Here is a 72,089-nt window from a genome sequence, read left to right on the forward strand (position 1 = left end):
AACATATGTAGCAAGCTATATGCTAATGGTAATGAGTTTTCTTCTATAGTTTCAGAATACCAGAGTTCTATAAATGAAGAATTGTGTGTTTTGGATATTATGATATCTGAAGTTATTTTTACCTAATATCATGAAATGTTCAGCATTGAACCCTTTTTTAAATGAACATGTTTTATTCAGTTGGTGCCTTTCAGTGAAAGGTTATGCTGTTTATTCTACGCTTTTTATTCTTTCATGCCATGTTGAATGATTCATACAACTTTCAAAATGCAATAAAAAAGCCTGCAAGTGGGTTCAGTTTAGGGAGCTACCATTTGATTTTTATGGGGGGGGCTAGGATGAAATTTGAAAAAAATAGGCAGGACAGGAGTTTTGAGTAAAAAAAAAAGGCAGGATGAGACACTTGCAAAAAAAAAGTCAGGACGACAATTTAGGTAAAAAAAAGTCAGGATAAACTAAAAAAAAAAAAAGGCAGGACCGAACAGAGTGAAAAATAAAAAGGCAGGACAGAGATTACAGCTAGAAAAAAATGCTGGACAAATTTTTCATCCTAGCCCCCCCATAAAAATCAAATGGTAGCTCCCTTAGTTAGGTTGCTATGAATGCAAACGAACAAAATGCTAAAATACCATGTGCTAAAATAACATGTATTAGTATGTCAGAATAATATATATTTTCTCATCTTTTTTGGTTTGTAATTTCAGTGAAACTGATTTTGTTATGCTTTTTCTTTGGGTTTTTGACAAATCTGATTGTAAAATGACATATAAAGAAAAGAAGTCTCAGTTTTGAAATATTATAATAACAACAATACTGAACTTCTGTATATAAATCTGATTAAAACCAGTTCCTGACATTGTATCATCATTTTGATTGTTGTTCAAGGAGAAATCTTGTTAAAATAAAAAGATTATCAGTCACACAATTTTCCTTACAATGCAGTTTATTTTTTAAAATAAAATATATGTGGTACTTTGATAAATTTTATTGTGGGTTTTCACATACTAGCTTTATATGAAACAGATTGTTTGTCTGAAAATACAATTGAAGTTTTACTAAACATTCAAAACTACATAAGATGTAATTTGTTAATAGATTGTTTCTATGTTCACATGGATTTTATATTGAAGCATATACATGTACATGTACCAGTATATATGAATTAAAAATATTGAGCTTACAATGAGAGTTTATTCATAAATCTAAGTTTTATACTTTATAACATGTATTAGTTAATTGCATGATTTTTATCATTAATTAAATTGTCCATTTGTCATCCTGTATCCATTCACTTTCAACATTATACACTTCTATGAGATTACAAATGTGAAATATTTGTTGAAAGAATTCGATGATACAGCAATAACTCCATTGACAGGCAATTACATGTATAATTTCTGATGAGTCAGTTTCCAAATTTCTTTGGCAAGAACTTTTGAATTGTTAGAGGTATTATGATTAGTAGACCCTTTAATCTCAACAGGGTTTTGTTCAGTGATGCTATATATATATTGTTTGAATTTGATGCTGTCTGAAATAATTTTCTTATACATTGTGTAAGTAATGTGATGCTATGATTTCATGAAACAAGATTGTATTTCAATTTCCGTTTGCCTGGATGCTAAAAGAAATTTGTGGAGAGAACACTGATTGAAGGTTCCTTATTTTGTGACTAATGGAGGATAAGGGATTGATACCATATGTATTCATATTGAATGCATCACACTGTCAAAAAACAATATTCATGGAAAGCAGTCATCAATATTTCCCTTCAAGAAGGAAAAATTACAGCCAGCGGCCATTGATGACTTTAATTGGCCTAATTTTATATTTCTTGTCCCCTGTAGAACAAACAAAAAGCTATTTTAGTTTTAGCTCGATTGGTTTCTGTTGACTGTTGTCTAGGCTAATGTTACCAAACTTGACCTGAATGCTACTTAGATTATATTGTATATATGGGGCAGTGATCCATCATCCGACATAAAACATGGCTGCTGTTTGTTAAAATAGAATATTTAAAATGCAGTTTTGGCTTTAAACTAAAAGTAAAGCAGTTACTGCAGATCTGATTGGTTAAAAAAATAATCCACAAGAGATCGTTATCACCTACAGAGTTTTCAGAAAAAAAATCAGACATCAAGTACAGAGAACTTTGATACAGTAAATGGGACCAGAACTATAAGATCAATAATTGTCAAATGAACCCTTATAGGAGTAGTGCTTTTAAATAATGATTTGTACCCTTTTTAGCTCACCTGGCCTGAAGGGCCAAGTGAGCTTTTCCCATCACTTTGCGTCCGTTGTCGTTAACTTTTACAAAAATCTTCTCCTCTGAAACTACAGTTTTGGCTTTAAACTAAAAGTAAAGCAGTTACTGCAGATCTGATTGATTAAAAAAATAATCCACAAGAGATCGTTATCACCTACAGAGTTTTCAGAAAAAAAATCAGACATCAAGTACAGAGAACTTTGATACAGTAAATGGGACCAGAACTATAAGATCAATAATTGTCAAATGAACCCTTATAGGAGTAGTGCTTTTAAATAATGATTTGTACCCTTTTTAGCTCACCTGGCCTGAAGGGCCAAGTGAGCTTTTCCCATCACTTTGCGTCCGTTGTCGTTAACTTTTACAAAAATCTTCTCCTCTGAAACTACAGGGCCAAATTAAACCAAACTTGGCCACAATCATCATTGGGATATCTAGTTTAAAAAATGTGTCTGGTGACCAGGCCAACCAACCAAGACGGCTGCCATGGCTAAAAATAGAACATAGGGGTAAAATGCAATTTTTGGCTTATAACTCAAAAACCAAAGCATTTAGAGCAAATCTGACATTGGGGGTAAAATTGTTTATCAGGTCAAGATCTATCTGCCCTGAAATTTTGAGATGAATCAGACAACCTGTTGTTGGGTTGCTGCCCCTGAATTGGTAATTTTAAGGAAATTTTGCTGTTTTTGGTTAATATCTTGAATATTATTATAGATAGAGATAAACTGTAAACAGCAATAATGTTCAGCAAAGTAAGATCTACAAATAAGTCAACATGACCGAAATGGTCAGTTGACCCCTTTAGGAGTTATTGCCCTTTATAGTCAATTTTTAACCATTTTTCGTAAATCTTGGTAATCTTTTACAAAAAATATTCTCCTCTGAAACTACTGGGCCAAATTAATCCAAACTTGGCCACAATCATCTTTGGGGTATCTAGTTTAAAAAATGTGTCCGGTGACCTAGCCATCGAACCAAGATGGCCACCATGGCTAAAAATAGAACATAGGGGTAAAATGCAGTTTTTGGCTTATAACTCAAAAACCATAGCATTTAGAGCAAATCTGACACGGAGTAAAATTGTTTATCAGGTCAAGATCTATCTGCCCTGCAATTTTGAGATGAATCGGAAAACCCGTTGTTGGGTTGCTGTCCCTGAATTGATAATTTTAAGGAAATTTTGCTGTTTTTGGTTATTATCTTGAATATTATTATAGATAAAGATAAACTGTAAACAGCAATAATGTTCAGCAATGTAAGATCTACAAGTAAGTCAACATGACCAAAATTGTCAGTTGACCCCTTAAGGAGTTATTGCCCTTTATAGTAAAGTTTTAACCATTTTCAAAAATTATAGTATTGTTTTAAAAAAATCTTCTCCTCTGAAACTGCTCAGCCAAATTTAACCCAATTTGGCTACAATCATCATTGGGGTATCTGGTTTAAAAAAATGTGTGGTGTGACCCTGCGAACCAACCAAGATGGCCACCATGGCTAAAATAGTACATAGGGGTGAAATGTAGATTTTGGCTTATATCTCTGAAACAAAAGCATTTAGAGCAAATCTGACATTGGGTTAAATTGTCTATTAGGTCAAGATCTATCTGTCCTGAAATTTTCAGACAAATCGGACAACCAGTTGTTGGGTTGTTGCCCCCGAATTAGTAATTTTAAGGAAATTTTGCAGATTTTGGTTATTATCTTGAATGTTATTGTAGATAGAGATAAAGTGTAAACAGAAATAATGTTCAGCAAAATAAGATCTACAAATAAGTCTCATGACCGAAACTGTCAATTGACCCCTTAAGGAGTTATTGCCCTTTATAGTCAATTTTTAACAATTTTCATAAATTTTTGTAAATTTTAAGAAAATATTTTCAACTGTAATTACTGGGTCAAGTTCATTATAGATAGAGATAATTGTAGCAACAAGAATGTCCAGTAAAGAAAGATCTACAAACACATCACCATCACCAAAACACAATTTTGTCATGAATTTATCTGTATCTATTGTTTAGTATGCACATAGACCAAGGTGAGCGACACAGGCTCTTGAGAGCCTCTAGTTGCATTTTGTAAGGAAACCATTTGATAGAATTTTTAAATAGTAAAATTTTAAATATGAAATTCTGAATAGAGTTTCTGCCTTGAAAGATAGTTTTATCCGTGCTTCTCTATGCAGAAATCATTAAAAATTGAGAGACATTGTAAATAGAAACGATTTTAAGCAACCATGGAGTTTATGTCCCTGAATGACCCTTTTACAAACTTTGTGATATGTTTTCCTTTTCAAAGCTAGAGAGCACTAAACTAAACTTCAGCATAATAGGAACATTTGTTATACTCATCAACATATAAGATAAGTTTCTAATATCAGTGGAACAAATATAGACCATGACATAATTTCCGCAGAACAAATATTATTATAATATTGTTTCCTTCAGGAAGAAATATTATTAGGAACAAATATACGTTGACAATTTGACCACTGAGCGGAGTTTCATATTGAACTTGACAGATAGTATTTTTTTAAGTACCAGTCATCATGGTCGAAATTATCAACCTACTCCTATAGTTGGAAAAAATCCTTTGTTTGAAGTTTTCTACTATCTAAATTCTGATCCTTTACAACATTTCCAATGACTGCTAAACAAAAAACATTTCAATCATCTATATCTGTTAATTAAAATCGTTGTTATCTACACGTCTGCCATGCATTGTTCAACGTAAAGACTTACTTCACATCATTCAGGTATTTAATGTAATGTCTGTATTTCTCAGATAAAATAAACAATAGGCCAACCATAATTGGTGTATAAAATTATTGTGATGTGTATTTGTCCATCTGAAATACCAGTTTAAGACAGAAAAAATAATAATAACATGAATAAAGAGTTGTATATCAAATTGATCAACTATTATTTATCATAAAGACCAAATAACAAACTTGGTAAAAATTTATCTACAGTGTTTCCTCTCTTTTTTTCAAAACAAAAAAAAAAAAAAAACAAAAAACCCCAAAAAAAAATCCAACACGATGAATGTGTTTAACGTGTATCTTTTCCCTATATTTACTCATTAAGCAGGAATAAACACACTGTACACTACACTTGTTTTATATTGGTACTTTACATTTGAATTTATCGTCTAAAAGAAATGAATTATGAAATAACTGCATGTATTCTCAGGTCTGAATGATGTGATTGTTAACAAATATGCACAATGAGGAATCATTAACTGATTGTTTTCATTTTAGCGCATGACAAAGTTAAATTATTCCTTTTATAACCGTTTTTTTATTTATTTTTTAATTTTTTTTTACAGTTTATTGCCTGACGCCAAGTGGCAAATATAACATCTATAAATGAAACATCTATATGCATAATTTTTTTGGTCTTAAAATTTTCAATTTATCGACAGCTTCAGACAGACGCTTACCGTCCACGGCTGAGTAACATCTTAAAAATAATCGGTACGCTTCTTTAAAAAGCTAGTATTATATTGTCAACTAGCTGACTTTATCAACGAAGACCACCGCACATATCGTCCTGTCCTTGAAAATATATACATCTTTTACTTGGTAAGTTTTGTTTTCAAGGTGCTTATTTACTTATCAATATTTTGGACCACATTAATGCTGAGATTACTTTACACGTTATTAAAATTTCTCAGACTAATCCTGACTTACATTGAAGACGAAAACAAATCTCAATGAATACCGGTTGATATATAGGTCATTTAGTATTTACCATTGGACATGATTTGTTTACATAATTTTGATTATACATAGCATTATGTCACTACATTAAAGTACTACACACCACGCACATCAAATATGTGTCAATAAATATTTCGTAACATTTTCATAGGAGACATAATATATATTGTAGCAATTAAGGACCCTGATCTCACAAGTGTTATTTGATCTTAATAGTTCTCTGACGTAATATAAACACAACAGAAAACAAATCTTCACGATTCTATATATCTGGGCTTCTCGGTCATGAAACATTTCTTAGTACAAATGTTGTGCTCAAAACACCAAATCCAGCATATTCATTGGGTAAAATTCTGATTCTGGGTACGATAATCGTTCTCAAAATGTCAGGTCCCTCATTATTATTTTGACGTTTCGGGGTAAAACTTAAGCTAAGGATGTATTTTAATACCTGGAAAGGTGATGAGCTATATTAAAGTCTGAAGTGTTTTACATTTGTTGTATCGGGCCTCTTAAACTTTACTATGCGACATGGGTTTTACTCAATATTGTTGACGGCCATACGGTAATCTATAGTTATTTTGTCTCAGGTAGAGAGTTTGACTGTTCCACTGGCATCTTTCGCCCCTCTTTTGTCTCAATGGCAATCATACCACATCTTCATATTGTTATAAATAATCTTATTGATCTAAGTTCTAATTCGTGGGAGCTGGAACCTAATTTATTTTTGGATAAATTTATTAATTTACCAATGGAGAATGTTTTAAAAAAGCATGGGCTAAATCATGTAAGTACCGAAACACTAACATCTGGTTAAAAGGTGAAATAAACTCATCATAGATACCAGGACTAAATTTAGTATATACGCAAGACGCGCGTTTCGTCTACAAAAGACTCATTAGTGACGCTCGAATAAAAAAGTTAAAAAGGCCAAATAAAGTTCGAAGTTGAAGAGCATTGAGGACCAAAATTCCTAAAAGTTTTGCCAAATACAGCTAAGGTAATCTATGAGGTAAAAAAGCCTTAGTTTTTCAAAAAATTCAAAAATTTTTAAACAGTAAAATAAATATAACCATATCAATTACAATTCATGTCAGACGCGCGTTTCGTCTACAAATGACTCATTAGTAATAATCGCTTTTACTTATAATGTGTAAGTGCTGTAAGGGAACCGTTACCTTTAAATTCTGTATAATTTTCTTCCTAGATATATAATCATATCTGTGATATCACTGTAATTGCTATCAATCTTGAAGTGGACTATCAAAGAGACATTAAATGTCGAAATCATGCAGTAGGTGCAGTGAAAAATATTTTATTTATTTATATATTATTCCACCATTTTCTACATTTGAAAATGCCTGTACCAAGCCAGGAATATGACAGTTCTTGTCCATTCGTATTTGATGTGTTTTGTCATTTGATTTTGCCATGTGATTATGGACTTTCCGATTGGATTTTCCTCTGAGTTCAGTTTTTTTGTGATTTTACTTTTTTTGTATACCAATAATCGTATTGTATGAGAAAATACTGCTTCCAATTGCAAATCTTCTAAATAAAATTTTCAATGGCTACGGTTTTTTGTTTTAGATTTTCCATTTCTCATCAACGCCAGTTTTCTTGTTAATATATAGTTTCAGGGTTCATAAGATGGCTTTGTATAATACAATCCTGATGGCAGTGTCTGGTATTCTTATAGGAATTTATTTTCTGCCATCTGAAAAAGATGTAGTTCTCGATGTAAAGCTAAATACAACATACGACTATATTGTTGGTAAGTATATATTTTAACTACTTATGCAGGAACAGGTAGGACACAATGTATATATGAAATTATCCAGCTGTTGTTTTAAATGAATTAATACAGTAAAATCACAAAAATAATGAACTCCAATAAAATTGTAAGCGGAAAGTCCCTAATCAAATGGCAAACTCAAAAGCTCAAATTCATAAAAAATGAATAATATATAACTGTCATATTCCTGACTTGGTTCAGACATCTTCTTATGATAACAGGTACACAGAGACCGGTTACACAGAGGCAGTTGTTCTTTTTAAGATAGTTTACAAGTGTGGACACAGATAAGTGTGCATATTATGTTTGGATGTTTGACAGAGTTTTTTTTTGGCAAAAAGAGTTCTCTGGTTTTCCCCTAAAGGGTTCTATGCTGAACCTGTATCAAATACTGAAAATAGCAGTGTCTTTTATTTAATATTAACTTTTAATGTTGAAGACTGACATAGAAGAGAATTTCTTTAAATCAGTGCTGATAGCTCATAGATTTCATTCAGCTAGTCATTGCTTTTAAGAGCCAGTCTGCCATAAAACAATGCAAAATCTCATATTTCGTCCAAATTTGTAGTTACAACTTGGCAACATTATATATATTTCCAAAATCTTTGGATATTTAGGAGTTAAGATATAAAAAAATTTGTTAATTCACTCTATTTTCCATTTAACAGCCTTATTTGCATATTTGTGAATTATTGAAAAAAAATGCAAAAATAATCACCATATTTAGGTACTTTTTAAAAGTTTCAAAAAAAAAACCAAAAAACAATTGAACAGTATTGCTCAATAGCACAGTATTGAACAATGAGTTTTAAGATCTTTGACCAAATTTAGGTTGAGTCAGAAATCCATATTAGGCCCAATAAAATAGTATGTGTGTTTCTTATTACATTTTTGAAAAATAGGATAGGAAGGTAGGGATTTTTTCTTTTATTTTATCGTTTCTTTTATCGTTTGTCGTCGTCATCGTCCGTTGTCGTCGTCCAAAGACTTTTGGTTTTCGCACTATAACTTTAGTATAAGTGAATAGAAATCTATGAAATTAAAACACAAGGTTTATAAAAGAAAGGTTGGGATTGATTTTGGAAGTTTTGGTCCCAACAGTTTAGGAATTAGGGGCCAAAAAGGGCTCAAATAAGCATTTTCTTGGTTTTCGCACTATAACTTTAGTTTAAGTAAATAGAAATCTATGAAATTTTGACACAAGGTTTATGACCACAAAAGGAAGGTTGGGATTGATTTTGGGAGTTTTGGTCCCAACAGTTTAGGAAATAGGGGCAAAAAGGGGCCCAAATAAGCATTTTTTTGTTTTCGCACCATAACTTTAGTATAAGTAAATAGAAATCTATGAAATTTAAACACAAGGTTTATGACCATAAAAGGAAGGTTGGGATTGATTTTGGGAGTTTTGGTCTCAACAGTTTAGGAAATAGGGGCAAAAAGGGGCCCAAATAAGCATTTTTTTTTGTTTTCGCACCATAACTTTAGTATAAGTAAATAGAAATCTATGAAATTTAAACACAAGGTTTATGACCATAAAAGGAAGGTTGGGATTGATTTTGGGAGTTTTGGTTCCAACAGTTTAGGAATAAGCAGCCCAAAATTAAACTTTATTTTATTTCATCAAAAATAGAATAATTGGGGTTCTTTGATATGCTGAATCTAACTATGTATGTAGATTCTTAATTTTTGGTCCCGTTTTCAAATTGGTCTACATTAAGGTCCAACGGGTCCAAAATTAAACTAAGTTTGATTTAAACAAAAATTGAATTCTTGTGGTTCTTTGATATGCTGAATCTAAATATGTACTTAGATTTTTTTATTATGGGTCCAGTTTTCAAGTTTGTCCAAAATTAAAGTTTGTTTGATTTCAACAAAAAAAAAATGAATCCTTGGGGTTGTTTGATATGCTGAATCTAAACATGTATTTAGATTTTTTATTATAGGCCCCGTTTTTAAGTTGGTCCAAATTGGGGTCCAAAATTAAACTTCGTTTGATTTCAACAAAAATTGTATATATGGGGTCCCTTGATACATGCTTAATCTAACCATGTATGTTTGGGCCCGGTTATCAAATTGGTCCAAATTGAGGTCTAAAGGGTCCAAAATTGAACTTTATTTGATTTCATCAAAAATTGAATTCTTGGGGTTCTTTGATATGCTGAATCTAACCATGTATTTAGATTTTGGATATTGGACCATAATAGGTAATGTCCAATTAAAAATTTAAAGTTTTTAAGTTTAAGTTCTTAGACCACATTCATTATGTGTCAGAAACCTGTGTTGTGTCAACTATTTAATCACAATCCAAATTCAGAGCTGTATCAAGCTTGAATGTTGTGTCCATACTTGCCCCAATGTTCAGGGTTCGAACTCTGCGGTCGTATAAAGCTGTGCCCTGCGGAGCATCTGGTTATAGTTTGTTCTTATGCTGTACTGTTACACCACTGCCCCAGGTTATGGGGAGGGTTTGGATCCCGCAAACATGTTTAACTCTGCAACATTCTGTATTGTAAACGTGTGTGTAAGTGTATGGATATTTCTGAAATTGTACCACAAGGTTCCATACAAAAAAATCAAGGTTGGGATTGATTTTGGGGGTTATGGCCTTAACTGTTTAGAAATTACGGGCCAAAAACAATACTTTTCTAATACTTTGTATAAATTGCATATTTTTTGCTCAATTTCAATTGGGTTTTATTCTTGAATTATTGGGGTTCTTTGATATGCTGAATCTAACCATGTATTTAGATTTTGGTTATTCGAATATAATAGGTAAATGTCAAATTTAAAAAAAATGAAGTTCTTAGACCACATTCATTCTGTGTCAGAAACCTATATTGTGTCAAATATTTAATCATAATATAAATTCCGAGCTGTATCAAGCTTGAATGTTGTATCCATATTTTCCCCCACTGTTCAGGGTCCACATCAGCAGTCGTATTAAGATTCGCTCAGTGAAACATTTTTTTTTCAAGTGTAATTAAGACAATAAATTGGGTTACCATGACCTAGATTTTATACTGGAATGTCTGATTCAGTGTTTTGTTTCTGTTCATTCCTGCTGTAGAGAGTGGATAAGCTGTCGTGTCCGAATGCTATTTCTTTATTAGTTTGGTATAAGATTCTAGCTGTGTCATCTTCTTATATTCTCATACTTGTATCAAGTTCTGACTTTTCACTTCATTTGGAAAATTGAAATAAAGTTAGAAAATTTATAAAAATCATATTCATATATACTCGGCATATGCAACCCATTACCACTTCGCCATCAGACCACAGAACATGAGTACTTGACTCGTGGCTTAACCTACTATCCACACTAACAATTTGAACCAAAAGGGTTCTCATTTTGTAGTGAGGTGAGGTGTGAGTTTTGATCATTCTTTAGAGCTTCATAACAAGTGTAGAATGAAGAACAGCAGTGTTGTTATAGTTTTATATATAGATATGTATCAGGTTTTTTACTTATTACCATTATTTTTTTTTATATTTACCTTCTCATGTTCATAAGGCAAAGTACACATGCGCTAACACTGAGTAGATACTACCATATAGGACTCATAATAGCTGCCTAAAATAAGTTTTTTTTCCACACCACAAACAATTCTACTAATTTTCATTGATAGTTTTGTATTTTAATGTCTTTAACCTATTTGGTATTCAAACAAAGTGCACCATGAAAAGAAATCCTCGCTCAAAACTCCGTTGGACCTCGGTCTACCGCACCCATTTAGATAAATATCTAATTTCATTCAACAAGTAATTAATTTCCTGCGAATAGGTGTCGCGGTAGACCACGGCAATGTACCAAATGGTCAATATTTTTCATCCGTGTAATGTGCTCCATGGGATATTTGAAAGGAGGCAATCTCATGGCATAGGAGAAAGAAAAAAGACTACATGTATACACAATTTGTCTAACTTTTTTTTTTTATTAAATAAAAAAAATAAACCTTTTAAATATAAGAGAGTTCATAAGATTGAAATATTCCACGTGGAACCCCTCCTTTTGCTCCATACATTTCTCCCCTTGAACAAGGCTTTCCAATTTAATATTGCTTTCTAATCGATCAGTTCATTGACAGGACGGGCAACTTTTTTTATTTAAAAATAAAATCTACAATGCTATTTTACACATTCTGTTGTCTGCATGGAGTACCCACCTTTACAGAAAGAAATATCTCATTTCTAAGATAATATATTCCTCCATTACGTGATTTTTACCACCTTGGACCAACATTCATAGAATAAATACCAAATATGGAAAGTGGAATTACAATTCAAAACATAAGGTCCGAAGTCACATAGAAGAAAAAGAAGATGTTTTTGTCTAAGGGTGCCAGTTGTACCTCTCTGCGTTTAAATTAAAAATGAAATATTTGCCACTCTACATTGTCTGCTTTTTGAATTTTAAACCTGAGTTTTCTATCTATTACATGCTAAGTAATCCTCGCTCAAAACTCCGGTGAACCTCCTATAGGACCAATTAAAAGATACAGATTTGATTTTAATCAACAAATTATGACCTACATGTACGTAACGCTTAAAACACTGCAATGTACCAAATGGTCAATATTGATTCAACAAAGGCAGTTTCTTTGCATGTATAAATAAATGACAAGTATTTGCTCTTTTTAACTAGAATGAAGGGTTTGCCACTTTTTCTCCTAATTTTTGGAAAATGACGCAGTCATTGTTCCATTACTGGCGACCTGAACTTCATTACATTTCTCTGCCTACCGCGCTTGGTTTCGTATTTACTATTTTCTATACAAACTGGAATCTGCTTGTGTTATCATTAATTATGCATGAGAGGTCATTGTGTAGTAATCAGCCAGGAACCAGTTTACAAACTAACTGGTTTCTGCTTGTATTCCACTACACTCGGACAAAGTGTTGTAGTTTGACGGGAACCAGTTTAGAATTTGTAAACTACAAAACGTAATCGGTTATTGTTCATTCCGTTTTGGTGTTTCATACCGACTTTTATGGTTTGAATAAGCTTAAGACCCTTCAAACATTAATGTGATAGGTATATTAAAGACTGTTTTACAAAAGGATGGAACTGTTTTGCTTTCAAAGTCGTACTATAGTGATATCTGTTATGTACGGATTTCCACTCTCACCGGTTAATTTCTTTTTTTACACGTGCTTTTGAAACTTCCTGTTTAAACATCGCAAGTTTTAAAATTGTTTTTTGAGTGAATTTAACTTATTTTAACAATCATGAAGCGTTCCCGAATCATTTTTCAATCAGTTTCTTCTTCTCTTTGATGATGGAAAATAGGTTTTTCTCAAGAAAATACCGCAAACGATCGCAGAGGAATTGAAACGTACAAGTCAAGTCGGCACCTGGTTAAATTGGCATCTAGACAAATCGGCACCTATTTGACGTCAATTCGGCATCCAATAATATTTGTTATAATATTTTCTATTCAATTAATTAATAACTGTTACCAAGTACATAGTGAATATGTTGTTGTGTATTTAGGTAAAGAACGAAACCAAAGTGAAATTATGTTGTTGTGTATAAAGGTAAACAACGAAGCCCTTACCCAAGCTGTTGTTTTAACAATTAGACAATTATTAAAAAAAAATGGAAAACTATGAGTCCCTTTCAATAAATCAAACTTTCATGCCAAATAATAAGCAAATTTAAGGGTTTTTTTCAGTAAAGTTTAAAAAGCATTAAACAAACAATCCTGTAAAATGCTCAACTGGTTTAAATAATGCATAAAAATATCCAATATCTCATGTATTAGTCCAAATAATTATGACGTCTGGCAAGGCTATTTTATTTTTTTTCTGTGACGTCTTCCTACGAAGTTCGTAGGAAGGCTTTCTTAGGAAGGCGTCCCAGAAAAAAATTAACATAGCCTTGCGGTCATAGAAAGGTGTCCCAGAATAAAATTAAAAAAGCCTTGCCAGACGTAATAATTATTTTGACTACTCATATATATATCATTAAAAATACACCAAAAATGTCATTTAGTTGAGAAAAATAAATATATACAAAATGTACAATGAACACCCAAAAATGTGAAAGTTAGTATTTAACTCTTTTTGCTTAAATACTGAAAAAAATTCTGGCAACCCCTTACTTATTTTTACTCTTTTTGCGTAAAATACTGTTAAAATATATATTTAACATGGGTGACGAATTGACTAGATCAGGTGTCGATTTAACCAGGTGCTGATTTGTCAAGGTGCCAATTTAACCAGGTGCCGGTTTGACTAGAATTCTTTGACAAATGTTTGAAATTACCTGAGTTTCATTAGACCTTTGATAACAGTAACAAAAAGATTATTTACTTAATATTTTGTGGTATCAGGTCTGTTCGTGCCCAATACACTTTCGCACCTTGCAGGTTCGCACCTCGCACGTTCGCACCCAAGGTCCGTTCGCACTCTACTCATTCGCGCTCAATTTTAATTCAAATTCAAGTTGAATAATTGGAAAATCATGATTGTTGTTTTAAATTGCTTTGGTGTAAATACTGAATGTTTTTATAGCTTGGTATGAGTAAAACATTGAAGATTTTAAAGGAAAAACACAAAAGATAATTGTTTTTAACAGCTTGGTCCCTTTGATCTGAAACAACGAAACAATAAAATATAGGAACCAAAATATAGCAATCCACTATTATAACCAAAACATAATAAAATCTATTCAACACCCAGAAAAAAACATAGTCAGAATCTCACTTCATTTTGAAAGAAGTCAATGAAACAAAGTTATAGCAATACACTAACCAAAACATGATTAAGAGTTATTCAACACAAAATAAAACGTTGACAAAATACCACTTTAATTAGAAAGGATTATTATTATTTTTAACAATACGCTATCCAAAACATGATTAAGATTTATTCAACACAAATAAAAATGCTGTCTCACTTTATTTTGAGACAATGACAACAATTATACTTATAAGAAAACACTTGCTTACAGAGTTATTAAACACAAAACCAATTAAGATTGGGTGCGAACATTTAGGGTGTGAAAGTGAAAGGGGGCGAACATGAGTGGGCGCGAACGGACCCGGATTCAGACTATGTACCAGTGAGAAATATACAAGCCTTTCTACGGTATTTATTTGTACAATTCAGGTAGTCTTGACCTATTCATTTGTCTTACAAAAACAGCCAGTTGTCACCTTCACTTCACACACACACATATATACGAATATCAATTATATGCTTACGATACATGTTGCATTGTTAAACTAATTACGGTATGTGAAAATCAAGACTTGCATAAAAACTATCCTAATATTAGAGACAGTGGCGTCATTTTTCTTCAGAGCTTTCAGCTCTTTGATTCCATACTGTTACAAGGGCAATGAAAAAAAAACAGTTTTGTAACTTTCAGCAGCCTGTGCCAAACAGGTACTTGTTCAAGTTTGTCTTTTTTTAAAATAGTAAGAATAGCCCGAACTGTCCCTATATCACAGAAATGTTGGATGGTATTGTGCCAGAGAGTACAATAAGCTCCCTCTCTGACCAGTTTGACTTTCTTTTTGTTATTTCCATGGACAAGTTTGATAAGGGAGATCTACGTGGAAAGTATTCCGTCCCGTTTTGTTTACAGGGAGTTAACGCTGCGCATGCTTCGATGAAGTGAAAGTAACGTTGCTAAGGTACTTATTTCTTAAGAGTGGTCGTAAGATAAGACGTAAGATTTAAACGTAAGAGCGATCCTAAGTTTAGGAATAAAACTTACGACATGTTTTCTGAAATTGTCTTTGGAGTGCACTTAGGAAAGTCTTAAGTATAACACTTAAGACTTAAACTTACGATGTTTTGTGAAATTGATTCCTGGATAATTGATATATCTCTTAAATATAACATTATCTTGTTATATTTTGCAAAGAACATCATTAAAAAATAAAAAAAAAAATACATTTTGAGATTTTTTTACCTTAAGGTGACTTCCGATACTAAGGGAGATAACAACATTTTACTGATGTAAAACTGGTTCCCGTTTAAAAATTTAGGATATATCGCCTGTATATCTAGGTCACGGTAACAGTTCCGATGTCGTCTGTTGTCAACGTGTGTAAACAACTTCCAAGTTACTGCTCATCGCTCAGAAGAAAGGAAGGTTTATCATAAAGGATAAATGCATGCGTTCTTTAAAAATAAAGAATATGAATAGCTTCAGCCTGAAAGTTCACACAGTCTAAAATGATTCTCAACTTATAATATCATATGATATAAGTTTTTGAGAGTTGGAGAAATTCGGCGTCCGATCACAGACAGTGATGTTTCGTTTGACGGAACCTGGAAAGAAGGTCGACGGCTAGCTCTGATGATCACCTAGCGCAGAATATGTTTGTTAAGATGCAAAACTGTCCCCTGCGGATACTGTCTGTGAACGGAAATACGACCTTCAAGGCTTGGACCAGGATGTGGAGGCCGTGGAGCATTTTGTCCATACCATATCGTTGTAGCTGCAGTGCATGTAACCTGCATATCATGTGTAACAGTGTAGAAACGAGGGGGTAAATGGGACTGGTGGATTTGTTATCAATTCAAAAGCTGCACATGGTAAGAGAGTTCAATTTTCACTTTATTATATATTCTCTTTTATAGACTTTACACATTTTACTGGTTGGAGAAGGTGTATGGTTTCATGTCTTGAATAAATGAACCTGCCCCACACCTCTCTTTTTCTTTCTTTAATTCCCCTCTATTATGGTCTGGGGTTTATGTGGTTTGAGGGTAAAAAGCTTTATTTTGAGGGGAAGTGCTGCCCAAATTTTTTATGAAGCTGGACTTAGTAATTTTTCTGGAATTTTGCCCCTGGAAGTTATTTATCATTTTTGCAATGTACACAAAGACATCTATACATAAGGGGCTTTTTAGTTTTGCATCCAAAAGGAGAGGATTATTTTGTAAATACTTATTTGGTAGCAATTATATAACCATAAATAAAATTAGATTTGAAAAAGTAAACAATTGCAGTCACAATGATTCATTCACAAAAATAATGTTTTACAAACTCAAAATATTAGTTTCCTTTATTTTATAATCAGAATTTTCATATTAAGTCATCTTTTGCATGTGATCAGAGACCAAGTGGTCGGAAACCTTACATATTTAGTCATTTAGAATGATGTGTAGAATGCAGGATAATGCATGAAGGCAAAAAAGAAAATTAAGAAGGGGTGCACCCACCCTCATTCCACATTATTAGAAATAAATGTGAGTCTGTGATCTATAAGAATAAAGGAAAACATGAATTCACCATCATATTATATAAATATAAATTGAAAAAATCAATTGTATATTCCAAATAAAATTATGAACTCAAGTCTAAATAGTTTATAGTTTATCTAATTAACCAATACATGTGCAGACTGACATTTCATATCATATTTTTCAGGAATGATACATGCAGGAATTTGTGCCACACATTTCAACAATTTCCTTAATGGATTGAATGTACTGTCTGTGAATTCATCAGCCATACTTAAAGAAAAAGGAGAATTAAACTGGAAAGAAAATATTTGCAGTTGCAAAAGAATCCTGTAAATAAATTCAAAAGAAGAAACAGTTTTAAACATGGTTAATTTAATGAATAATTGGAAGGTAATTAAACCTTTAGTCATATAATTCATAAATTTTCCTAAGTAGATATAAAGTAAAATGAGGACCATAATTATATTCATATTTGCACTTAAATGTAAGCAGTCATAAAAATGAATTAACAGATCTTGGTAATAATTTCAAGTTTAGGGTCAATATTTCAAATCAATTTTGTGGTAAAGCATTGTTATATATACTTGAAGACTTTCATGTATAGAACATGACAGAATTTGTTTCAACAAAAATATTGAACTAGAATTAGTTACATATGTATAATTTATTAAATGAAATCTATATTAATGTATAATTTCAACAAATTTAATGAAACCTATTTGGTTTTGAAAGCCTTTATACATATTATTATTACAAATTTCATTGTTAACAGCCTGAGTTTCCAGTTAATTTTAAATGTAATATGTTTTAGCTATAGTATTTGAACACTGCATGCACTTTCATTTATATATATTTGTTATCACTTTTTTTCATTAGGTTGAAGCTAGTTATGTTGCAGAATTGCAAATGTTTGGTACTGGTTGAAACTATGAAAGTAATACAGGTAAATTTAAAGAATTTAGACTTTAACTTTATTAATAGAAAAGATATTCCCAAATGTCAAGGTGAAAGTGGACATTGTAGATTCTGAACACCCATGTGAAAGCAACAGTCTTCTATGGTGAGAGGATGCCATACTTAGCAATGCTCTTGTTATTATATGGAATATGGCTTTTTTTATCATTATTTTCACTATTTTGATATTGAACAACCAACATTGATAAAAAGTAATATAAAACTCTCACTTTTTATGAATCCTATATTATCTGATTATATTAATTTACTTATTTAATTTTTGTTATATTTGTTATCAATTGTAGGTCTCATGGTCATCATTTAACAGCAGGTTATTAGCAGCAGTTTTGTAGAAAAATGAAGGATGACTGTCAATGGTAAATACATACATTTTAGGATAATTACATGTAGTTACCTTTGAAAAAAAACTTAGGTTCCATTTGAGACTTTTTAATCTGATAATGGTGTTTTGCAGGCATTTATAACATTTCTTTTTGGACAATATATTTAGTAGACTCAACTATAAAATGTAGGATCATGTAAACTTGTACACAGATGTCACTGACCTACATTTTCCACTTCACTGACTTTGGTTACATTAAACATCCAATTTCATATACAACAAATGTATATCTCAGCAACTAAAAGGTGTCAGATCATGCAAACTTATATATACACTCTCAGAGTATCAGTAAGTAACTCAGCTTCCAGGCAAAAGAAGGTCACAGTGATCCACATTTTACACTATTGATTTGTACTTTATTTTATAATTTAAATACAAAGTATATTATCAAGACTGCCACTGGTTCTTATGTGCCACAATTCTGACAATGAAGATAACTATGTGATGTAGATAACTTATGTTTATTTCAAACTTGGTCACATGCTGTATATATGTAAATTTTTACCAAAAAGAACAGTTCAACTGTTTTGATTTAAGGTACACATATATGGTAAAGGTCACACCTATTAAATATACATGTATACCTTGAATTTATTTGCATTGGACCCTATAATGCTCCCTATATCATTTATATTGTCAATTATTGCATTCCAAATTGCCATTGTTCACAAAACAAAAACCACTAAAAAGAATGGCCATCATATGCAAAAGCAATATAAAATGCATACCCATCAGCTGACCTAATTATTGCAATCACTTCAAAAACCTGGCCATATATCATATTATAAAAATCTTAATGAGTACCTTTGTTAGTCAGGTATAATATAATCTTTTTAAATTGATGTTGTAATGCATGATTGGATTAATTTTGCACTCACTGAAATATTATATAGATTTAGTAGTTTATTAGTATATATTACACCTTTTCATTACAAATAAATAAATTAAACTTTCAGGTAAATGCAGCAACAGAATGTTCCCCTGGAAAATTTACGTAGAAAATTTGGGAAAGTATGAATAAGAAATTAGAGAGGCAAACAGATAACCAGAAAACAAAGATTTTGAAAGAAAAGAATTGCCACTAATAGTAATATGCTATATCTGACTGGGAGCAACATGTACCTATTCAATATGGAAGGATTGATAATTTTGACTGAGAACACAGTGAACTCTAATAATGCTATGACTATCAATAAGTACTTGACTGAATCAGAGGAGTAAACTATTTACACATTTGTAAATATAACAGTTATATGTTTGCTTGATTATTGAGGCATTCAAAATAAAGAAAGTTGAAAAACCTTTGAAAAAGTTATAATTTCATCATTTTTTGGTTATGTTACTATGACAACTGAAATATATAATGTATTATCATTATGCTTCATCAAACTTAAATCAATAATTGTGGAAAAGGTGACAAAGTCTTTTTTAATCCATTTACTTGCATGACTGTTACCTATGAATCAATAATTTAAAAAAAAATATATTTGGTGATTTTCGCTAACTTCTGAGTAATTTATTTTGCTCATTTAAGACCACAGTAATGCTAATATAAGCTGCATTACAATGTATCATAATATTTGTTTACATTTACATAGAAGCCATGTGTTGTTGGTCTGAAATCATGGTATTTGATCTGCCATTGTCTGTTAGGTTGTTAATCTTGCACATCAGAACAATGCAAAAACTTGAATTTTCCAACTTCATGTCCTGTTGTCATGGTAACCGTTGTTCATAGAAACCAAAAAATTGTTCTCATTTGATTGCCTTGTGAAACTGTATTATTCTGTGTTAGTTTAACAAAGGATATGACAACATATATCACACTTTGATCACCGATGATGAAAGATATACAAAAAACTGCTGTTGATCACTGTTTCGTTAGGGGTCACAAAAACATTTTTCGTGCAAAAAATAGTCTGGTGACCCATATTTTTTTTAATTTCTTTTTAAAGCTCATTGTTATGACCATCTTATGTCAAATTTAAAAAAATATTCATTGGACCATTTTTTGGGAAATTTAAGAAAAATAGAAATTTTTAACAAAATCAGTGTTTTTTTTGGTGGAGCAGTGTTGATGAAATTAGAGACGAAATCAATGAAAATGAATAAAACTGCCATTATTTGTGTTTTATTTACATTTTAAATAATAATTTTGTAATAAATGAAGAACAAACCCTTCAAAATACTTTCAAAGGCTTGAAAAAAATCCAGAGTTTCTACATCAGGTATGTATTTATGCATACACGTGATGTACCAACTTTGGTGACCGTTACCATGGAAACGAGTCTGGTGACATACTATTTTTAACTCAAATTTTCATAGAGGCCATTGCATAGTATATGTATGCAAATTTTAAGAAAAATTCAATGGTGAAAAAAAATTTGCTATATCTGTAGGGATCCACCTTAAGGATAATAACTTGTGTATAAGTATTTCAATTGCTCTGATATTGTACCACAATGTTTAAAACCACAAGTAGAAGGTTTGGATTTATTTTAAATAATGGGTTATGGGTTCAAAGTTAGGAATTAAGGGCCAAAAAGAGGCCAAAAACAAGCATTTTGCTAGTTTCAAGGCAATAACTTGTGTGTAATTGTATGGATCTCTCTATAATTGTACCACAATGTTTCATATAACTAAGTGGAGTCTGGGATTAAGTTTTGGATTAATTGCCCAAAATATGTAGGAATTTGGAGCCAAAAAAGGGCCAAAAAGAAGCATGTTTCTAGTTTCCAAACCATAACTTGGGTTTAAGTGTATGGATCTCTCTGTAATTGTACTACAAGGTTCCATACTACAAAGGAAAGGATGGGATTGAGTTTAAGGGTTATTGCTTAAAGGGGGGTTTCAATAAGTTGGGGGTGGGGGTTTACCTTTTTTAAGGAATTTCTGTTTTTTCAAAATTTTTCAAATTTCAAATTTTGAAAAGTTTTAAGAAAAAATCTTCAATTGCACAGTATTGGTCAATATATTTGTTATATCTTTGACCACATTCACTTTGTAACAAAAACCTTTATTTTGTGAAAAAATCAATCACAATCCAAATTCAGACAGCATCATGCTTGAACATTGTGACCAAATTCAATTTGCCCAAACCGTTCAGGGTCCAACCACTGCGGTTGTATAAAGCTGCGCCCTGCGGATCACCTGGTTTTCACATACTTTCAATTAATGACAGTCTTTTGAAAAGCATGTTATATGAAACAGAGATGTGAACATACTTGTACTTCAAAATATCTTTCTCTTTGAAACTTTTGATTGGAATGAAACCAATTATAGGGGCAATCACTCATTGAGTGTCTAGATTAGAAAGTTGTGTCGATTAGAGCGTATGTAAAAAAATGTGGCCATTTTTTTTTATCTACAAAAAAAGTTTGACCCTCCTTTAGATTTTATCATTTGCAATCTTTCTCAATGATAATTTGCGGGCGGGAATTTGAAGGCCGCCGAATAATTATTTTTAATGCATTTCTAATGGGAAAAATAAAAATAATCGGGGGGTTCACTGTGGCTTTCCATAAAAATCATATCCATTTTAATGACAATGTTTGATCAACAGTTTAAACATTTATCTGTGTATACTTCTTTTTATTACATGTGGTTATATTATTGAAATATTTGTGTTTATCTCAGCTGGTAGTAATAGGCCAACTGTATCTTACATGTCTTATTCCCAAGCCTCAAATTGCAAGAGTTTACATTCTAGGAGGAAACTTAACATTACTGTTATGTCCACTATTCTCCCAGAATTGACATAGGGATTGCTAACTGGTTCATTTCAGCGTCACACAATTTTAGTTGCAGTTTTATCAGGAACTATTCGGAGTCGTCTCTTTATATTTGGCATAAAGCTTTATCACAATATACAAAATATAGCACTTTTCTAGGTAAGACACACAATTATATGATATTCACAAAACTATCAAATCTTCCTCTTTTCTGGAGATAGATAACATGAATGTACAAGGCTGCGCAGTTTGTACAATTTTGTCACATTTTCATACTATTTTAGAAAAGAAAACACCCCGATTTCATCTGAAAGAGACGTGCTTAGAATTTTTAGTACTTTTACAATAGCTTTTTGTGTAAATTGCAAGGGACTGCATTCATGTTGAGTCTCTTTCTTTTATATGTTAAATAGTTTAATGAATCATTATCAAAAACAACATGTTTTAAAAATTTAAGACTGAATTCAATTGTGGCCATTTTGAATTTAGACAACAAGGGTCTAAAACTCATGATGATATTACCTGATCAGTGTGCATAGTATTGTAAATAAAACAGCCCATCTTTAAGTTTCTAATGTAGTTTTCTTTTGAATAAATTTATATTTTAAACATATTGTAAAAATGCTCAGTTTAGGGGCAAAAAAGGGGTCTTACCGGGTTTACTCCTTTCGTATATTTTCTAATTTAAACTTGGTTTATTCAATTAATATAACTAGTAAAGAGCAGCCATTCAACAAACGCATGAATGGTCATCGAAGTGACTACACTTTCAAGCCCGACCTACCCGCAAGTCATCATTTGAGATCACCTTGGCACACACAAGCTGATCTCAAAGACCTTACCATCACAATCATAGACCACAACGAGGGTTGGTCGAAGGTCGACATAGTCGCTCGGGAAAGATTTTGGATAAGAAAGTTACGGACAGTTTCCCCAGAGGGCATAAATGAAAAAAACATAGAATGAGTCCCTCATTTTCCTGTCATCACTTGTTTCCAGTAACTCCGGCTTTAGTACTGGCTTTACAGTTCGAAATTCTTTTTTGAAAATACCAGTTTAAATTACAGGGCTTCATTCATTCGGGATGGATGTATAAGTACGTAGCCACGTTCAATTATTTTACCTCATTAGATCTAACTTATTTTTCTAATCATTATTAGACTGCTATTCGTTTGGGAGGCTTAAATATGTAGTTTCTGTTGCATTTGCTCCACCGTTGTCAAATTTGAAATATTATACAAACTTGGATCGGTTAGAACATTTTTGATTTTTTTGTTTGGGGACTGCCCTCAATGCAGTTATAACATCGATACTATCACAACCTTTGGAAATTTAGAGTTGTGCCAGTTCACATCGAAAATAACTATTTTCATTTGGCATATCTTTGTAATCTTTGCGCCGTGTTTGAAAATTTTAAAATTGTATCAGCGTCTGTGGTGTTCGCTTGAATTGTATAAATTTCGAGATTTAGAAAAAGTTTCTCAGTTTGAATATTTTGACATGATTCATTTGACATCGTGCTATTATTGAAGAAGGATATCTGTTATCCGAAATATCTAATATTTGTTCACTTTATAGTTATTTAATGGTGAAGTTGTACCCTTTTTGACTTGTTATATATTATATAAAAAAGATGTGGTATGATTGCCAATGAGACAACTATCCACAAAAGACCAAAATGACACAGACATTAATAACTATAGGTCACCGTACGGCATTCAACAATGAGCAAAGCCCATACCGCATAGTCAGCTATAAAAGGCCCCGATAAGACAATGTAAAACAATTCAAACGAGAAAACTAACGGCCTTATTTTTGTAAAAAAATGAACGAAAAACAAATATGTAACATATAAACAAATGACAACCACAGGCTCCTGACTTGGGACAGGCACATACATTAATAATGTGGCGGGGTTAAACATGTTAGCGGGACCCCCCCCCTAACCTGGGACAGTGGTATAACAGTACAACATAAGAACGAACTATAAAAATCAGTTGAAAAAGGCTCAACTCATCAGATGGACAAAAATACAAGTGGACGTGGCCCGGTGCTTATACATCCCGACACAAAAAGACACAATGAACAGATCTGAGAGTACTCTCAGTTATCTGACAGCTAGTTCAAAGCCACTAACAACTAATAAAAAAAATCATGCAACTAAGACTAAACTACCAATCCGTACACATCCAACATCCAATGGATTTAGTGTAAAGACGTCATAAACAGCCAGAGAAAAACATGACCTTGTGCAATGCCAAGTTACAGGTATCGACAGATTGTAGCTCCATGAATATGTATATATACATATAACATACTAGGAATATTTAGTTAGCTTTTAATTTACTGATAACAAAATCAATATTTATACCAATAAAAACAATATTCAATGATCTTATTACAGTGTTGAATAGGTAACCTTTTAGAATAAGTTTATTTAAAGGAGCGACAAGTTTACATGGATCATTTCTAAATTTCCGTTTATATTTTGTAGTGTACAGAATCGTATAACATGATACATCGCTCTGTAAGATTGATCGTTGACTATTTATTCAGTCATTTTATATATATATATATATTTATTTATATACATCAGTGAACGCCATGCATAGTAAAGAGTACCCCCCCCCCCCCTAGATAACCATTGGAATTTATAGTAAATTATAAACAGATACAGTTATTCATAGTAAATGTATGTAAGTATACAGAAATATATTCGCAGTGACCGCCGTTGATAGTAAACCATAGGCAGATCCCGGTGGGGGGGGGGGGGGGGGGGGGGGGAAGTGTAATCTGACTTAAAGTTTTGTCCAATGACGGGAAAATATCCGGACGCATTCTTTTTCGTTTTTATCCCAAAATAACCCAAACTGAATGATCATAAGAACGGATGACAAATGCGACTATACATGTTACCTATAGGACACAGAGGCATGATGGTTAATTTATTGTGGAAGGAGGAGAAGCGACACACCAAATGAGGTCTTCTCGTTTAATAGTATAGATTATGGTTTAGTTTACAAATGAAGTAAAAAGTCAATAGTACAATATAAACTGAATTAGCCAGGAGATTAAACACAGATCGGATAGCCCCTTTATGCTTTGAAAAGGCTTCCTATTGACCCTATTCGATCTGCAGAGTGGTTTAAATATAGTAGATTGTGCTTTATATGATTATATTTAACCCAAAAAATACGTTCAAATTTCAAACATTTTCAAAATTTTATCCTTTCATTTTATTGCTGACAATTTACTCATTGCTTAGTTAGTGTATAAAAGTCGAAACCTGCTTGCTGAAAGTTTAGCAAAACTGATTTGATATAGTTGAGATATATGTCGAAACATCGCCTGCCTTATCTTAAAACATTTAATAAAAAGTTATTGTATTTCCTGAAAGTTGGTGCTGGTTCGTCTGGAGCAGTAATAGCAAACAGACTTTCCGAAGATCCGGGAATATCGGTGTTGTTGGTAGAAGCAGGAGGTTCCGAATATGGCAACGAAGATATCAGTACACCTATTAAAGCTGCCGCCGTAGAGAACACGAAGGATGATTGGGCTTTTTATACTGTTTCACAGAAATACTCACATCAAATGAAACAAGACCAGGTATTCACATATATCGTTTAATTGCAAATACGAAGACAAATTACCAGTAAAGTTCGATCACTGTGAAATAAACATGTTATCCCATTTATTTCATTGGATATTTTTTATTTCAACTTTCCACGAAACAACAAAAAACGTTATCGCACAAAATATTATATATCTGAACTGCTACTGCAAAGACAAAAAATAAGAAATATGGATGGCCAACCGTTTTGCATTTTCTCCTCGTATTTCTCCGAACACCATTTAATAAGGTGTTTTTGCGTTATCATATTACGGGATTTAATGGTTAACACATAACACATGTTCATATTCTTTAAAATATGAAAATGCAACTCCAATTACAATAAAAAGGATAAATATGTGTGTACTTTTAAGAATTGAAATAGATTTTTGCTGACTTTTTTGGGCATGACTTGCTCGCTGCTTTGATTATGCAGTATTGTTTGAATTTGAAGTTTGAATGGGTCAATGTTTTTTGTATAATTTTCAAGAGTAATAATTTTAACTATAGAAAAGTTTCTGGCCCAGAGGTAAAGTTCTTGGAGGCTCTAGCAGTATAAACTATCTCGCTTACGTCAGAGGAAGTAGATATGACTATGACAACTGGGAAAAAGAGGGATGTACAGGATGGAGCTATAAAGATATCTTACCATACTACTTAAAGATAGAAGATATTCAGGCTCCTCGATTATATGATTCAGGTTCGTACTTGATTAATATTCCATTGATAGTTACTCTATATATTTTCGTTTTTCAACATTAATAATCGTACAAACGTCGCATTTTTAACCTTCTAGGACTTATGATTCTCTGTTGATAGTCTGTGTAAAAAAATGCATCAAAACTATTGTTATATTTCTAAACGTCATACGAAATAAAACTTTAAAATGAACAGAAATAATGATATAGCAAACACATCAAATCATTCAACAGAGATGCATTTCGATGTCAGTTTCTGATGAGTAATAAACAAATCATAAAAAATAAGAAAATAGCAAGGGCTTTGCATTATTTGTTCCGCCGTTCTATATCTTTTTTTCATTATTATTCAATCTATTCCTAAATGTTTATTATTATATTCCACAGACAACCAATATTCATTGTTCTTTCTACATACTATTCCTTTTGAAGATTTTATTTTATTCAACAGACTATCCTTCCTGAATAATTCCTAAATTGTAGTTATTTTCACAGATTATCATTCAAGAGGAGGATACTTAGGATTAAGTGAAGTAAGAAATACGCCACTTCCAGAAATCTATAAGCAAGCTGCACATGAAATCGGTATAGAACATGTTGACCTGAATGGAGAAAACCAAATAGGTAGAATTTTATTATTATAATTATACTCTTTTGCAACAATGTGTATGAACGTTTTTCTTTTATTTTTAACAAATAATAGGTTGCTTGTAAATGTAAATGTCGAATGCTGCTATTTGTATTAATATTAATAATGCCGAATGATGTTGATCCTGACATGATATGGTTTACTAGTCTTTCCATTGTAATATTTCCAATATGAATAGCGGATTTTCATTTTTACAATCGAATAATAAGATATAGTATGATGTTCAATTGACTATGGCCACAAAAGCTTTTATTTTTGTATTGTAAATCCAATTATTTATAGATATGGAAAATAATAAATTGCATGTTCCGGCATATGACATGATGTTATAAGAGTTTTAAATTGGGATGCTGAAAGGATAAAGAGTTCACCCAAAGTCCTTAAATAAAGTCAGGTATTTAATTTTCAATACTAGTTTGTTAATCAGATATTTTTTTAACATTTTTGCAGGTTTTTCATACATGCAGTCGTCGATGAAGAACGGTGAACGTTCCAATACTGCAAAAGCCTATTTAAGACCTGTCATCAATAGACCAAACTTACACATAAGTATCAATACCTTTGTAACAAAGGTACTTTATTTACACGAAAAAGAATATGCCACGTTCTAGTTTGACACGATTGAATGCCCTCCTTGTTTCATACAAACAGATCCTACACGTCACGAACAGTCATTTTTTCATAAGAAGGTTTGAAATGTTTACCGTAAAATCGTCGCAGTCAAAGACTCAATCAATGCTTGATGGATATTAATTTAAAAAGTAGATTTTAAAACACCAAATATATAAAAGTAATTCTGCATTAGGTAACAACTGCATCAGTTTAAAAAGGATTTCGAAGGACAGCATGTCGAGAAATAAAATCGATTTTTACATAAAAGTTAGATGTATGAATTATTGAACTTTATACAAAGCATAATCAAATCTCAAAAAAAGAAAAGAAAGCAAGCAAGCTTGAAGTTTTAACTGTATTGTGCATCGAAGTCTTTCTTCAACTTTTGAGATATTTCAGAGTGACTTGAATGATTTATACAGCAAAAACGAATATGAATTGAAATATAATGTACTCGTTCAACTTGAAAGATAACACTCGTTACAGGACAGAATACGATTTTTTAAAAAGAAACCCTTTGAAGATTGTCAACCCATCTCAATAAAATATGATCTCTTCCTTTAGTTGCTGTTTAAAGAATTTACAAGTACCTTAAATACCAACTCACATTGGTCATTGCAAATGATATGTGTTAATACAAAAAGACATTTTTTTTCTTTTTAAGAAAAAAACACCACATATATATTTATATATATATATACAACTCGTCTAAACATCAACCCAACAATGTTAGATCTGTAAATTTGCTTTCGCAAATTTTTGGTTCTTCCCTCGCCGGGATTCGAACCCATGCTACTGTGATATCGTGACACCAAATCGCCTGCACTGCAGCCGTCCCGCTAGACCACACGACCACCTGGGCTCTCAAAAATAAGAGCTTTCGCTGGCCGTGTGTTACCTTTCCTCGTCAGTTTTAATCTAGCGGCGTACTACAGTACATGATATATAAGGCATGAAGATGTTATTGTTACAGATCAGCTAAATTATCTATAGTAAAGGATCCTACAAATTAATGTAATATACAGTCACAGAAAATAATTATATTTATAAGTACGTCTGAGTCAGTGACAACTCTACAACAGATGTATCCATCGGATCGCCATCAATGATGGTGATACATGGCTGTGTACATAATGTATATACAACTCGTCTAAACATCAACCCAACAATGTTAGATCTGTAAATTTGCTTTCGCAAATTTTTGGTTCTTCCCTCGCCGGGATTCGAACCCATGCTACTGTGATATCGTGACACCAAATCGCCTGCACTGCAGCCGTCCCGCTAGACCACACGACCACCTGGGCTCTCAAAAATAAGAGCTTTCGCTGGCCGTGTGTTACCTTTTCTCGTCAGTTTTAATCTAGCGGCGTACTACAGTACATGATATATAAGGCATGAAGATGTTATTGTTACAGATCAGCTAAATTATCTATAGTAAAGGATCCTATACATTATGTACACAGCCATGTATCACCATCATTGATGGCGATCCGATGGATACATCTGTTGTAGAGTTGTCACTGACTCAGACGTACTTATATATATATATATATATATATATATATATATATATATATATATATATATATATATATACAACTCGTCTAAACATCAACCCAACAATGTTAGATCTGTAAATTTGCTTTCGCAAATTTTTGGTTCTTCCCTCGACGGGATTCGAACCCATATATATATATATATATATATATATCTGATAGGTACATTCCAATTATCCAATTATCGTTATGTTTGAAATTTAAATACGATGACGTTGCAGAAAGAAAATGAAAGTGCATTCCTAAGTGAAAACTTTGTGGCTATTTTAACAAAACATACTCGTTTGAATGACATGCTAGACTAGACGATCTCAATTTAGTCCTGGTGGTTAAAATTCACTTTACAACAACGCCAATGTGGTATGTGATTTAAGTTCCATGTCAGCTTTGTTGTGTTTTTTGTACGATTATTTGTCTCTTTCCTTTTTTGCCATAGTGCAGCCAGTTTATTTTAGACTTATGAGTTTAAATGTCCCTTTGGTAGCTTTCGTCTCCCTTTTATAAAAGAGTCTGGAAGTCTTTAGATGTTAACGAGACAATAGACAAAACTTATATTTTAACAGGTATTACTTGACGGTAAAAAGGCTATCGGTGTAGAAGTAATTAAAGGCAACAGAAAACTGAATCTTTATGCGAATAAAGAAGTTATCCTATCTGCTGGAGCCATCAACAGTCCTGTTATTTTAATGTTATCTGGAATTGGTCCGAAAACCCATCTCACAAAATTAAAGGTGTGTGTTGGAGAGTTAATGATAGCAATTTTGTACAAATGAATCTTCATTCATTGAAATTGAGTAAATAAAACAGATCTAATTAACTACAGAAACATAAAATGAAATTATAAAATAAAAAGGAAACAACGACATCGACTTAACTTCACATTTTAAACTACCAATTGACGTTATAGAACACTGTATTAATGATATTGCTATGATTGTAATAATAAAATTACATAAGTTTAATAATTTATCATTACGTCTGAATCGTTTTGGCTGGTCACAACATAAACTGTTTTTTTTTTATATTGGCTGAGCGATTAATTCCTGTCTATCAAACATCTACGTTGTGTATAAATATCTGCAAGATATAGAAGTTTTTAAACTATTTTCTAACTATCTTCTACCAGATTCCAATTGTTGTTGATTTACCAGTTGGTGAAAATCTCCAGGATCACTATCAAATTTTCATGAAATTCTTAATAAACAAACCGTACAGTCCAACATCTGATGCAACAGCCTCCTTATGGAATAAACTACAGTATCATATATTAGGAAAAGGTAAATAGCTTCAGTTATTAACATATTTAGATGTTTTTTTTTTAATTTGAATCAAAGACCATTCTTTGAACATACCTTTTGTTACATAGAAATTCTTTATATCATCTTTTGTTTCCCTTTCTAACGCTGTAAATATAGTCAATAGTAGTATAATGCTGTTAAAAACAGTCATAAATCGATTAGACTGAAACAAATCCGGGTAACAAACAAAAACTGAGGGACACATCAACTTTAAGAGGAATTACACATTATGTAGAAAAACCTTATTCGATAACCTTAACTGGCTATCCGAAAACTTTGTTTTAGATACAAAACTATTAATTTGCGGACACTTGGAACTTTCGAACGAACAAAATATTCAAATTTTCAAACATGTTTAAAACTTCATAAAAAGGTCAAACAGATTTCTTATGCCTTGATAGAGCGTTATTATTGCTGGCACGGAATGTCATCGTCGTCATCAATACACAAGTCATCGTCACAGAATTATACGACTTTTCAAACCTTCTTTTTCTCTTTTTACTTTCTCTCCTCTTTTTTTTTTTACCTATGAAAGCTAGTATTATATTCTATAAACTGTTTGCTTTATATGCATGTCCATTATATTATACTATTATTGTAACCCTATATTGTATTATGGAGAAGACTTCATAAGTATAATTTACTTGTGTCTAATCCATTTTGCTTTAATTCAGCAAATAAAATATGTTAAACTAAGAGGAATAAAACGGAACAACAGCAACACTTTAGTGGACATTTTAAGAAAGACGATATGTTGGTTCAGTAAAAAATACGTCCAGACCCAAAATTAAAAACGGGTTGGCCAAATACAGCTAAGATACTAGTAATCTATTCCTGGGGTGAAAATCCTTAGTATTAAAATACATTAAGCATTTATCATCAGATGAATTACGAACTGCTTTTCTTTTGATACTTATTAGGTTAAAGGTGCATTATATTTAGATTTGAAATACACAATGTATCAATAAAATCGGAATTAAAAAAAAACAAATATTTTGTTTTAAGCAGTCTGTTTCACCAGAGTTTGTCACAATAACTGATGTACAATTGACTTGCAAGTCAGTAAATCCTGATGTAAATCTGTTTTTATGTGAGCTTGAAATGAATCCCTTATTGGAGATGGGTTATGCATAAACTAAACGTGAAAATTAATATGTAGAAAATTATTTTCATTTACTATAACAATTATTAAAACAAACAAAATATGTGTAATTAACATTTATTTATTCTAAATACAGGTGTGCTGACATCCAGTGGTTTGGAAGGACATATTTTTGGTAGGATGACTGACCGAAGGAAGACAGAACCACAGTATCCAGATTATCAGCTTGAGTTTTTCAGCAATGCACAAGATGACGGATTTATAGATAATGGTCTACCACTGAATCACAATAAGTCTGTAAGTAATATTTATTTTACTTTAAAAGATATCAATCAAGAATGTTATTATCGCAAGTATAACATGTATCTATTAGACCTGTTAGATAAATGAATACTTTTGACAAACAACAAACGAGAGTCGAGAGACGATAATATAAAAAAAAGAAGATGTGGTATGATTGCCAATGAGACAACTATCCACAAAAGACCAAAATGACACAGACATTAACAACTATAGGTCCCCGTACGGCCTTCGACAATAATCAAAGCCCATACCGCATAGTCAGCTATAAAAGGCCCCGATAAGACAATGTAAAACAATTCAAACGAGAAAACTAACGGCCTTATTTATGTAAAAAAAATGAATGAAAAAAAATATGTAACACATAAACAAACGACAACTACTGAATTACAGGCTCCTGACTTGGGACAGGCACATACACAAATAATGTGGTGGAGTTAAACATGTTAGCGGGATACATTTTAAAGGGGTCGTCTCGAAAGACATTATGTAAAGTCAAATGAAGCATGATAAAGTAAAGATTTCATTATTTTCAGTCATGCAATTAAATTATGCACTCTTTCTACCAAACCAGCGCAAAGTTTAACACATTAATTTTTCAACATTTAAGACTACGACATTAACTCGTATTGGATAATAGTAAACATATATTTATCCAAATTATAAGCCTGGTACCTTTGGTAACTATTATCCGCTAATATAAAAAGGTTCTCTATGCAATCAAGTTGAAGTCCGTGTCCTATTTCTGGCATCGAGTAGAATTGTTGTGCATCATTTTGGTGGCCCAGGAAACCGCAGCATACAAGTCGAATGTGGTTTAAATTTTGTGGTCAATTAAAACCTGTTCGGTATCGATCTGATGCTGATGTGTTGTCAACTTATTTTCATAGTTTGTTCTTATGTTGTGTTGTTACCACTGTCCAATGTTAGGGGAGGGTTGAGCATTCACAAACATGTATAACCCCGCCAAATTCTTTATGTGTCTATCCCAAGTTAGGAGCCTGTAGTTCAGTGGTTGTCGTTGGTTCATGTCTGTCATGTTTGTTTGTCGTTTATTGTTTTGTTATAAATTAGGCCGTTAGTTTTCTCAATTGAATTGTTTCATACTTTTCAGGTCGAGGCCTTTTTAGACGGCTATACGGTATGGGGAAAAAGTAAAATCACAAAAATACTGAACGTAGAGGAAAATCAATTCGGAAAGTCCATAATCACATGGCAAAATCAAATAACCAAAACACATCAAAACGAATGGACAAGAACTGTCATATTCCTGACTTGGTACAAGCATTTTGAAATGTAGAAAATGGGTTGTTGTTTCATTGTTGAAGGCCCTACGGTTGCCTAGAATTGCTTACATTTATTTTATTTGAACTTCGGTGGATAGTTGTCTCATTGACAATCATACGTCATCTCGTTATTTTTCTACTGGGTGTGAATATAGTCCATGTCTGTGTACGGGATAAAACTGTTCATTTGCCTCATTTTGTGGGCGATAAATTACATGAGAAGTACCGTCTACTGCCATCACTGCCTTTGGCAGTCATGTCCATCAGCCTTGCAAGGACAACCACTCGTTATACAACGGTTAATCCAATGGAGAAAATAGCTGCCCCAACAACGGTACTACATGTATACCGTCTATTGTATATGACATAGTGAATGGAGAAATACCAAGCAACATAGACAAAATCGAATAACACGAATACAATTGAGTTCTTAGCCACAAAACTACTACCAAAAGGCGATTTCTTGGAGACCGGTTTCATATGACTGATTCATCAGTAGGAAAGATCCAAAATGTTTAAAGGCTTTTGGTATTGACTCAGAATATGATTCTGATATATATTATTCATATTTGTTAATATATCGCTATTTCTAAAAAAAACCCAAGCTATAAATATAAATACAGACATTCTATATTATGACATGTATTTTGACTCTGTTCTCTGAACTGCAAAACATTATCGTTGAGTGAGGTAGTGTTGGCGGATCCATGGGCGTGTTCCGGGGTTGGAACTCCCTTTTGCCTTCCATTTTTTCAATTATGTGAACGTTTCATTGTGTTCCGGGTGTTGCCTGGAACCCATTTTTAAAATGACTGGATCCGCGCCTGTGTAGCAATGTTAAAACTTATTATTGAACCGAGTAAATAAATAATTAGTTCAGTCTACTCTTTTGAGATGGTCCCTAATTTACATGTCTCAATTATAGACTCTCGACTATCAAGTGTAAACAATAGTTATTTATCTAACATGTCTTATATTCATCTGTTTGAAAGAAATCTCGAGACAATATTCACTAATAAAAGTGAAAATCGAAATGTAGAATTCAAAAATCAACGTCCAACTTGAAAATATAAAATGGATTGGAAGTTTGGACCTCGAATGATTCTTTTGGCTTTCGTATGTATGTTTTTTCAGTTTTGACATTGACATAAAGAGTCAGTATGAAAGTATTGAAGAATACAGATGGTCAAAAGAGCAGCCATCTTTGTAATTTAAAAAACGCGACTCTATCAAATTTTTGGTTGAATATGTACCAATAAACAAAAATGCAGTGGTAATAAGATTATCTTAATAGGGAAACACTAATTGTTTTGACAATAAAAGAAAATTTGAAGAAGATTAAATATGATATAGTTACATCCTTAATTCAAATACAATATAACTACAGTTTGGATTTGTTTTATTAGGTAATAAAACTTTTACAAAAAAGATCCAGTTCTATGGAGTTTACAGTAGTTACCATTCAACAGCATCCGAAATGTACAGGTTATGTACGACTTCAAAGAACTGATCCATTTGATTACCCCGAGATTGACCCAAACTATCTATGTGAATATGATGACGTAAAAAGTCTTCTCTCTGGTCAGTATTTAGTATTTGCTTGTTGTAGCTGAGTGAACTAGTAAAAGCAGCATTGAAACCAATTAAAAATATGAATGAAAACGTTAATGAACCGAAATATGCGTTGAACAAATATATTAGATGTCTCAGACTTGGAAAATCAATTTATTCACTTTACTTGTTGAAAATTTGAACATTTAGCTTTCACTGAATCGAACAAACGAAAGTTTCTTTTTTTGTATAAACTGGACGTCAGTTATTAGCCCTTGTCAGGCAAGAGATATAAACATCATCATACAATTATTATTATAGTGCATGCAAGTTTATAGTGAAAATATGTTATAAATAATAACTCTGCTTTGTACTAGACGTCGACACTGAGTCAGACCTTTAACGTGATAGTTAACATTTAACTGTAAACAGGAAGACACGTTACACTACAGAATTCTGTATTCAGGCTAGAAGCCAGTCTGCCTTCTCCTCAATGTAGATTGAGCATATTTAAGTTTCAGTGATTGGTGATCTAACAACCACGACCTTTTTCAATTTATGTGAGCATGCTTCCTCAAAACCTCAAATAAGTTCTAAAATTTGGCGACATCATTTTTAGCTTTTCTCATCATTTTGCGTCCGTCGTCGTCGTCTGTTAACTTTTACAAAAATCTTCTCATCTGAAACTGCTGGACCAAATTTAACAAATGTTGGCCACAAACATCACGAGGGAATCTAGTTTTAAAGTTTTGTCCGATGACTCCGCCTGTCAACCAAGATGGCTAACATGGCTAAAATAGAACATAGGATAACATGCAGTTTGGCTTATATGGTTAAAACTAAAGCATTTAGAGCAAATCTGACACGTTGTACAAATGTTCATCAGATTAAGATCTATATGCCCACGAATTTTCAGACAAATCCGACAACCCGTTGTTGGGTTGCTGTCCCTGAATTGGTAATTTTACTGACATTTTGCAGTTTTTGGTTATTATATTGAATATTATTATAGATAGAGATAAGCTGTAATCAACAATAATGTTCAGCAAAGTAAGATCTACACATAAGTCAACATGAACAAAATTGTCAGTCGACCCTTCAGGAGTTATTGCACTTTATAGTCAATTTTTAACAATTTTTCGTAAATTTTGTAATCTTTTACAAAAATCGTCTCCCCTGAAACTACTAGACCAAATTTAACCAACCTTGGCCACAATCATCACTAGGGTATCTAGTTTAAAAAATGTGTCTGATGACTCCGCTGGCTTGTCAACCAAGATGGACGACATGGCTAAAAATAGAACATAAGGTAAAATGCAGTTTTGGCTTATATCTCTAAAACTAAAGCATTTAGAGCAAATCTGTCACGCTTTAAAAATGTTGTCAGATAAAGATCTATCTGCCAACAAAATTTAAGTCAAATCCGACAACCTGTTGTTGGGTTGATGTCCCTTAATTGGTAATTTTAAAGAAATTTTGCAGTTTTTGGTTATCATCTTAGATATAATTTTATTATCTGATATTATCTAATATATAATACTATTAATTATGTTTTAACCTGATTTACAAAGCATCAGTAAATACAGGTGAGCGTCACAGGCTCTAGTTTGAAGTTGCTAGACAACTATAATGTAATCAAATGATTGAATAAAAGAAATAGGGTCATGGATGACACCATCAATACTGTTGTTGTGTGTTGCATTATATTTTAACAATTTTATTAAAAGTATTTTGTGAGTTTAACTATTTTCTTGAAATTTGTAGCTATTTTATGTACTAGTATTCAAATGAAGAGTCACTTTTTGCAGATTCCAGAACATGCATGGATAAAACGTTTAAACAAGTTTATTGATTTGAACAGGTATAAGAATAATGCGTAAATTGGAAAAGACCAAAGCTTTTAAAGAAATAGGTGCAACTTATAATAGATTGGATTTCAAGGGTATATGTGACACAGAAGAGTTTGACTCCGACGAGTACTGGGAATGTATTATACGACACTGGGGCATGACAGGTTACCACCCTGCATCAACATGTCGCATGGGGTTGAAGACAGACCCTACGTCCGTTGTGGATCCGCAACTCAGGTGTGTTCATGTTGATGTTTTAATCAGATTATTTCTACAAATCATTTTATTTAAAAAATGTTGTGGTGTATAACACCCATGATAACAAAAAAATAACCAATGAATGTAAATCAGGTTACGGTTGACAAATGTAATAACCGTGTACAAACTTACGTAAGCAAACCATTATATTGCAATGCTCATTTAAGCTTTTAATATCAAGTTTGTGAATCAAACCCTATTAGTGGCAATTAAATACTGATATAGACAATTTCAAAATCCATTGTATTGCAATGGTAATCGAACGGCAGGCATTTCATAATAAAAGTGATGAAGAATCATAGACTACTGCTAGCATTTGTACTTTAAACTCGATCGTGCGTATCAATATATGTAATAAACATTTGATTTAAAAGGCATTATTTCTTAAAAAAAATATCCAATAAAAGGGAAGTAAAATGGCATGTGCAAATATTATTAGAATTTAATGCTAATTGTGTGTACTCAATACGGAAACAAACTATGGAAGAATATCTTTTTCAAACTTAGTATAATTCTGTAACAAAAGAGTCAGCTGGACAGAAAATGTACTTTTTATAACACGGCGATACCAAATGCTCGGGAATAATTTCATCTAGAAAAATGCTGACAAAAAGTTTTCATTAAATGTAAAAATTCAAGTCGGTCGGTCGTCTAAAAATGAAAAAAAAAAATTAAGAGAGGAAGTTAATTCAACTTTCGTTTTTTGTATCCAATAATACATGCTGAAAGAACAAATATATTTAAACATATTGTCATTCAATTTAATGGAGATGTATAAATGGATACTTTGTTTCGAAATTTTTATTTTGGATCATTTTGTTATAAAGAATATCAGTTGCAGTTAAATATTTTCAATCAATTTGGCCTCTTTTAATATTTACAGGGTAAAAGGAATATCAGGATTACGTGTGGCTGATGCTTCTGTGATGAGACATTTAACATCCGGGAATACAAATGCACCATGTATAATGATTGGCGAGAAAGCAGCAGATCTGATTAGAGGCAAAGATACCGTCAAGGCGTTCAGGGATAAGATTAAACATTTGAAATTATAAAGCAGACATTTTTAAAAATAACATTCTGCTGATGTTTTATTTACTGAAATTCATTCGAAGGATGGACATTAGGATGTCAAACAATTCTATAGAATATTCTGACTTAGAGTATGGCAAAAGTAGAGTTCAAGTTTTCTGATGTAGTCGCAGTTGTACAACTTCTGCATGTGATTATATTGCTTTGCTGCATCGTAATGTATACTTTTCATTTTAGCTGCTAAGAAATGTACTGAAATATCAAAAGGTATTGATAATGCATTTTCAAATTTTTAAGGATAAAAAATATTGCTGCTAATGATATATTTTCTCTTCAGTATTTAAGTACAGCTCTTTATAAGAACCAGGCAGTGTGCCATATACATGTGATACATGGGGGGTTTCAGATTTTATCTACATTTGGCCTAGTAGAAGCAATAAGTGAAAAACGCTCAAAAAATAATTTTGAGTGGAAAATATGAGTGGTTGCCATGGTAACGGACACACAATTTTTTGGTTGTTAAGCGTTGAAAAATCTTTCAAAAATCAGCTAAATCACCACATTTCAGAGCCTGATTATGAATACAATCATGCATTTTTCATTAATTTTCATATGTAACATTGATAGAACTTGGTTTAAGCTTCATTTTAGTGAAGATTGCATGTCAACCAAATTTGTAATTTTTTTGTTAAATTTTGTGAAAAAATGCATATTTTCAACTTTTCTGAAATTGGGATTTTTGCTGAATTACCACATTTTCTCTGGTGTTTTCAGAAAAGTGCAAATGTGTACAGAATAGTTAGCACTGTAGTTATGAAGTTTGGATACTACTTTACCAAATATAATAGAAAAATGTGTGGGATTTTTTTTAGTTTTATCACCATAGCAACCGATGTTTTCCTTGGAAACGGAGTTTTCATTTGCAGAATATTGCAGTTTAAGAGCTTAAATGTCCTGAATTTTTCATAACCGATAAGAAAAATACATAAAAGCTAATGAAAACTTTAAATAACAATCGTTAAGTGTTGTTGACTTCAATTGTTACCACGGAAAGACATTATCCATAGCATCATCCACTAAAAAACTGCATAAATAGAAATTTATGTACAAAAAACATATAAATAAAGCGTTCAAATTGGAATATGACTTAAGTCTTTGCTTCACTCACAGTCTTGTCTGGGATTTTTTCTTCAGATTGTTCAATGAATGTAATATGTCATGAAACATTAGGGTTGGGTTGGGGGGGGGGGGGCTTGGAGAAAGTGGGGGGGGGGGGGTATAAGTTGATTTGTATAAATGTTGCATACAAGTAGATACTTGAAAAGATAATTGCGTTTCGTCGTCCGAAGAAACATTGGTTTTCTAACTTTAACTTTAGTTTAAGTTAATAGAAATCTATGAAATTTATACACACGGTTATTTACCACAAAAAGAAGGTTGGGATTGATTTTGAGAGTTTTGGTCCCAATAGTTTAGGAATTAGGGGCCAAAAAAGGGCCCATTTAGACATTTTTCTTGATTTTCACACAATAACTTCAGTATAAGTAAATAGAAATCTATGAAATTTTAACACAAGGTTTATGACCATAAAGGAAGGTTAGGATTGATTTTGGGAGTTTTGGTCCCAACAGTTTAGTAATTAGGGACCAAAAGGGTCAAAATTAAACTTGAATAATTGGGGTTCTTAAATACTAGTATGCCGAATCTGAACTGTGAATGCAGATTCTTAATTTTTGGTCCCGTTTTCAAATTGGTCTACATTAAGGTCCAAAGGGTCCAAAATTAAACTTACTTTGATTTTAACAAAAAATGAATTCTTGGGGTTCTTTGATATGAAGAATCTAACCATGTATTTAGAATTGGGATATTGGACCATAATAGGTAAGTTTAAGTTCTTAGACCACATTCATTCTGTGTCAGAAAACTATGTTGTGTCAACTATTCGCAATTCAAATTCAGAGTTGTATCAAGCTTTAATGTTGTGTCCATACTGTTCAGGATTCGAACTCTGCGGTCGTATAAAGCTGTGCTCTGTGGAGCATCTGGTTTAAGGTTGACAGGTGATGAACTTCATGGGATTGCAAAAGCCTGGCCAACTGGCTTATGGAAAGGCAAGATATATATGGCCCTAACAAACGTAAGAAAATTCTTAATTTCTTATGGCACACATCCGTCTGAGATGTTATTCCACCAGCATGAATCACAAAATTGACCCGTAACATAATATTAACAAACCAATAATAGAATCATTTGGTCAAAGCATTTCTAAACTGAAACTGAAGTGTGATGGCCGGGTGGATAAAGAGGGACAGGCAAATTGAACACATTTTAAGTTGATGGTGATTTAAAAAAAATATAATAGGCAATGGGTGATAGCTAATATCGGAAGTCCAGTATAATGGAATCCTCTTTATATATACATGTAGCTATTAACATATCATTAATAACTGCTTTGTTGTACTACTATCCCGCAAATGAAATTCACGATCTCCGAGATAGACAAATAGAATACATCTGCTAGGTTGGAATTGTGCTAATCCCGGTAAAATAATTATGCTATTACCGGCAAAACTATCAAATCAGAATTATCAAGCAATATAATTTTATCAATAAGGAATCATTCCTTACTATGTGTCGTTCTACATATATCTCACAAGTTCTAGATTCCGATAACTTAATATCTTGTTGTGTGTGTGTGTGTTTGGGAGGGGGATTCAGCTGAAGCACACTTCTTATCCTTCTGAAATCCCCCTCCTCTCCTTTAAGATAGTAAACCGGTAAATAGAAGTATCATTTTTTAGGATTAATCTTCAAAAAAATTGTTTTGCTATTCTCAACGTTTTTTTTTAACCTTTACACGAATTACGCCCTTATTTTCTGTATTTGTCTCTGTAACCTTTACAAAAGACTGCATTAATCCCGAGATTTGGAATGGAACCACTAAGCTGAGAATGTCTGCATAAATACAAGATTAATAACAATAATAATTTGAATACAAATTCCACACATTCAATTAACTGCAACACTAGAAACAGCGCCGTACGTACCATTCTTATTGTTCTTTGTAATTATCAATGTTTTCTAGTCCCAACAAGTTGTAAACATTCATGAATACAAGACTTAAGTGTCCCATGTGAAATAAAAAAAGTAAATTTCCAATGTCCGACTCTTTATGCACACATTTGATCGATTCAAGGTACAAGGGCAAAAACTAAAATAAACACTTTCGTGCCGCAATTTTTTATTTTTTTGGGGCGGGGAGGAGTTGTAGTAGGTTTAACTCATGTTCGTCAGTACATTAATAGTTATCACAAAGTTGGTTTATATTTTATAATTTTTGTTTACCTCAATCAAATCTTATGAAACATGTATACACAGAGATCAAATTTGAATTTTATTGGTGTCACTGTTAACTGTATAATTTGCCTTATATGGCCTGGTTAACTAAAGAAAAATCTACATACACTACTATATTTTTCGACTTTCATGTAGATTTTTTTTTTATCTTTTCGGAATAATGGCATGTAACCGTCTCATTAACAATTATACCACATCTTCTTTTTTAAATTAACAGAAAAGATAAAAAAAAATCTATATGAAAGTCGAACAATATAGTAGTGTATGTATGACGAAAAGAGGGCTCCAGAAAGGTTCTCCTAAGATCAAATGGTAAATTTTAATAAATTTCATTAGTTAACCAGGCCATATAGGTTACATGTCATTATTCCGACAGCCCATTGGTCCGACAGTCCATTAGTCCGACAGCCCATTAGTCGGACAACCCATTAGTCCGAAAACCTATTGGTCCAACAGCACATTAGTCCAACAGCCAATTAGTCTGACAACCCATTAGTACAACAACCCAATAGTCCGACAATCCATTGTTCCGACAGCCCAATACTCCCACAATCCATAAGTCCAATACTTATCAAGTCAAGCATAAGGGTAACAGGATAAAAAAAATGTCTGTGTGTATTATTAGATATAAAAACACGTTTTTAAAGAAATAACTCCGTATATATAACATCAGGCTTAGGTAGTTCGAATACTTTCTATATATTCAATTCGAAATCTGTATATAGAATAAAACAGAACAGAATATTTAATTTTTCCAAATTAAAGGGTCTATAAAGAGCATATAAACAACCAATGATGGTGCAAACTACTGATGATACCTCGCCCAAATATTTCGTTGTTGAGTTTTGAATTTGAAAAAGCATCACACAGTATAGCTGACTAATATAAACCCCGAAACCAATTTTCAGAAATCTTTGTATTAAATTGTAGTTCTTCAGAAAAATATGACGATTTTTTTTTAACTTGGCTGTTATGTGAAAAGTGTTCGGTAAACAGGAAGTGGTTGAGTGATGAATCTGAAAACTTATCACACGATATAGCCGACTTCAATAAACCTTTCAGAAATCCTTGTAATGTAGTTCATGAAAAAATTCAACGAAAATATTCATGGGACGGAGGGATGAACTGGACGGTTGGAAGGACGGACAGACAGACAGAGGAAAAACAGTATACCACACTTTTTTGAAGCGGCGGTATAATGATTGGAACAACATAAAGACTTTACAACAAAAATAATATGATATAATTATCTTTATAGCACCATAAGCCTCAGTCACAATCTGATCCAAAACAAAATAGAAAAAAACCCAACCATATTTTTCAAATAACAGTCAGTATGAAGACATGTACTACATAATTCAAAAGAACTATTTTTTAACAATACAATCGTCAGTATCCCCCATAATAGTCAAGTTTTCTTGTGTTAACATCGAGATGTGCTAGAAATGTGCTGAAAGAGTTCCTCCCTCAAATTATTATGAAGTGAGCATTCGATTGAAAAATGACACTCATCCTCAACTCTATCAGCTGTACATTACGATTTTTCAATTCTTAATGTAATGGGTGAGCACTGATTCTTAACTAACATATGCACTACCTTTCTTAAAATCTACGGAAACGTATTAGCGCCACACATTTTTTTTAATGTTTCTTCAAATTTTTGCGTTACAATGCAAACCTTTGCGAAATAATGCAAACCTTTGCGAAATAATGCAAACCTTTGTTTTATCTTATTTCTTATTTAAGATTCAAATGAAACAGTTGTTATTAATAGAGGAGGCTGTATATATATATTAAAATGTATCACTATTGTAGTCATTGCAAAGTAAAATCATTGAATAATTAGATCATATATCATTGACTTCAAAAATGAGCAGAATAATATAAGAAAATGTGGTATGAATGCCAATAAGAAAACTTTTTATCTAAGTCACTATTCCTAAAAGTAAACCATCATAGGCCAAAGTACGGTTTTCAACACGGAGCATTAGCTTACACTGCATTAACAACAAACTATAAAGGCCCCCCAGAAACGATATCCTTGTTACTACTAGTATATATATATATATATTACAAAGAAAATTGAGTAAATTGCTGTTATACGGAAAACCAAAACATCAACCCTGCTAATATAGCTATAACCCAATATAAATATACTACCAAAGTAAGCTCTCGTTTGTGTAAAGTAGGTTGGCAAGAAATATATATAGAATGGAGATGTTTTATTAATAAAATTATGTTCTCTCTATTTAAATTGCTATCCAAGCATCTTAAAAATACTTCATTATATTGAAATAAAAATTCAATGACTTTCTATCAAAGAATCTGAGATTCCAAAAAAAAAATGTTTCCTTATTAAAAATTCATTTTAAAGCAGAAAGATAAATTTGTCCATTTGACTTGGAGTTTCACAATTGTATGACATTATTTTGGATCTTTCAATTTTAATATAAGTGAATATCGATAGGGGATTAATAAAGGAATCAAAAGAGTCAAAAATATAGAGATCAATGTGCTTGATTTCGAGATATTAGCCATTGAAATATTGGCTGGAAAATATTCTTTATAAGACTTTTACAGATTGCTTAATATCATTATACATGTAAAAGATTTATAAAAAGATAAATGGGGGTCAATGCCATTTTTTTTTTTTGGTATTCAAATGAATAAAACCTGAGGTTTCCGAAAATCTGACAAAAAATCAAAAACCCTGACAAGCGAACTGCAATATACCTTTACAAACCTCTGAAGCTAAACCCAAGTTATAGATAATCGATCTTGTATATATAAAATTTCTGAAAAAAAAATGATTCTATTTATAATCAGGCTCTCCGACCAAATATAATCTTTTCAAGAATCTACATGTATATCTTTAAAAAAATAAACCTACCACCCCCCCCCCCCCCCCACACTTTTCTAACCTTCCAACCATAATATTACATTACATATTACATTTGTTGAACCTTATGAAATAAACAGAATAGACTGTAAGTGAAGCAAAGCAGTCATATTCCAATTTGAAAATAAACACCCTCAATTTATGTATTTTTTTACATAAGTTTCTATTTATGCAATTTCAGAGTGAATGTTGCTATGGATTATATGTGTTTCCGTGGTAACAATTGAAGTCAACAACACTTGACGATTGTAATTTAAAGTTTTCATTAGCTTTTATGTATTTTTCTTATCGGTTATGAAAAATTCAGGACATTTAAGCTCTTAAACTGCAATATTCTGCAAAAGAAAACTCCGTTTCCAAGGAAAAAATCAGTTGCTATGGTGATAAAACTAAAAAAAATCCCACACATTTTTCTATTAAATTTTGTAAAGTAGTATCCAAACTTCATAACTACAGTGCTAACTATTCTGTACACATTTGCACTTTTCTGAAAAACACCAGAGAAAATGTGGTAATTCAGCAAAAATCCCATTTTCAGAAAAGTTGAAAATATGCATTTTTTCACAAAATTTTACAAAAAAGTTACAAATTTGGTTGACATGCAATCTTCACCAAAATGAAGCTTAAACCAAGTTCTATCAATGTTACATATGAAAATTAATGAAAAATGCACGATTTGATTCATAATCAGGCTCTGAATTGTGGTGATTTAGCTGATTTTTGAAAGATTTTACCATGCTTAACAACCAAAAAATTGTGTGTCCGTTACCATGGCAACCACTCATATTTTCCCACTCAAAATTATTTTTTGAGCATTTTTCATCTATTGCTTCTACTGGACCAATTATAGAAAAATCTGAAACCCCCCATGTATCGCACGCTGCCTGGTTCTTACAAAGAGCTGTACTTAATTCGTCAGGTATGTTTTTTTTTGTGTGTCATTTTCTGCTTTCAACTGTCAAAATTTAGTAGCAAGGCTGTCACTCAGTTATTTCTACATACAAATATCAGACTCATAGTTTTATTTTACATGTTGATTTATTTTGTAACACTGATTTAATGTTATGAATAATGAATAATTCGTATCGAAATAAAAGGAATATTATTATGGTATGTGTTGTTGTCATTAAGGCAAAAGCTAAAAAAAAGTGTTTGGATGTCAGATCATCGTTTCTGCATTTCTAAATCTTAATTTTTTAAAATTAATTAACCATTTCACTCTATTCTCTTTTCTTATACAAAGTGGTCTCTATCATATTTGTCATAAACAATCATGAACTAGGTCCCACTGGACATTAAGCATCCAACAATCAATTAAAATATTATTTATATTTCATAATTATTCTCTAATATGTAACCCCAATTCAATCATCATAAGCAGTGACCTTTATATAGATAGCCTCATTGTCATACATGGTAATTGAAACAAGAGAAATATACATGTTTGCAGCTGTCCTAAGTCAGAACCATCTGAACTTTGTAAGTCTTGTATAATATTTTGTTTGAGTTCATTTATATGTTTTAGAGTTTAGTATGACTTCCATTATCTCTGAATAGTACTTATTGTTGTTAAGTGGTCAGCTGAAGCACGCCTGCAGTTACGCGATTTACTCGCTGTATGGAAGGCCCATTGGTGGTTTTATTTTTTTTTGTTCTTTGGTCGGGTTGCTGTCTCTGTAAAAATTCCCAATTTCTATTCTCAATTTTATATATTACACAATGCTTGGACTAATAGATAAATGTATTATTATCGAGATTATATTATAAAGTAGGTAAAAATACAATTGAATTTTATTAATGATTATGCCAATCATTTTTTTTCTGGAAAGGAGGTGGAAGTTTTTTTTAAAAACAAATAGGTGTTATTCTATGAAAATAAGAGGTCAACGAAATAAATGCAAAATTCTGTGGAAAAAAAAAATCTTGTATGCTATTGAAATAAAATAGTTTGATGTTGAATACACTAACAAACAAGACAGTTTCGAGAAAAAAATACATTCAACAAATGGTAATGTTCGTATTTTGTTATGAAGACATATCACATATATTGTTACCACCATTCTTGACACTAAACATCTTTTTCAGCTATTCTTTAAAAACACACATTTTATTTGGTTATTTCTTCCCCATGTTCCCTGATCAGAATATTTTACCTGTTAATCGATCTTAAGCTGTAATATCCTGAATTTAAAATACAATGAACATATTGGTACTATTACAATCATGCAGGTCACATAAATTCTTTTGCAAAGAGAAATTACACACAGGTGTCAATACTTACACACCCACGGAGAAGTTGACATAATCCATGGTTAATCTCCGCTATAGATAAGCAGATTCAGAAGCAGTAGAATTATGTAGGTATTTTTTTGGACCTGGACCAAGGAGGGGGCAGTAAATCCACCTCTGTTTATATTAATCAGGTTGAATACATGATAGAAATGATGGGCATACGTTCAATTAAACCCTCTTGTCCTTAATGGGAATTTCCTAATTAGGATTGGTCCATTTTTTAAATTTTACCCTGAAAAATATTCCAACTCAATTTTTTTCAAAAATATAGATATGATGGTTTGAAGATCTTTTTACAGAATTTTAATTAGCCTGTCATAGACGTTGGTCAATTGTCTCTTATTGAAGCCTCACACTGAAAATAGTTTTTTTTATCTTAATAGAAGGGGGCAAGGGGTTTAACTGTTATGCTGTTATGGGGCAATTTAATTCTGTGTTATCTGTTATTTTGAAAATATATTTGCTGTTAGCTGTTATTGTCTTATTCTTTGTTAGCTGTTATTGGGCTATTAGTTTTTTTGTTATCTGTTATTGTGATAATGTATTTGCAGTTAACTGTTATTGAAAATTGGAATGTTAGCATTTTTTTTTGACAGCCAATATTCGGTAGAAATTGAAGATCATTGGACATTGGGGTCTACCACTACTAATATGTTTGTCCCGTATTCAGAGAAGGATTCCATTAACATTTACCCATCACAGAAGTGAGGTCCAGGACAATTCAAGTATATCTTATGATTATCCTTTGTAATAAATTCCATTTTTTTATGAATGTGTATTTAGATTTATCTTAATTTTTTGTATGAGAATAATGTTCCTTGTTTCCCGTACGAACATATTAAATTAAAAACAATTCTTAATATGACAAAAAAAAAAACATAAGGCCAGGAATATCTGACAAGGATCTCGATTAAGGACTAGGTCCTAACAACCAGTTAACCTTTTATATAATATGGTACATAGACTCAGCTCTGATTCTTTTCAAAGCAGAACCAATTGCATTGTACAATGAAAGTTCCAACCATGTACTTGGGTCCGAAGCTGCACATAACTCATTACAAACAAAAATTTCTTTTGTTTCAAGTCATTGTTTCCCTACTAAACTGTGTATTCTACTTACTAGTACACTTGGTACAATCAAAAATCTCAGCTGATAAAAAATTGTTCAAATAAGGCCTTTGAAAATAGTGGAATAAATTGCTTTTGGAGTGTCAAAATTCGTTCGAAGTACTTGATAAATTGCATGCTTATAATTGGTGCTTTTGATTTTGCTACCCTATATACCGCTTTGCCTCATAGTCTTATTAAGAAAAATTCACACACCTCATTAAATGGTCATTAAGAAAAAGTCGGAATATTCAAACTCTTTTAGGTCATTTTTTTATTAGCAACAAAGGGAGCTTCAGTCAATATATATAAACAATACACCAACGTTTCATGAGAACCGTTGAAAGCATTATTGAGTTATTTTTGAAAACTAGAAAAAACCACCTTTTTTTAATGAATAAAATCCCTTAACTCAATAATATAAAATCTAAAATTGATAAAAATCGAAAGGGAGTTTACAACAATAGATATAAACATTTCAGCGAGGTTTCATGAGAACTGCTGAAAACATTTTTGTGTTAATGTCTGAAAACTGGAAAATACCCCCTTTTTAATTAATAAAACCAGTTAACTCGGAAACGTAAAATCTAAAATTTATAAAAATTGAAAGTGACCTCATGTTAATAGATATACACAATTCACCAAAATTCCTTGCTTTGTGAAAGCATTTTTGAGATATTATCAGAAAACCGGAAAAAAAACAGCAATTTTATTGAATAAAAACCCATTACCCAGAAACTTAAAATCTAAAATTTATATAAAAAAAAAAAAAAAAAAACCAAAAAGGGAGCTCACGTCAAAGATATAAACAATTTCCCAAAGTTTAATGCAAATTGGTTAAAGAGTTTTTGAGTTAATACCGACATGTTGACGACAGACGGACAACAGTATACCATAATACGTTCCGTAAACGAGCGTATAAAAAATATTATAATATATTGAGTAGTAATTTAAACACATTCTAGATACATAAATTAATACTAAAAACATAGTCATAGAAAATGGAATGCATTACAAAGGATTATATCCGTAATAAGAAATACTGATTTGTCAAAGACCGAATTATTTTAATATTTCATTTACTGTTATCTGTTTTTGTCCATTTTAATTCCTTGTTATCTGTTATGAGCCAAATCAATTTGCTGTTTTGCTGTTATTGGGACCCCCCTTGCCCCCCTCTTAATAATGCTATTTTCGAAAAGCTATTATTATATTGTCAACTAGTTTATTTGAACTTGTTTATCTTGGATGACTGATCGCTGCATATCGTCCTTGGATAAATATATATCTTTTACGTGTAAGTATTGTTTTCAAGGTGCATATCATTTACTTTTCCAATATTTCGTATTACATCGATGCTGATCAATGTTGACTTGAACAATCTGTATACTTTGATATATATAGCTAATTTAATATGACCATGGAACAATATTTGTTTGTACATTTTTGTATACACACATTAGTATGTCACTGCACACTAAATACATCAAAAGTGTGTCAATAAACTGGTGCATACATGTATATCATTAGAAATTTCTTGCAAATACTATGTAGCATGCACTCGAGAATTTTATGTTGACATTCTCTTAGATCTTGTTTTATCAATATCCTTCTCATACGTGATAGCTGACATGAGAATGTAAATCCTCCCTAACACTTTACGATTTTATATTTCTGGGCTCTCGGTAATAAAACTTTTCATAGTACTCGTAGTACAAAATAACAAATCTAGTATTTCAATTGGTTGCTTTCTGATTCTGAGAACGAAAATCTTGCTTTAAATTTGAATGAGCACAAGGCATGGAATTCTCTCCTTTTCGGGATAAACCTTTAAATGTTAACTATAATTTTAGCTTGTTTTGTTTTGTATATATGTTTTTTAAAATTTCATTCAATACGGATAGTAATATTTTAATACAGTTAAAAAAAACAAGGAAATTATTGCATACTTATCGAGCTGAAAAATGAAAACACCACTTAATAGATATATCGTGTCCGAAACGTTTTCTGTACTTACCTTCACCAAGAATCTTCATTCTAAATTCTGATCTTTTACAACATTTCCAATGACTGCTAAACAAAAAATATATCAATCATCTATATCTGTGAATTAAAATCGTTGTTAGTTCTACACGTCTGCCATGCATTGTCAGTCAACGTAAAGACTTACTTCACATCATTCAGGTATTTAATGTGATGTCTGTATTTCTCAGATAAAATAAACAATAGACCAACCATAATTGGTGTATAAAATTATTGTAATGTGTATTTGTCCATCTGAAATACCAGTTTAAGGCAGAAAAATAATAATAACATGAATAAGGAGTTGTGGTATAATATCAAATTGATCAACTATTTATCATAAAGACCAAAATAACAAACTTGGTAAAAATATTATCTACAGTGTGTCCTCTCTTTTTTCAAAACAAACAAACAAAAAAAAACCAACACAATGAATGTGTTTAACGTGTATCTTTTGCCTATATTTACTCATTAAGCAGGAATAAACACACTGTACACTACACTTGTTTTATATTGGTACTTTACATCTGAATTTATCGTCTAAAAGAAATGAATTATAAAATAACTGTATTCTCAGGTCAGAATGATGTGATGTTAACAATATGCATAATGAGGAATCATTACCTGATTGTTTTCATTTTAGCACATGCCAAAGTTAAATCATTCCTTTTATAACCGTTTTTTCATTTTTTTAAAAAAAATTTTTTTTTATAGTTTATTGCCTGACGCCAAGTGGCAAATATAACATCTATAAATGAAACATTTATATTCATAATTTTTTTTTGGTCTTAAAACTTTCAATTTATCGACAGCTTCAGACAGACGCTTACCGTCCACGACTGAGTAACATCTTAATAATGATCGGTACGCTTCTTTAAAAAGCTAGTATTATATTGTCAACTAGCTGACAATATCAACGAAGACCACCACACATATCGTCCTGTCCTTGGAAATATATATATCTTTTACTTGGTAAGTTTTGTTTTCAAGGTGCTTATTTACTTATCAATATTTTGGACTACATTAATTAATGCTGAGATTACTTTACACGTTATTATAATTTCTCAGACTAACATTGAAGACGAGAAAACAAGTCTCAATGAATGCGTTGATATATAGGTCATTTAGTATTTACCATTGGACATGATTTGTTTACACAATATTTATTATGCATAGCATTATGTCACTACATTAAAGTACTACACACCACACGCATCAAATATGTGTCAATAAACTGATATATATATATTATATAATGCTAGATATTTCGTAACATTTTCATAGGAGACATAATATATATTGTAGCAATTAAGGACCCTGATCTCATAAGTGTTATTTGATCTTGGTAGTTCTCTGACGTAATATAATTACAACAGAAAACAAATCTTCCCGATCCATTTACGATTCTATATATCTGGGCTTCTCGGTCATGAAACATTTCTCAGTACAAATGTTGTGCTCAAAACACCAAATTCAGCATATTCATTGGGTAAAATTCTGATTCTGGGTACGATAATCGTGCTCAAAATGTCAGGCCCCTCATTATTATTTTGACGTTTCGGGGTAAATCTTAAGCTAAGGATGTATTTTAATACCTGGAAAGGTGATGGCTATATTAAAGTCTGAAGTATTTTACATTTGTTATATCGGGCCTCTTAATCTTTACTAATCCTATGCGACATGGGTTTTACTCAATATTGTTGACGGCCATACGGTAATCTATAGTTATTTTGTCTCCGGTAGAGAGTTTGACTGTTCCAATCTTTCGCACCTCTTTTGTCTCAATGGCAATCATACCACATCTTCATATTGTTATGAATAATCTTATTGATCTAAGTTCAAATTCGTGGGAGCTGGAACCTAATTTATTTTTGGGTAAATTTATTAATTTACCAATGGAGAATGGTTTAAAAAAGCATGGGCTAAATTATGTAAGTACTGAAACACTAACATCTGGTTAAAAGGTGAAATAAACTCATCATAGATACCAGGACTAAATTTAGTATATACGCCAGACGCGCTTTTCGTCTACAAAAGACTCATCAGTAATAATCGCTTTTACTTATAATGTGTAAGTGCTGTAAGGGAACCGTTACCTTTAAATTCTGTATAATTTTCTTCCTAGATATATAATCATATCCGTGATATCACTGTAATTCGGCTATCAATCTTGAAGTGGACTATCAAAGAGACATTAAATGTCGAAATGTGCAGGTGGTGCAGTGAAAAATATTTTATTCATTTATATATTAATCCACCATTTTCTACATTTGAAAATGCCTGTACCAAGCCAGGAATATATATTACAGTTCTTGTCCATTCGTTTTTGATGTGTTTTGTCATTTAATTTGGCATGTGATTATGGACTTTCCGATTTTATTTTTCTCTGAGTTCAGTATTTTTGTAATTTTACTTTTTTTGTATACCAGTAATCGTATTGTATGAGAAAATACTGCTTCCAATTGCAAATCTTCTAAATAAAATTATCAAGTGGGTGAAATACAAGGAAGTCAATAGGTATAATTTGTATTGCCTGATATAAATATTTTTTCAATATATTACAAAATACAATATATATCATAAATAATTAAATACACAAATGAAAATACATAAACATAGATATATAACCAAATTTTTTGGCAAACATCCACCACTATGAATTTATAAAAGGAAAAAAAAATTAACAAGGGAGGGACGGTGGGTAATTTCAACGTAATATCAAATTCAAAAATGTAAAGAAAACACTTTGCAATAGTATAAATAAACAATTAACAACAAAGGAAAAGTTTATATCCAATAAAAAGAGCGAAATAATATAGTGAGTAAATTTAATGCAAGAGTTTATACTAATGAAAATCTAGTTTGAACCAGTGTGATTACTGAGGTGTAAAATATAAATTTCACTGTTTTGCTAATTAAATAATTTAAATCTTAAATTAAACCAGTTTTCAATGGCAACGGTCTTTTGTTTTAGATTCTCCATTTCTCATCAACGCTAGTTTTCTTGTTAATATATAGTTTCAGGGTTCATAAGATGGCTTTGTATAATACAATCCTGATGGCAGTGTCTGGTATTCTTATAGGAATTTATTTTCTGCCATCTGAAAAAGATGTCGTTCTCGATGTAAAGCTAAATACAACATACGACTATATTGTTGGTAAGTATATATTTTAACTACTTATGCAGGAGCAGGTACATATAGGACAAAAATGTTTATATGAAATTATCCAGCTGTTGTTTTAAATAAATTAATACAGTAAAATCACAAAAATAATGAACTCCAATAAAAATTGTAAACGGAAAGTCCCTAATCAAATGGCAAAATCAAAAGCTCAAACAAATAAAAAATGAATTAAAAACCAATTGTTCAAAGATTAATTGAAGGTCTTTCCACCAATAAGGATCTATTTTGATATGAAAATATTAAAATGCAGTTGAAAATGTCAGTTCCTATGGCTAAATGATATATAAATATGAATTTCAAGCAAAGGTCAAAATCTAGAACGTCCAATTAACCTATGACCTTGACCTCAATTTCAAGGTCATAAACCAAGGATCCCAAATTAAAAGACCCTAGGTCTGTATTATGTATGGTTCATGAGTAATATCACTTTATGCATAATTCTAAATATAACAGGGGCAAAAATCCCATTTATTCTCTTCGCACCCTTCCAATCAAAATTTATAAGTTACGACATGTCGCAACTAACAATTTAGTAAAAAAATTTGTTGAAATCTTATAAGGTTAATGAAAAAGAGTGAAAATAAGCAAAAATCAAAATTTAGAATTTGACCTTGACCTTTGACCTTGACCTAATTTTCATTTTTTTGGACCAAGGATCTTAAATCAAAAGACCCTAAGCCTTTACTTTATAATGATAATGAGTTATATTACCATACAACTAATATAAGATATAAAAGGGGGAAAAGTCGCATCAAATGTTTACGTACCCTTTTAACTAAAATTTATGTGTTACGCCATTTTGTGAAAATATTTTGTCGATATCTTATAGGATTTCTGAAAATAAAAGATAACAAGCCAAAATCATATTTTTGAACATGACCTTGACCTTTGAATTTGACCTCATTTTCATTTTTTTGGACCAAGGACTTCAAATCAAAAGACCCTAGGCCTCTATCACTAATGGTTTTCCAGTAACAAATTTATTTCATTTATTTCATTACAAAAGGGGAAATAACTCTCATATGGAGTCTTCGTAAAGCTTCGGTAAAATAAAACGTAACATCCTGAGGATATAACGAGCAATTTGGAAAAAGAAATGTGTCGCTTTCTTTTACGGTTGCGGAGGAGATCTGATAACAAGAAAAACAGTGTTTGGGGAGATAACTCTTACAAAGAAAAGTGTTCGGTTAAACAGGGTCAGTTTCAAAAGCGTATAGACTGAATGATATCATATACAAAAAAACTAAGCGACATCTTTTGAAACATTTTTACACCGCAAGAAAAAAATTAGGCGGAAGAAAAAAAAAAATAATCAGAACAAATACAATAGGTCTTTCCACAAGAAAGGTGGAAAGACCTAATAATATATAACTGTCATATTCCTGACTTGGTTCAGACATCTTATGATAACAGGTACACAGAGACCGGTTTCACAGAGGCAGTTTTTCTTTTTAAGATAGTTTACAAGTGTGGACACAGATAAGTGTGCATATTATGTTTGGATGTTTAATAGAGTTTTTTGGCAAAAGGGTTCTCTCTTTTTTTCCTAAAGGGTACGATGTTGAACCTGTATCAAATACTGAAAATAGCAGTGTCTTTAATTTAATATTTACTTTCAATGTTGAAGACTGACATAGAAGAGAATTTCTTTAAATCAGTGCTGATAGATCATAGATTTCATTCAGCTAGTCATTGCTTTTAATATAAAATCTACATTATGATTTAGTTTACAAAGAAGTAAAAAGTCAATAGTACGATATAAACTGAATTAGCCAGGAGATTAAGCACAGATCGGATAGCCCCTTTTATGTTTTGAAAAGGCTTTCTATTGACCCTATTCAATCTGCAGAGTTGTTTAAATATAATAGATTGTTCTATATATGATTATATTTAACTCAAATGATACGTTCAAGTTTCAAACATTTTCAAAATTTTATCCTTTCATTTTATTGCTGACAATTTACTCAACTATCATTGCTTAGTTAGTGTGTAAACGTCGAAACCTGCTTGTTGAAAGTTTAGCAAAACTTATTTGATATAGCTGAGATGCAATGTCGAAACATCGTTTACCTTATCTTAAAACATTTAATAAAAGTTATTGTATTTCCTTAAAGTTGGTGCTGGTTCGTCTGGAGCAGTAATAGCAAACAGACTTTCCGAAGATCCGGGAATATCGGTGTTATTGGTAGAAGCAGGAGGTTCCGAATATGGCAACGAAGATATCAGTACACCTATTAAAGTTGCCGCCGTAGAGAACACGAAGAATGATTGGGCTTTTTATACTGTTTCACAGAAATACTCACATCAAATGAAACAAGACCAGGTATTCACATATATCGTTTAATTGTAAATACGAAGACAAATTATCAGTAATGTTCAATCACTGTGAAATAAACATGTTATGCCATTTATTTCATTGGATATTTTTTATTTCAACTTTCCATGAAACAACAAAAAACGTTATCGCACAAAATATTATATATCTGAACTGCTACAGCAAAGACAAGAAATAAGAAATATGGATGGCCAACCGTTTTGTATTTTTCTCCTCGTATTTCTCCGAACAACATTTAATAAGGTGTTTTTGTGTTATTATATTACGGGATATAATGGGTAACACATGACACATGTTCATATTCTTTAAAATATGAAAATGCAACTCCAATTACAATAAAAAGGATAAATATGTGTGTACTTTTAGGAATTGAAAAATATTTTTGCTGACATTTTTTGGTTATGACTTGCTCGCTGGTTTGATTATGTAGTATTGTTTGCATTTGAAGTTTGAATGGGTCAATGTTTTTTGTATAATTTTCAAGAGTAATAATTTTAACTCTAGAAAAGTTTCTGGCCCAGAGGTAAAGTTCTTGGAGGCTCTAGCAGTATAAACTATCTCGCTTACGTCAGAGGAAGTAGATATGACTATGACAACTGGGAAAAAGAGGGGTGTACAGGGTGGAGCTATAAAGATGTCTTACCATACTACTTAAAGATAGAAGATATGCAGGCTCCTCGATTATATGATTCAGGTTCGTACTTGATTAATTTTCCATTGATAGTTACTCTATATATTTTCGTTTTTGATAACTTTTCAACATTAATAATCGTACAAACGTCGCATTTTTAACCTTCTAGGACTTGTTACAAATGCATGATTGTAAATAAATGCATCAAAACTATTATTATATTTCTAAACGTCATACGAAATAAACTTTTAAATTAACAGCAATAATGATATAGCATTCACATCAAATCATTCAACAGAGATGCATTTCGATGTCAGTTTCTGATGAGTAATAAACAAATCATATTTGCATTATCTGTATCCGCCGTTCTAGATCTTTTTTCATTATTATTCAATCTATTTAAGGAATGACTGTAATATTTTTTCTGTCTATGAAGAAATAACATAAAAAATTTGGTGCACACTGAATAACGCGCGTAGCGGGTTATTTAAGTGTGCACCACATTTATTATGTTATTTCTTCATAGACAGAAAAAATATTACAGTCATTTCTTATAATTTAATTCTAAATTCCATTTTAAACCGTAGAAAACCATGAAAAAACGTTGATGACGTCACGGTCACATGACTAAATTATGTCTATGGGCTCATAACAAAAGAACGTCAGCCAATCAGAAGACCCGTTTCATCCAAAATTAAATTATTATAGGATTAAACACATTTATTCTAGAGGTTATTGATGTGTAAACCGGGGCGATTAACTCACAAACTGAAAAAAAGTCCGAAGGACTTTTATGTCAAGTTTGTGAGTAAGAGACCCGGTTTACACATCAATAACCTCTAGAAAAAATGTGTTTCATCCTTATAATTCTGCATCCAAACATACGCAATTATTAATTCACATTATTTGATTGATGGCTGCTATATTTACCATCAAAAACACAATGACATGTTGTAAATAAGCAGTGGCCGCCATTTTGACTTTCTAAAAACCATAAATGTCCGATAAATGCAACAGAATCTAAAATGAACTAGCACCTACCTCAAAAACTTCATTTTAATTAAATTATATCCGAATTTGAAGCGTACACGTAACGAAATAATCTCTCCCTTGAATATTTTCATTCGTATGACGTCGTGTTTTTCCATGACGTAAATTCGCCAAATCCTTCATGAAATTTCGCGGAATTTTATTCAAATTTTATTTTTATACATTTTCGAAGCTTTTGTGCATTTATTTTATTTCTTTTTTTGTTAAATATGCATTAGAATAGAAACAACTGTTATGCAGTTGTTTTATAGTCTCAATTTGATGAAAATCCCAGTATCCCTGCAAGAATGTGTATCGCGCATGAATAGATTACGAAAGTAGTTTCGGAAACATGGTTTATCGAAGTGTAAACCAAGAGAAAAATTCCCAATTGACCAATCCAATTCAAGTATTTATAAATATGCAAATGATATAAGAATTATTCCTAAATGTTTATTATTCTATTCCACAGACAACCAATATTCATTGTTCTTTCTACATACTATACCTTTTGAAGATTTTATTTTATTCAACAGACTATCCTGTCTGAATACTTCCTAAATTGTAGTTATTTTCACAGATTATCATTCAAGGGGAGGATACTTAGGTGTAAGTGAAGTCAGAAATACGCAACTCCCAGAAATCTATAAGCAAGCTGCACATGAAATCGGTATAGAACATGTTGACCTGAATGGAGAAAACCAAATAGGTAGAATTTTATTATTATAATTATACTCTTTTGCGACAATTTGTATGAGCGTTTTTCTTTTAATTTTAACAAATAATAGGTTGCTTGTAAATGTAAATGTCGAATGCTGCTATTTGTATTAATATTAATAATGCCGAATGATGTTTATCCTGACATGATATGGTTTACTAGTCTTTCCATTGTAATATTACCAATATGAATAGCGGATTTCATTTTTACAATCGAATAATAAGATATAGTATGATGTTCAATTGACTATGGCCACAAAAGCTTTTATTTTTGTATTGTAAATCCAAATCAGTGGCGGATCCAGAACTTTTCCTAAGGGGGGCCCGCTGACTAACTAAGGGGGGCCGCTCCAGTCATGCTTCAGGGATTCCCTATATAATCAACCAAATTTTTCCCACGAAAGGGGGGGGGGGGGGCTCGGGCCCCCAGCCCCCCCTGGATCCGCCTATGCAAATATTTATTGATATGGAAAATAATAAATTGCATGTTCCGGCATATGACATGATGTTATAAGAGTTTTAAATTGAGATGCTGAAAGGATAAAGAGTTCACCCAAAGTCCTTAAATAAAGTCAGGTATTTAATTTTAAATACTAGTTTGTTAATCAGATATTTTTTTAACATTTTTGCAGGTTTTTCATACATGCAGTCGTCGATGAAGAACGGTGAACGTTCCAATACTGCAAAAGCCTATTTAAGACCTGTCATCAATAGACCAAACTTACACATAAGTATCAATACTTTTGTAACAAAGGTACTTTATTTACACGAAAAAGAATATGCCACGTTCTAGTTTGACACGATTGAATGCCCTCCTTGTTTCATACAAACAGATCCTACACGTCACGAACAGTCATTTTTTCATAAGAAGGTTTGAAATGTTTACCGTAAAATCGTCGCATTCAAAGACTCAATCAATGCTTGATGGATATGAATTTAAAAAGTAGATTTTAAAACACCAAATATATAAAAAAAAATTCTGCATTAGGTAACAACTGCATCAGTTTAAAAAGGATTTCGAAGGACAGCATGTCGAGAAATAAAATCGATTTTTACATAAAAGTTAGATGTATGAATTATTGAACTTTATACAAAGCATAATCAAATCACCAAAAAGAAAAGAAAGCAAGCTTGAAGTTTTAACTGTATTATGCATCGAAGTTTTTCTTCAACTTTTGAGATATTTCAGATTGACTTGAATGATTTATACAGCAAAAACGAATATGAATTGAAAAATAATGATTGCACTCGTTCAAATTGAAAGATGTGTTACGGAACAGAATACGATTTTTTTATAAAGAAATCCTTTGAAGATTGTCAATCCATCTAAATAAAATATGATCTCGTCCTTTAGTTGCTATTCAAAGAATTTACAAGTACCTTAAATACCAACTCACATTGGTCATTGCAAATGATATGTAAATACAAAAAGACATTTTTTTCTTTTTATATATATCTGATAGGTACATTCCAATTATAGTTATGTTTCAAATTTAAATACAATGACGTTACAGAAAGAAAATGAAAATGCATTCCTAAGTGAAAACTTTGTGGCAATTTTAACAAAACATATTCATTTGAATGACATGCTCGGCTAGACGATCTCAATTTAGTCATGGTGGTTAAAATTCACTTTACAACAACGCCAATATGGTATATGGTTTAAGTTCCATGTCAGCTTTGTTGTGTTTTTTGTACGATTATTTGTCTCTTTCCTTTTTTGCCATAGTGCTGCCAGTTTATTTTAGACTTATGAGTTTAAATGTCCCTTTGGTAGCTTTCGTCTCCCTTTTATAAAAGAGTCTGGAAGTCTTTAGATGTTAACGAGACAATAGACAAAAACTTATATTTTAACAGGTATTACTTGACGGTAAAAAGGCTATCGGTGTAGAAGTAATTAAGGGCAACAGAAAACTGAATCTTTATGCGAATAAAGAAGTTATCCTATCTGCCGGAGCCATCAACAGTCCTGTTATTTTAATGTTATCTGGAATTGGTCCGAAAAACCATCTCACAAAGTTAAAGGTATGTGTTGGAGAGTTTATGATAGCAATTATTTTGTACAAATGAATCTTCATTCATTGAAATTGAGTAAATAAAACAGATCTAATTAACTTCAGAAACATAAAATGAAATTATAAAATAAAAAAGAAACAACGACATCAACTTAACTTCAACTTTTAAACTACCAATTGACGTTATAGAAAACTGTATTAATGATATTGCAATGATTGTAATAATAAAATTACATAAGTTTAATAATTTATCATTACGTCTGAATCGTTTTGGCTGGTCACACTATAAACTTTTTTTAGACATCGACTAAGCGATTAATTCCTGTTTACCAAAACATCTACGTTGTGTATATAAATCTGCAAGATATAGAAGTTTTTAAACTTTTTTCTAACTATCTTCTACCAGATTCCAGTTGTTGCTGATTTACCAGTTGGTGAAAATCTCCAGGATCACTATCAAATTTTCATGAAATTCTTAATAAACAAACCGTACAGTCCAACATCTGATGCAACAGCCTCGTTATGGAATAAACTACAGTATCATATATTAGGAAAAGGTAAATAGCTTCAGTTATTAACATATTTAGATGTTTTTTTAATTTGAATCGAAGACCATTCTTTGAACATTCCTTTTGTTACACAGAAATTCTTTATATCATCTTTTATTTCCCTTTTTAACGCTGTTAATATAGTCAATAGTAGTATAATGCTGTTAAATAGTCATAAATCGATTAGACCGAAACAAATCCGGGTAACAAACAAAAACCGAGGGACACATCAACCTTAAGAGGAATTACACATTATGTAGAAAAACCTTATTCGATAACCTTAACTGGCTATCCGAAAACTTTGTTTTAGATACAAAACTATTAATTTGCGGACACTTGGAACTTTCGAACGACCAAAATATTCAAATTTTCAAACATGTTCAAAACTTCATAAAAAGGTCAAACAGATTTATTATGCCTTGATAGAGCGTTATTATGCTGGCACGGAACATCATCGTCGCAGAATTATACGACTTTTCAAACATTCTTTTTCTCTTTTTACTTTCTCTCCTCTTTTTTTACCTATGAAAGCTAGTATTATATTCTATAAACTGTTTGCTTTATATGCATGTCGATTATATTATACTTTATATTGTATTATGGAGAAGACTTCATAAGTATGATTTACTTGTGTCTAATCCATTTTGCTTTAATTCAGGAAATAAAATATGTTTAAACTAAGAGGAATAAAACGGAACAACAGCAACACTTTAGTGGACATTTTAAGAAAGACGATATGTTGGTTCAGTAAAAAATACGTCCAGACCCAAAATTCAAAACGGGTTGGCCAAATACAGCTAAGATACTAGTAATATATTCCTGGGGTTGAAAATCCTTAGTATTAAAATACATTAAGCATTTATCATCAGGTGAATTACGAACTGCTTTTCTTTTGATACTTATTAGGTTAAAGGTGAATTAGATTTAGATTTTAAATTCACAATGTATTAATAAAATCGGAATTAAAAAAAAACAAATATTTTGTTTTAAGCTGTTTGACCAGAGTTTGTCACGATAACTGATGTACAATTGACTTGCAAGTCAGTAAACCCTGATGTTAATCTGTATTCATGTGAGCTTGAAATGAATCCCTTATTGGAGATGGGTTATGAATAAACTAAGCGTGAAAATTAATATGTAGAAAATTGTTATCATTTACTATAACAATTATTAAAACAAACAAAATATGTGTAATAAACTTTTATTTATTCTATATACAGGTGTGATGACATCCAGTGGTTTGGAAGGACATATTTTTGGTAGGATGACAGACCGAAGGAAGACAGAACCGCAGTATCCAGATTATCAGCTTGAGTTTTTAAGCAGTGCACAAGATGACGGATTTATAGATAATGGTCTACCACTGAATCACAATAAGTCTGTAAGTAATATTTATTTTACTTTAGAAAATATCAATCAAGAATGTTATTATCGCAAGTATAACATGTATCTATTAGACCTGTTAGATAAATGAATACTTTTGACAAACAACAAACGAGAGTCGATAAACATTTTAAAGGGGTCTTCTCGAAAGACAATTTGATTTTTTCAATCGTTAACATAATGCATTATGTAAAGTCAAATGAATAAAATTGAGAATGGAAATGGGGAATGTGCCAAAGGGACAACAACCCGACCATAGAAAACAACAACAGCAGAAGGTCACCAACAGGTCTTCAATGTAGCGAGAAATTCCCGCACCCGGAGGCGTCCTTCAACTGGCCCCTAAACAAATATATACTAGTTCAGTGATAATGAACGCCATACTAATTTCCAAATTGTACACAAGAAACTAAAATTAAAATAATACAAGACTAACAAAGGCCAGAGGCTCCTGACTTGGAACAGGCGCAAAAATGCGGCGGGGTTAAACATATTTGTGAGATCTCAACCCTCCCCCTATACCTCAAGCCAATGTAGAAAAGTAAAAGTATAACAATACGCACATTAAAATTCAGTTCAAGAGCATGATAAAGTAAAGATTTCATTATTTTCAGTCAATTAAATTATGCACTCTTTCTACCATACCAGCGCAAAGTTTAACACATTAATTTAACATTTTGCGACATTAACTCGTATGGGATAACAGTAAACATATATTTTATCCAAATGATAAGCCTGGTACCTTTGGTAACTATTATCCGCTAATATAAAAAGGTTCTCTATGAAATCAAGTTGAAGTCCGTGTCCTATTTCTGGCATCGAGTTGAATTGTTGTGCATTTTGGTGGCCCAGGAAACCGAAGCATACAAGTCGAATGTGGTTTAAATTTTGTGGTCAATTAAAACCTGTTCGGTATCGACCTGATGTGTTGTCAACTTATTTTCATAGTTTGTTCTTATGTTGCGTTGTTACCACTGTCCAATGTTAGGGGAGGGTTGAGCGCTCACAAACACGTATAACCCCGCCACATGTGCCTATCCCAAGTCAGGAGCCTGTAGGTCATTGGATGTCGTTGGTTCATGTCTGTCATGTTTGTTTTTCGTTTATTGTTTTGTTATAAATTAGGCCGTTAGTTTTCTCAATTGAATTGTTTCAATTTTTTCAGGTCGAGGCCTTTTATAGACGGCTATACGGTATGGGAAAAAAAGTAAATCACAAAAATACTGAACTTAGAGGAAAATCAATTCGGAAAGTCCATAATCATATGGCAAAATCAAATAACAAAACACATCAAAAACGAATGGACAAGAACTATTCCTGACTTGGTACAGGCATTTTCAAATGTAGAAACTGGGTTGTTCTTTCATTGTTGAAGGCCCTACGGTTGCCTAGAATTGCTTACTTTTATTTTATTTGAACTTCGGTGGATAGTTGTCTCATTGACAATCATACGTCATCTCGTATTGTTTCTACTGGGTGTGAATATAGTCCATGTCTGTTTACGGGATAAAACTGTTCCTTTGGCTCATTTTGTGGGCGATAAATTACATGAGATGTACCGTCTACTGTCATCCCTGTCTTTGGCAGTCATGTCCATCAGCCTTGCAAGGACAACCACTCGTTATTCGACGGTTAATCCAATGGAGAAAATATCTGCCCAAGTAACGGTACTACATGTATACCGTCAATTGTATATGACATAGTGAATGGAGAAATACCAAACAACATGGACAAAATCGAATAACACGAATAAAATTAAGTTCCTAGCCACAAAATTACCATCAAAAGGCGATTTCTTGGAGACCGGTTTCATATGACTGATTCATCAGTAGGAAAGTTCCAAAATGTTTAAAGGCGTTTGGTATTGACTCAGAATATGATTCTGATATATATTATCTATATTTGTTAATATATCGCTTTTTCTAAAAAAAAAACAAGCTATATATATATATATAAATATAAATACAGACGTTCTATTTCATGACATGTATTTTGATTCTGTTCTCTGAACTGCAAAACATTATCGTCAAGTGAGGTAGTGTTGGTGGATCCAGGGGCGTGTTCCGTGTTGGAAATCCCTTTTGCCTTCCATTTTTTTTCAATTATGTGAACGTTTCATTGTGTTCCGGGTGTTGGAACCCATTTTTAAAATGACTGGACCCGCGCCTGTGTAGCAAGGTTAAAAAAATATTATTGAACCGAGTAAATAAATAATTAGTTCTACTCTTTTGAGATGGTCCATAATTTACATGTCTCAATTATAGACTCTCGACTATCAAGTGTAAACAATAGTTATTTATCTATCATGTCTATTATTCATATGTTTGAAAGAAATCTCGAGACAATATTCACTAATAAAAGTGAAAATCGAAATGTAGAATTCAAAAATCAACGTCCAACTTGAAAATATGGAATGGATTGGAAGTTTGGACCTCGAATGATTCTTTTAGCTTTCGTATGTATGTTTTCTCAGTTTTGACATTGACATAAAGAGTCAGTATGAAAGTATTGAAGAATAAAGATGGTCAAAAGAGCAGCCATCTTTGTAATTTTAAAAACGCGACTCTATCAAATTTTTGGTTGAATATGTACCAATAAACAAAAATGCAGTTGTAATAAGATTATCTTAATAGGGAAACATTAATTGTTTTGACAATAAAAGAAAATTTGAAGAAGATAAAATATGATATAGTTACATCCTTATTTCAAATACAATGTAACTACAGTTTGGATTTGTTTTATTAGGTAATAAAACTTTTACAAAAAAGATCCAGTTCTATGGAGTTTACAGTAGTTACCATTCAACAGCATCCAAAATGTACAGGTTATGTACGACTTCAAAGTACTGATCCATTTGATTACCCCGAGATTGACCCAAACTATCTATGTGAATATGATGACGTAAAACCTCTTCTCTCTGGTCAGTATTTAGTATTTGCTTGTTGTAACTGAGTGAACTAGTAAAAGCAGCATTGAAACCATTAAAAATATTAATGAAAACGTTAATAAACCGAAATATGCGTTGAACAAATATATTAGATGTCTTAGACTTGGAAGATCAATTTATTCACTTTACTTGTTGAAAATTTGAACATTTAGCTTTCAATGAATCTATCAAACGAAAGTTTCTTTTTTTGTTTAAACTTGACATCTTTATGAGCACGAACTGCATTTCTCTAAATTATATAAAATACTGTTCATTTTTTTTTCTGTGAGTTCGAATACCACACTTTACATGTTCGCTTGCCTGCAATCTTAATTGATTAGGAATGTCAGTTTTACCATCGTTAGTTGGGGGCTTTCTCTGAGTAATCCGGCTTCCTTCACCAATATACTGACCCTTAAAAAATAGCTCAATAGTGCTCAAAGTGGCGTTTAACACCAATCAAATAACCAATCAATCACATGAATAATTATTCGTATCAGTAAAATAAATCAAATGTTAATAAGGTTTTTAAAAAAGAAGCAAACCTTAAAATTTGAAATCGCTAAACTTCATTGGTCTATATTAGATTAGTAGTTAACCAATTGTTCTTAACGTCAAGTGGCACATATAACACTCATATTAGGACAGGAAACAATTGTTCTTAACGTCAAGTGGCACATATAACACTCATATTAGGACAGGATGATGACTGTGATAAACAATAGACTCTTATTTAACAATTATTAGCCCTTGTCAGGCAAGAGATATAAACATCATCATACAATTATTATTATAGTGCATGCAAGTTTATAGTGAAAATATGTTATAAATATAACTCTGCTTTGTACTAGACGTGGAGTCAGACCTTTAACGTGCTAGTTCACATTTAACTGTATACAGGAAGACACGTTACACTACAGAACTTTGTATTCAGGCTAGAAGCCAGTCTGCCTTCTCCTCAATCTAGATTGAGCATATTCAAGTTTCAGTGATTGGTGATCTAACAACCACGACCTCTTTCAATTTATGTGAGCATGCTTCCTCAAAACCTCAAATAAGTTCTAAAATTTGGCGACATCATTTTTAGCTTTTCTCATCACTTGGTGTCCGGCGTCCGTCGTCCGTCGTCATCGTCTGTTAACTTTTACAAAAATCTTCTCGTATGTATCTGCTGGACCAAATTTAACAAATGTTGGCCGCAAACATCACGTGGATCTAGTTTCAAAATTTTGTCCGATGACTCCGCCTGTCAACCAAGATGGCCGACATGGCTAAAAATAGAACATAGGATAAAATGCAGTTTTTGGCTTATATCTCTAAAACTAAAGCATTTAGAGCAAATCTGACACGTTGTAAAAATGTTCATCATATTAAGATCTATATGCCCACGAATTTTCAGACAAATCCGACAACCCGTTTTTGGGTTGCTGTCCCTGAATTGGTAATTTTATTGACATTTTGCGGTTTTTGGTTTTTATCTTGAATATTATTATAGATAGAGATAAGCTGTAAACAACAATAATGTTCAGCTAAGTAAGATCTACACATAAGTCAACATGAACAAAATTGTCAGTCAACCCCTTCAGGAGTTATTGCCCTTTATAGTCAATTTTTAACAATTTTTCGTAAATTTTGTAATCTTTTACAAAAATCGTCTCCTCTGAAACTACTAGACCAAATTTAACCAAACTTGACCACAATCATCACTAGGGTATTTAATTTAAAAAATGTGTCCGATGACTCCGCTTGTCAACCAAGATGGCCGACATGGCTTGAAATGGAACATAAGGTAAAATGCAGTTTTGGCTTATATCTCTAAAACTAAAGCATTTAGAGCAAATCTGACACGCTTTAAAAATGTTATCAGATAAAGATCTATCTGCCAACAAAATTTCAGACAAATCCGACAACCCGTTGGTGGGTTACTGTCCCTAAATTGGCAATTTTAAAGACATTTTGCAGTTTTTGGTTATTATCTTGGATATCATTTTATTATCTGATATTATCTAATATATAATACTATTAATTATGTTTTAACCTGATTTACAAATTATCAGTAAATACAGGTGAGCGTCACAGGCTCTAGTTTGAAGTTGCTTGACAACTTTAATGTAATCAAATGATTGAATAAAAGAAAGAAAGGTCATGGGTGACACCATCAATACTGTTGTTGTGTGTTGCATTATATTTTAACAACTTTATTAAAAGTATTTGTGAGTTTAACTATTTTCTTGAAATTTGTAGCTATTTTATGTACTAGTATTCAAATGAAGAGTCACTTTTTGCAGATTCCAGAACATGCATGGTTAAAACGTTTAAACAAGTTTATTGATTTGAACAGGTATAAGAATAATGCGTAAATTGGAAAAGACAAAAGCTTTTAAAGAAATAGGTGCCACTTATAACAGATTGGATTTCAAGGGTATATGTGACACAGAAGAGTTTGACTCCGATGAATACTGGGAATGTATTATACGATACTGGGGCATGACAGGTTACCACCCTGCATCAACATGTCGCATGGGGTTAAAGACAGACCCTACGTCCGTTGTGGATCCGCAACTTAGGTGTGTTCATGTTGATGTTTTAATCAGATTATTTCTAAAAATCATTTTATTTAAAAAATGTTGTGGTGTATAACACCCATGATAACAAAAAAATAACCAATGAATGTAAATCAGGTTACGGTTGGCAAATGTAATAACCGTGTACAAACTTACGTAAGTAAAACATTATATTGCAATGCTCATTTAAGCTTTTAATATCAAGTTTGTGAATCAAACCCTATTAGTGGCAATTAAATACTGATATAGACAATTTCAAAATCCATTGTATTGCAATGGTAATCGAACGGCAGGCATTTCATAATAAAAATGATGAAGAATCATAGACTACTGCTAGCATTTGTACTTTAAACTCGATCATGCGTATCAATATATGTAATAAACATTTGATTTAAAAGGCATTATTTCGTAAAAAAAATATCCAATGAAAGGGAAGTAAAATGGCATGTGCAAATATTATTAGAATTTAATGCTAATTGTGTGTACTCAATACGGAAACAAACTATGGAAGAATAGCTTTTTCAAACTTAGTATAATTCTGTAACAAAAGAGTCAGCTGGACAGAAAATGTACTTTTTATAACATGGCGATACCAAATGCTCGGGAATAATTTCATCTAGAAAAATGCTGACAAAAAGTTTTCATTAAATGTAAAAATTCAAGTCGGTCGGTCGTCTAAAAATGAAAAAAAAACATATTAAGAGAGAAAGTTAATTCAACTTTCGTTTTTTGTATCCAATAATACATGCTGAAAGAACAAATATATTTAAACATATTGTCATTCAATTAAATGGGGATGTATAAATGGATACTTTGTTTCAAAATTTTTATTTTGGATCATTTTGTTATAAAGAATATCAGTTGTAGTTAAATATTTTCAATCAATTTGGCCTCTTTTAATATTTACAGAGTATTTGGAATATCAGGATTACGTGTGGCTGATGCTTCTGTGATGAGACATTTAACATCCGGGAACACAAATGCACCTTGTATAATGATTGGCGAGAAAGCAGCAGATCTCATTAGAGGCAAAGATACCGTCAAGGCGTTCAGGGATAAGATTAAACATTTGAAATTATAAAGCAGACAATTTTTAAAAATAACATTCTGCTAATGTTTTATTTACTGAAATTCATTCGAAGGATGGACATTAGGATGTCAAACAATTCCATAGAATATTCTGACTTAGAGTATGGCAAAAGTAGAGTTCAAGTTTTCTGATGTAGTCGCAGTTGTACAACTTCTACATGTGCTTATATTGCTTTACTGCATCGTAATGTAACATATGTATACTTTTTATTTTAGCTGCTAAGAAATTTACTGAAATATCAAAAGGTACTGATAATGCATTTTCAAATTTACAAGGATCAAAAATACTGCTGCTGATGATACATTTTCTCTTCAGTATTTAATTCGTCAGGTACGTTTTGTTTGTGGCATTCTCTGCTTTCAACTGTCAAAATTTAGTAGCAAGGCTGTCACTCAGTTATTTCTACATACAAATATCAGACTCATAGTTTTATTTTACATGTCAATTTATTTTTAACACTGATTTAATGTTATGAATAATGAATAATTCGTATCGAAATAAAAGAAATATCATTATGGTATGTATTGTTGTCATTTAGGCAAAAACTCCTATGCAGGATCATTTGACAATTTCTTCCAGATCAACTTATTACTTTAATGAGATGTATATTTGCGAGTGTTTGGGAGGTCAGATCATCGTTTCTGCATTTCTAAATCTTAATTTTTTAAAATTAATTAACAATTTCACTCTATTCTCTTTTCTTATACAAAGTGGTCTCTATCATATTTGTCATAAACATGCATGAACTAGTTTCCACTGGACATTAAGCATCCAACAATCAATTAAAATATTATTTATATTTCATTATTATTCTCTAATATGTTACCCCCATTCAATCCTCATAAGCGGTGACCTTTATATAGCCTCATTGTCATACATGGTAATTAAAACAAGAAAAATATACATGTTTGCGGCTGTCCTTAGTCAGGACCATCTGAACTTTGTAAGTCTTGTATGATATTTTGTTTTAGTTCATTTATATGTTTTAGAGTTTAGTATGACTTCCATTATCTCTGAATAGTACTTATTGTTGTTAAGTGGTCAGCTGAAGCACGCCTGCAGTTACGCGATTTACTCGCTGTATGGAAGGCCCATTGGTGGTTTTTTTTTGTTCTTTGGTCGGGTTGCTGTCTCTGTAAAAATTCCCAATTTCTATTCTCAATTTTATATATTACACAATGCTTGGACTAATAGATAAATGTATTATTATCGAGATTATATTATAAAGTAGATAAAAAATACAATTGAATTTTATTAATGATTATGCCAATCATTTTTTTTCTGGAAAGGAGGTGGAAGTTTTTTTTTAAAAACAAATAGGTGTTATTCTATGAAAATAAGAAGTCAACGAAATAAATGCAAAATTCTGTTGAAAAAAAAATCTTGTATGATATTGAAATAAAATAGTTTGATGTTGAATACACTAACAAACAAGACAGTTTCGAGAAAAAAATACATTCAACAAATGGTAATGTTCGTATTTTGTTATAAAGACATATCACATATATTGTTACCACCATTCTTGACACTAAACATCTTTTTCAGCTATTCTTTAAAAACACACATTTTATTTGGTTATTTCTTCCCCATGTTCCCTGATCAGAATATTTTACCTGTTAATCGATCTTAAGCTGTTATGTCCTGAATTTAAAATACAATGAACATATTGGTACTATTACAATCATGCAGGTCACATAAATTCTTTTGCAAAGAGAAATTACACACAGGTGTCAATACTTACACACCCACGGAGAAGTTGACATAATCCATGCATGTTTAAGCAGGGGATAATTAATGGCTAGTTTAAGAAGTCAAATCAAGCTGTGGTTAATCTCCGCTATAGATAAGCAGATTCAGAAGCAGTAGAATTATGTAGGTATTTTTTTGGACCTGGACCAAGGAGGGGGCAGTAAATCCACCTCTGTTTATATTAATCAGGTTGAATACATGATAGAAATGATGCGGCATACGTTCAATTAAACCCTCTTGTCCTTAATGGGAATTTCCTAATTAGGATTGGTCCATTTTTTAAATTTTACTCTGAAACATATTCCAACTCAATTTTTTTCAAAAATATAGAAATGATGGTTTGAAGATCTTTTTACAGAATTTTAATTAGCCTGTCATAGACGTTGGTCAATTGTCTCTTATTGAAGCCTCACACTGAAAATAGTTTTTTTATCTTAATAATGCTATTTTCGAAAAGCTATTATTATATTGTCAACTAGTTTATTTGAACTTGTTTATCTTGGATGACTGATCGCTGCATATCGTCCTTGAATAAATATATATCTTTTACGTGTAAGTATTGTTTTCAAGGTGCATATCATTTACTTTTCCAATATTTCGTATTACATCGATGCTGATCAATGTTGACTTGAACAATCTGTATACTTTGATATATATAGCTAATTTAATATGACCATGGAACAATATTTGTTTATACATTTTTGTATACACACATTAGTATGTCACTGCACACTAAACACATCAAAAGTGTGTCAATAAACTGGTGCATACATGTATATCATTAGAAATTTCTTGCAAATACTATGTAGCATGCACTGGAGTATTTTATGTTGACATTCTCTTAGATCTTGTTTTATCAATATCCTTCTCATACGTGATAGCTGACATGAGAATGCAAATCCTCCCTAAGACTTTACGATTTTATATTTCTGGGCTCTCGGTAATAAAACTTTTCATAGTACTCGTAGTACAAAATGTATACTCGAAATAACAAATCTAGTATTTCAATTGGTTGCTTTCTGATTCTGAGAACGAAAATCTTGCTTTAAATTTGAATGAGCACAAGGCATGGAATTCTCTCCTTTTCGGGATAAACCTTTAAATGTTAACTATAATTTTAGCTTGTTTTGTTTTGTATATATGTTTTTTAAAATTTCATTCAATACGGATAGTAATATTTTAATACAGTTAAAAAAAACAAGGAAATTATTGCATACTTATCGAGCTGAAAAATGAAAACACCACTTAATAGATATATCGTGTTCGAAACGTTTTCTGTACTTACCTTCACCAAGAATCTTCATACACAAATTACATGAAAGCTTAGGATGTATCAATACCTGGAAATGTGATGAGCTACCTAAAGTTTTAGATTTTAAGCTCACCTGGCTCACAGGACCAAGTGAGCTTTTCTCATCACGTGTCGTCCGTTGTAGTCGTCCGTCAATCGTTAACTTTTACAAAAATCTTCTTCTCTGACATTACTAGGTGAAATGTAAATAAATTGACCACATAATCATCTAAATTAGCTAGTTTAGAAAGTCTGTGTCCGACCCCATCAATCAACCAAAATGGTCGACATAAATACAAAAAAGACCAAAAGGAGTAAAAATGCAAGATCACCACATAACAAATAACCAGCAAGACAAGATCTAGAAATAAATAAAATGGTCGAAATCATCCAACGACTCATTGCATTTTTGCTTAATACCTTAAAATAGCGATAGATAGATACACAAAAAATTTGATCAGATAGACAATGCGGATTTTTAACGATGTTGAGTGTTCAAAAATAATTTCATATCATCTGAAAAACCATAATAGATAGATAGATACTTTAAATAGAAAACACGATTAGCAAGACTAGATCAACAATTACTGAAATAGTCGTTGCAGTTGTGTGTCTTAAAAACAGGGGCGACAGATACCAGAGTGGAAGTCAATGGTAACATAGATAACAATTTTCGCAATATTTTTGGCGGATCTTTTTAATATCTAGAAATTTTTAAAGAAAGATACACATTTTTGATAGAAAAAAAATTAAGCAGAAAAGACAAGTTTATGGAATAACTCAATTTTTCTAAACCGGTAGTAGAGTATTACTGTAGATGTTTTCCCGATTTGCGTCCGAACCAACCGTACCGTAGTACGAACTAGGAGCAGTCATTGAACTTAATTGAATTTTACACGTAATGTTAACGTTGTTTTATGTATCTTTATCAAAACTATTTATTGTCCATTCGTTTTTGATGTGTTTTGGTATTTGATTTTGCCATGTGATTATGGACTTTCCGATTAGATTTTCCTCTAAGTTCAGTATTTTTGTGATTTTACTTTTTATCTTAAACTTAGTATTAATTT

At 31.8% G+C, this 72,089-nt stretch overlaps 2 protein-coding genes and 1 long non-coding RNA gene across 6 annotated transcripts; all 3 read left to right on the plus strand.

The window, feature by feature from the left end:
• The first annotated feature begins 5,730 nt into the window (after positions 1–5,730).
• On the plus strand, positions 5,731–39,020 carry LOC143048201 (glucose dehydrogenase [FAD, quinone]-like). 3 transcript variants are annotated; one of them, XM_076221737.1, is made up of 12 exons: positions 5,731–5,852; positions 7,625–7,764; positions 25,475–25,683; positions 26,198–26,387; positions 26,881–27,009; positions 27,485–27,606; positions 29,766–29,933; positions 30,329–30,479; positions 31,739–31,899; positions 34,595–34,769; positions 36,601–36,826; positions 37,731–39,020. In XM_076221737.1, exons 2-12 carry the CDS (start codon positions 7,641–7,643, stop codon positions 37,900–37,902), a joined length of 1,827 nt encoding a protein of 608 aa, XP_076077852.1. In that variant the 5' UTR covers positions 5,731–5,852; positions 7,625–7,640; the 3' UTR covers positions 37,903–39,020. The 3 variants fall into 3 exon arrangements, with proteins under 3 accessions (XP_076077852.1, XP_076077854.1, XP_076077853.1); XM_076221738.1 differs by having other exon boundaries at positions 5,795–5,852; positions 7,631–7,764; XM_076221739.1 differs by lacking the exon at positions 37,731–39,020 and having other exon boundaries at positions 36,548–36,670.
• On the plus strand, positions 15,858–19,478 carry LOC143048200 (uncharacterized). Its single transcript, XR_012969763.1, has 5 exons — positions 15,858–16,335; positions 17,174–17,379; positions 17,866–17,932; positions 18,249–18,320; positions 19,303–19,478. It is a non-coding gene; the product is annotated as an uncharacterized LOC143048200 (long non-coding RNA).
• Positions 39,021–48,786: 9,766 nt separating the features above from the next.
• Positions 48,787–68,494, plus strand: LOC143048202 (glucose dehydrogenase [FAD, quinone]-like). 2 transcript variants are annotated; one of them, XM_076221740.1, is made up of 13 exons: positions 48,805–48,831; positions 50,369–50,528; positions 52,575–52,714; positions 54,856–55,064; positions 55,581–55,770; positions 57,317–57,445; positions 58,086–58,207; positions 59,311–59,478; positions 59,875–60,025; positions 61,237–61,397; positions 64,145–64,319; positions 66,667–66,892; positions 67,799–68,494. In XM_076221740.1, the coding sequence occupies exons 3-13, from the start codon at positions 52,591–52,593 to the stop codon at positions 67,968–67,970; spliced, it is 1,827 nt and encodes a 608-aa protein (XP_076077855.1). In that variant the 5' UTR covers positions 48,805–48,831; positions 50,369–50,528; positions 52,575–52,590; the 3' UTR covers positions 67,971–68,494. The 2 variants fall into 2 exon arrangements, with proteins under 2 accessions (XP_076077856.1, XP_076077855.1); XM_076221741.1 differs by lacking the exon at positions 50,369–50,528 and having other exon boundaries at positions 48,787–48,831.
• Positions 68,495–72,089: the final 3,595 nt, after the last annotated feature.

This window comes from Mytilus galloprovincialis, chromosome 10 (assembly GCF_965363235.1).
Source record: "Mytilus galloprovincialis chromosome 10, xbMytGall1.hap1.1, whole genome shotgun sequence".
Taxonomy (NCBI): Eukaryota; Metazoa; Mollusca; class Bivalvia; order Mytilida; family Mytilidae; genus Mytilus; species Mytilus galloprovincialis.

Excerpts from the sequence above, each read along its gene's own strand:
- LOC143048201 (XM_076221737.1), top strand. The coding sequence starts at position 7,641 with ATGGCTTTGTATAATACAATCCTGATGGCAGTGTCTGGTATTCTTATA. Across the intron at positions 29,934-30,328 it reads CCCATCTCACAAAATTAAAG|ATTCCAATTGTTGTTGATTT; the intron begins GTGTGTGTTGGA and ends ATCTTCTACCAG. Across the intron at positions 30,480-31,738 it reads GTATCATATATTAGGAAAAG|GTGTGCTGACATCCAGTGGT; the intron begins GTAAATAGCTTC and ends TTCTAAATACAG.
- LOC143048202 (XM_076221741.1), top strand. The coding sequence starts at position 52,591 with ATGGCTTTGTATAATACAATCCTGATGGCAGTGTCTGGTATTCTTATA. Across the intron at positions 59,479-59,874 it reads ACCATCTCACAAAGTTAAAG|ATTCCAGTTGTTGCTGATTT; the intron begins GTATGTGTTGGA and ends ATCTTCTACCAG. Across the intron at positions 66,893-67,798 it reads GTTGTGGATCCGCAACTTAG|AGTATTTGGAATATCAGGAT; the intron begins GTGTGTTCATGT and ends TAATATTTACAG.